Source organism: Miscanthus floridulus, chromosome 2 (assembly GCF_019320115.1).
Source record: "Miscanthus floridulus cultivar M001 chromosome 2, ASM1932011v1, whole genome shotgun sequence".
NCBI classification, from domain to species: domain Eukaryota; kingdom Viridiplantae; phylum Streptophyta; class Magnoliopsida; order Poales; family Poaceae; genus Miscanthus; species Miscanthus floridulus.
In genome coordinates this window covers 145,953,571-146,023,557 of record NC_089581.1, presented here as the reverse complement: position 1 = coordinate 146,023,557, position 69,987 = coordinate 145,953,571, and the positions used below count along the sequence as shown (strand labels likewise).

Sequence of the window (69,987 nt, the reverse complement as noted above, 5' to 3'; positions counted from 1 at the left end):
TTAAGAGCCGGAGCCATTTTTTGCCTGCGCAGGAGAAGCCTCAAAAACGAGCTTCGCGCGGCTCCTTGTTGTGGGTTCACGTCGTCCAGTGCGAAGGAGCCGTTTTGCCAAACGTTTTCCAGAACGGCTTCAGCTCCTCCAGAGGAGCCAGAGCCGGAGCCATTTTCAGAGGAGCCAGAGCCCTGCCAAACAGGCCCTTAGTCCATAGGATGCAAAGATAGGCTTGATCTAGGCTATGGTGAAGATCGAGAAATCGATACCTCAAATTAAGATTAAATAGGAGTATTGAAAACCTAGAAGGCAAACAAAAAGCCCAAAATATTATACAAGTGAAGTCCAATCAAATGAGCACAAGGGAACAAGACTCAGAGGGCACTAGAGCTTTTTAGTGGAGCCTAGTCTAAGACAGTTGCAAGTGTACACCGCATGCTCCCATAACTTGTATAAGTTTTGGATTAAAAAAACTTGTATAAGTTTTTACAAGTGGTTTTGGGGCCTTAGTTTTTCAGTGACCCAATTCATTCATCTATTAAGGGTCACGGTCTCTTTATAATGTAAGCGCTCCTACCCCTCCTACAATGGATCAATATGCACAGATGTTCATGGATTGTAATGAAAACTCTAATGATGGTCGTAGATGATAAATTTGGTGAGATGTATGCTAAATTTTATAATATTGAGGGGAAAAAGTTGGATCTGAATATGCTACTTTACCTCAAGATGAATCTAGGAGCGGATCAATAGCAGTTGCTAGTTGGGATGCCATTCAACTGTTATGAAGGGCAAGAGCGACATGCATCAACAAGCCATCTCAAACTGGCCAATTTGGCCAACGAATCCGAAACAACTAATTTAGGATCAGTGACAATCACACTTACTATTGTCACCTCTTTCTGCTTGTACAAGCAAGTCAGATCCCGTCTGGTCTCTAATATGATGAATTAAGGAACTGCCCATGAGCTTAGATGGGGCTGATGAGGGTGGCCATGGCTGGATTGAGGAGGTGATGGAGGTGGGGGGATGTGGGAGGAAAGGGAGTACGCGTGGGTATTGTATGTTAGTGGTAGAGAAATACATCGTAGCAGGTTAATTTGGGGGAATACAGAAATACAATCGTCTATACGTGAGTCCAAAGTTGTCTAAAACATCGAAAGTGGCATAGTTCAAGTAAGGCACGAATTATAATGAGATGATTCCAAAATATGTGAATAACAATAGCAGATCTCCAAACTATTTATAATGGCATGGTTTAAATTAACACAAGATGAAATGATTATTATGACAACAACAAGCCGTGTTTCATTGGTCTAGTATGATAGCTGAATGTTTTCGCTATAGAATAGGCCTTTTATTGAAAAGAAAAGAAATATTTAGGGATTAATTTTCTTTGGTTTCTCCTCTCCTTCTAGGCTGCCGCCCCCTTCTTTCTTGCACCTTCTCTCGCTCTGTCTTTTTCTCATACGCCGGCCCTCCTTGGTCCGTAACAATCCGATAATGGTCGTTCAAAATATCATGCAAACTGGCTGAAAATATCTTCGTTAGAAACTATAGCCGGTGGCTGGATTAAAGTTAACCTAACTTCTTAGCCAACACTTCCTGTGCTAATTGAATTGTATTTTTTCCTAGGTTTTTTTTAGCCTTTTTGGCCAATCTATTACTTTTATGTTGGCTATCGCTTGTATCAATAGGGGTTGATATAGTGGCTTCCTCTACACTGTTGGGCTATAGTGTTGACTCAGGTTGAATATTAAGTAAAGGTTTTGGCAATGGAGCATGATGCTATGCTCCTTTGGTACAGGTGGAGGTGTGGACCTCCATAGCTAAGTTTAGGGCCCTCTATGTCTATGTTGTTCTCTTGCGTGGAGTGGATAAGATTTTGATGAACATCAGGAGCTGTTGAAAGACCTTTTGGTTTGTGTTGATGACTAAATTGGGCCCAAGTCAATTTCAGAATTGACCCATGATAGTTTGGCCCAAACTACGGAAAAACTCTATAGAGCGACATAAGAATAGTACCACATTGTTTTTTCAACATGATAAGACAACTCCTACTCCCTATAAAATAAGCGATACATGGCTGATCGAGACATCCATTCGAGAAAGGAAGAGCAGTCATACTTGACCTTCTTTACTATATAGAATAGAATAGAGTAGCAGAAAAGGAAGATAGCCCTACACCCAATCGATATTTTACAATTATATATTAGATAGAATCATTTTTTCCAATCTCATGCTGTTGTTCATACCTTGATCTGACGACCAAGGATGGTGTCCTAGACTTGCATGCCGACCTAAGGCAATTCGACGATGTCCTTGCTTCGACGGGATCCCTCCTGGGCGAGAGCTTCGCCGTTTCCTTGGCTAGTTTGCTCGTAAAGTAGCTATTCATCGTTACGTAAGCGATTGGTTACCCTTTGGTGGTTTGCTAGTAAACCTCTTCGTTCTTCACCATGTAAGTGTGATAGTTATTCACTGCGTTCTTCGGTCCGTGGCGACCCGGACGATCTAGCCCTAGCCGGTGTGTGATTGATCTTCGCGTCAACATACTTTTTGAAGCTTTACCACCTTTTGAAGCTTCACCTAATGGCGTGGAACAGGTAGCACACAATCTCAAAAAAAAAAACTCGACTTAAACTAAGGGAAGAAGGGATTCTAAACACCAACCTCGCAACTTGTTGCCTGTTCGTCTGAAGGAATACCAAACATTGAATAGGGGCTTCTAGGTATGAACTCTCTTACCGCTTTGTATATCCACGGCGCCGCCCCGGCCGGCCGCAAATCATCGACGGTGCCTGGCTTGAGCCTGTAGCAGCAGTAGAAGTCGTAGTGCAACTCGTTTTCACGATTTCCCTTTGGCAGCAGTAGTAGTATGATGAGTAGTGGTACTAGGTCATCGTAGTTCTGTTGCATGTAAGTAGTAGCATCGGTAGTCCTTGATCGGTAATCAGAAGTGGGCAAGGACTGATGAGGGTATGGGCAAGGACTGATGAGGGTATCTGTGCTGGATAGACCGTGGAAAGGCCTCTCCTGGTAACATCCACTTCAAGGAAGGCTCCCATCGGGCGGGAGGGAATAGTTTACATCATTGGAACAACTCGGGTTGAAGAGGCCTTCATGGATGATTATCCTTTCCTTGTGTTGACAGAGCGGAGTAAGGGTAGGTGGCCATATGCCTCACTTTTCTTTTTCCATATTGTTGGATTTTGTGCCGTGCTGACCAGCTGCATCTTGTGACAGCGACAGGGGAAGGAATTTCCCAAATTCCCTAGTCCATTTAATGTTATCCTATCATTTGTATAAAATTTTAACTGAACCAACTGTAATAGCGTTCTTCACGAAACTACTGGAGTCAATAAACGCTGCCTGAAAGTCTGAAACTAGTAGAAAAGGCTGCAACATAGCTTGTGCGATTTCTGAATCTGTACAATCGAATCTAGTGACTGAACTATACACCATCATAAGACAAGTCGATCAGTTTCTATTTGGTACAATTAACTCCTGTACGATCTCCTTTCATGTAAATCAACAAAATTTGGCTGGTGGATACACAGAATGGTACAAGGGACCTATCCTTTGGATAGCTGGCGAGGGAGCAAGCATCAAGAAAGCTTGCCCACTGCTGAAAGAATTGCCTATACACACAACAAAAAGAACCAAAGAAAGGTGTAGAGCTAACCAACTCGAATGAACAAAAGATCACTGTGTAACCCCCTACCCTAAGCTCTACTCACTGTACTCATTTGAACTTCTGGACGAGTTACATCATGGAAATCTTGCGACTTCATTTCTCTTGCAATCTGAATGTCACTGGGGATGAAATACTCACTGAAGGCCTTTGCGGCAAAATGAGGAATCATCCCAACAACGGTTACCACAAGCAGCAGTGCCCAGAACAACCCAGTTCCCATCACCTTATAGATTGCCCTGTCATACAATTACCGATTCAGTAACTGTGAACATACTTTCCATATGAGTGTAGAAAACAAATAGAATGCGTGCTTACCAGAAACCAGGCATGATTGGTATGGAATCTATGATCACGACGCAGATCCATGTCGCAGCAATGCTACCCCATATTGCCACATGTGTAATCCAGTTCCATCTGATGACATCCATTGCCAGGTGAATGTTTACAAGAATAACCACAGATAGTGTCCATAGGTCTCCGAGGCTGGAACCGTCAATTACACTCTTCCTGTATGCAAGGTAAGGGATGAAGAAACATGCAAGGCTCTGCCAGACGGAGTCTATCATGATGAATATGAATAGCCTCAGGTTGTAATTCTCCTCACGCTGCCCTGGGCCATAGAGTTGGGGATACTTCAGCAATGTCCGGCGGCTGAGATCCTTATCGAGAATGGCAACAACAATAGTAGGGACAGCAGTATATATCACAGAGTATAGCACGCTGCTCCACTCAGTTATTGCTGTTGTCAGGGTGAAACCAGTGTAAAGTACATACCTGAAATGGTTAACGAATTAGTATGTGTTCCTTATGCAGACTGAACCAAGTAGTAGTAAGTATGGTAACGTGCTTACCAGAATAGCACAAAGACAAAAGTAGCATTTCTGTAGAAGTTATATAGGATCATGTAGGCCATCCTCTGGTAGTTCCAATGGCCATGAACCAACAATAGAGGAACCAAAAATCTGAATTGCCCCATGGCAAAATCTGAGGCCATTACAGCTTGCCTTCCCTCTTGCCCACTGATGCCAATGCCAACGTCAGCCATTTGAATCATGGATACATCATTTGCACCTGAAAATGTGCATCTTTTCAGGTTTTTGACTCGTGAAAAAAAACATAGATAAAGTTCTGAACTAGAATGTAACTAAAGAAGGCGTACCATCTCCAATAGCTAGAGTCATGTCACTTGTTCGCTTCTTTATGAGATCAACAATACCAGCCTTCTGAAGTGGAGCTACACGACAGCATAGGACGACGTCGCAAGCTATAGCGATTTCAAAAAGCTGAAAAGTTGAAAATTCATGATTTGCTGACAATAGAATTTACTCAGTTGGTAAGATTTTAGTATGATAGTATACCTTCTCTTCCCAATCCGTATCGAAAATGTAGACAAGGCTATTACCATCAATAATCAAAGCAAGGGGCACCCTAAGTTGGGGGTCTGTCGAGAATGATTGGTATTTGTTAACCATGGCGATTGCATCTTCTAGACTCTTCCTGCATGAGTCTCTTGAACGACTGTTAATTACAATCTGTGTCATGTCCCTTGTCAAAAGCTTGCAGGAATAGCCAATGGAGATGGCAGTTTCTTGCTTGTCACCTGTTAACACCCAAACCTTAATCCCTGCTTCCCTCAGTTTTTCAATTGCTTCAGGTACTCCATCCTGCAGCTTGTCATCAATTCCAGTGGCGCCTAATAGATGCAAGTTCGTCTCGATGTTGGCAGCCACATTGCGGAGTTGGTTTCCTCTTCCTAGTAGTGCAGTGCTAGCCTTTTCATAAGCCATTTGCCACTCCTGAAACTCTTCTTGGCTAAGTTCCCGCATACCAATGACAAGTGTTCGCAGACCTAATGACGAATATGAATGGAGATGCTTCTCTGTTGATTGGACAACATCTGAATTCACAGTTTTGTCAATGACTCCAAACATCGAACTATCTGCGCCTTTTACAAACAGCTTGACAGACTTATCAGGGCAGCCAATTATAACAGACATCCTCTTGCGATCACTGTCAAACTCGTGAAGACCAAGGACATCATATCTGCAAATCAAGTCCAGTAAAACGGTAATTAATTAAGCAAATATTCTAGGAAATACGAAAGACCGGAGACACACAAAAAAATGCTAAGGTGAAATTGAAAAAAATGGTAACAAGGACTAGTCTTTATACATGTACAAAGCCAGTAGGCAAATCCATCATCCATGCATTGCAAGACAAACAGGAGTCATTCAGGGTACAATGCTAATTCAGGTGAAGTAGTAGTTGAAACAGTTTTCCGTCTGTTCCAGAACCAAAGACACCACCAATTGTCTGCAGTCTGCACTACAGGCCCCCCAAAACAAGATACAAGCAACGGCCACAAACAACAAAAGTTTGACCTACTAAAGGACAGAAACCAATCGTAGCCGGGAGCAAAGAAATCTCCACTTCCCGGTGTCCCTATTTCTAGTGCTGTCAATCAGTGCCTACATTATCTATCGCAAGAAGAATGTTTCAGTCAATAATACCTCAGCTTCTCACCAAGGACGTCGATAACAATGTGGCCCGATGTTCGTTCGACTAGCACAAAGCCATATGCCGCGGCGGCAGAGACCAATGCCTGCTCATCTGGTGACTCGCCTTGGTAATCAATCACCTTCTTCTTAGGGTCCAGACCATCGGCGATCATGGGAACAATGGTGTTGCACGTTGCCAGGGCGACAAAGAACTCTCGAGTCTGCGTCCCTTGCTCGGTATCAGCCCCATCCCTGATCAACTTCCCCAACTCCGGATCGGTGTTCACCGATATTTTTGGCGCCCAAATCCGATCACCCTCTGCTATGAATCAAAAGTAATCAATTGCCAACGATGGCTCTCCTAATCAAAAGAATTGATGGGATAAGGGAGATGCCATACTACCAGGAGGCCGCTGCCGTGCGATGTCACTGTAATCGATACCGTCAACGCTCGCGCACCGGAACTCCATCTTATTCTGCGTGAGCGTGCCGGTCTTATCGGAGAATATGCACTTAATCTGGCCTAGGTCCTCGTTGATGTTGAGAGCGCGGCACTGGAACCTCGAATTGGAGGACTCGTCGTACAGCCTCGTGTCTCGGATCATGAAGTAGGCCTGCCCCAGCCTGACCAGCTCCATGGAGATGTAGAGCGAGATGGGTATCATGATCTGGAACACGATGACCGCCATGAGGTAGATGAACACGATTTGGGCCGCGATGCCGTAGTAATTGTAGTTCCGGTAGTCATTGTCCTTGTCGCGGCGCAGGTAGTCCTTCTTGTGAAAGAATTGCGCGAGCTCGAGCCCCTCCTCGTGGGTGTGCAGCCAGACGCCGGAGAGCGCGGCGACGATGGAGCAGAGCACGACGAGGATGGCAGAGAGGAAGAGCGTCTCGCGGTTCATGTGCGTCTCCAGGCGGCTGCGCTTCTTGGGCGCGCCGGCGTTGTTGAGCATGGCCTTGGTCTCCCGCCCCGCGTACACCACCACGCCGACGGCCCAGGCCGTGTTCTTGAGCTCGCAGCCGCGCAGCACGATGTTGGACGGGCCGAGCGGTATCCGGCGGGTCTCCCCTTCGAGCTCGAGGTTGGCCTGGAAGCCGTAGATGTTGCGGTTGGGGCGCTCGCTGCGGATGACGGCCCCGGCGAGGCGCACGGGCGGCGTGGACAGCGTCTCTTGCTTGGCGTAGCGGGTCTTGAGGTTGGACTCGCCGTCAAGGTTTAGCGTCTGCACGTAGGCGACGCCGGTGGGTTCGCTGGTGGCGAGGAGGGCCATGTCCGCCGGGAGCGACTCGTCGGACACGACGCGCACGACGTCGCCGACGCGGACGTGCTTCCACTCGGTCGGGACGAACTGGACGCCACCGCCCCCGAGGGAGAGGACCGCGGCGAGGCGTCCGTTCTCGGCGCGGTCGGAGCGGTGGCGTCGCCAGTCCTCGTACGCGTCCTTGACGGCGGTGACGAGGAGGACGAAGGCGAGCGGCATGACGGAGGCGCCCCGGCCGAAGACGGCGAGCTGGGGCAGCTGGTTGAGCACGGCGATGACGAGGAAGTAGACGTAGGCGAGGCGGTGGAACTGCTCGAAGAGGTTCCGCGGCAGGAAGGTGAGCGGCGAGTACTTGGCGGTGCGCACGGCGTTGCCGGCGAGGTCGAGGCGCTCGTTGGTGCGCGCGGCGTCGGCCACGCGCACCACGCGGGCGTCCTCGTCGCCCAGCTCCTTCTGCGACGCCGACATGTGCCGCGACGACCCGTGGTCCTCGGCCATGGCGGGCGAGCGTGAGGCGAGGCGTGGGCGCTGCTGACCGGGGCGCGGCGTCAGACGAGCGGGAGCCGCCGCGGAGTCCCAGCTCCCGCGTTCCCGGGCATGCCGCTCCCGGCGCGCGCGTGAAGGTCGGATTTTGGAGCGGCGGGTCGGGGTCGGGGTCGGGGTCGGGGTCGGGGTCGGGCGACGGTCGCCGTGTTCGGGTGAGCGAACAGGGGAGGGGAGGGAGGGAAACGAGCAGAGCCTGGCGGAAGACGAGTTGGGTTTTGGCAGGTAAAAGCAAGCGAGGAGGAGGACTGGAGGAGGCGCCGGCGGTTGGCCGAGGTGGACGCCTGGGAGTAACTAGGGTGACTGCCGCATTAAAGATTGGATTTTTCACCAGGCGCCGTTACTCCAGCTTCGGCAGGCCGGGGAGGAGGAAGACGGAAAGGAAGGGAGAAGTGGATCGCTGGAAATGGTTTTGGCCATGGCGCTTAAAATCTGGCAGGCGGAGTTGGTGAGGACGACGGGGCGACGGCACCGTTTGTATGAGAGACAGACAAGGGAGAGGGGGAGCTCGAAGACTTCCGTGCGTGCTCCGCTCGCCTGCTAAGGCCCCGTTTAGATGCAAAAAATTTTTAGGCTTCGAGTTACTGTAGCATTTTCGTTTGTATTCGATAAAAATTGTCTAATTATGGACTATTTAGGCTTAAAAGATTCGTCTCGCTAATTACGGATAAACTGTGCAATTAGTTATTCTTTTTACCTACATTTAATGTTCCATGTATATGCCGCAAGATTTGATGTGACGGAGAATTTTGAAAAAAAAAATTGGATTATGGGTGGAATCTAAACAGGGCCTAATTAAGCAGAGCCTTAGAATAATGAATTAGAGCGTCCGGTTCTCTATTTTTTTTTCTCCTAAAACTTATAATTTTATAACTCCTAAAAAGACATTGAGAGGAAAAAAACAAAACCATCTCAAGAATTTCTAATAAATTTCTTTTAAAAAATTAAATTTAGGTCTCACATCTATTTTTTTGGCTTTTTTTTTCTATCGCCAGACGTCACATGACGCGTCGAACCCCTCACGTCGCGACCTCCATGCCGCCGCAGCCAACTCCCATCCACCGCCTCCACCGTCACTAGCAGCAGACAAGCACAACAGCCGGCCAGTAGCAGCAGACAAGCACAACAGCCACCAACAGGCAATCGTGCCGGTCAGTACCATCATCTGATGGACAAGCACATTATCAGTAGCCAGCCACAACCAGCCTTGGCAGGGCACAGCGAGCCATGGATGGCCACAGCCACAGGCACAGCCGGCCATAGGTACCCATGGCGGCCACCGACGCTATGGCCGCCCAAATCCACAGCCACGGTCGACCACAGGCAGCTGGTGGCCAGCGGCGTTCTCTGCGGCGCCACCAAGCCATGGCCCAGGAGGCGAGAACAACAAAACAGCAACCGAGAGAGGAAGGACGCGGCTACCCAATTCAAACCTAGCGGCGGCGGCCTGCAAACCTAGCGACTGTGGCAAAACAAAACATAGCGGGGGCAGCGCCGGCAAGCTGGAAGGCACAATGGTTGCCGTGCAGGAAGCCCGCGGCGGCGTCAATCGTCTACGTACTGGTGGCGTCGATCGTCTACGTACCGGCATCGTCAATCGTCGAAGTTCTTTGGCGCGACGACGGAGACCAGCGCGGGAAGGATCGGAGAAAAGCGCATGACTCCAAGGCACGAAGGCGGAAACCACGCGGGAGAAGGATCCGCGCGACTCAAGAGCCGCGTAAAGTTACGCGGAACTGACTCAGTTTTTCAAGTGCCTAAATATTAAGATGATGGATTAGGAACTATTGAAGAGTGATTTTTTCTATTTTTTTTTAAAATCAAGTATTAGAAAGACAGATAGGGAACTCTTCAAGATGCTCAGGTTTGGTAACGCTGTCCGTCCCCGTGGAAGCTTCTGTGGATCTCTCTGCTCCGCACCCCGCTCCACTTGACAGCACATAGAAAATCGACAAGCGGATGGGGCTAACGCACGCCGGACTTGTTTTGATTTCTTTGACCCCATTTTCCTTGCTAATCATCCCAGCAAATCGCGGAGAAATGAGGCTGTCACACACACATACGGATGAGGAGAGGAGCACAGCGGAGTCAAGGATGGACGGGAGCGGGCTCCGTGCGCGTGCCGTGGGGGGGGCGGGCGGACGGCGAGGGGTTTCGCTTTCGCGGCCACTAAACAAAGGCAGTTTGGTCCCTGGGGCGCCGGTGCCGCGTGCCGGCCCGGCCCCGGCCGGCGTCTGCTTTGTGTCGTGGGCGGAGGAGATCTTGAACCTTCGGATCCGAAAGGCAGATCGGATGGGTGACTGATGCTTCCTTTTTCGCGCGAGTGGGTCCTGATCTGTTAAACCTGAGGTCTATCTGCATGGTGGTGTTGATGCAAGGAGTATTGCGCTGCTCTTTAATCTTTTCCTGGCTGAAAAAAGGCTTCACATCCTATTCAGGAATCAAGAAAGCTTCCCTTCGTGCTTAAGTTTCCAGTTCCAAGGCACCATCTATAGCCGCTATTGCAGAGACTTTTATTAATTTATGATAGGCCATATGATGAATTGATGCTTATATAGTGCGCAGCAACATAGGATATATGTTTAGATATAAACATCTTAATCAGCGGAGCAAAGTGTTAGCCAATGTTTTCTTTTTCATCGGTTGTTCTTACAGAACATTTATTCACTTCGTCACGCACTACGCTGTCATTTAGTATGCACGAATTACCCTGCTATGTGGGGGGTCATCGTGCTTTAAACAGCTCCACGTCTTAATCATACACCGTTCTTAAAAAGGAAAAAAAAAAGAAAAGTAGGACAGATTTGCATTACTTGCACGGCAATCAAATCACAAGGGTGTATTGTGCTTGTACTACGAAAATAGGATCTCTGACTTGCTGACTTTTGCCGTGCCCGCACGTAGGTACCTCTTTTCTCCACCATTTTGAATTCGATTCTAAATCACGGCAAGCTAGGCTTGCGATCACGCTAAAACAAGTTGGCGTGTATAATAATATCCGCGGGGCCCTATTACTCTATCAGTAGAGAATCTTGTCAGGGAGCTGCTCCTAATCCACACGATAAGCCACGCACAAAACTACTAAGCCGCCGGGTCGGGGTCAACTTGCGGACAAGCGGCTCGGGCAGGGAGCAGTTGACATGAAGCCGCCTCCCCTCTAACGACTGAAAGGGACTTTTTCCGCGCATAAACTACGTCCGTTAGCGCCCTGTAAACTTCGTGGCGGGTCATCTCATCCCTCGTCCGCTTCTTCTAGAACCGGCCGGATCATGCCATGCATGACGACAGTGCTTGCGTTGCGCCACTGGACTTCCGACGCCCTTGTCCAAGTCCCATGACCGATGCCACGGGGCATGCATGATATACGCTTTAAAAAAACGTGCAAGCTCTTGGCTCATTGGCTGAGCCTGCATGGTTCTATTGGTTCCTAAAAAACAATTCCAGCCGACTGCTCATGCTCCCTTCTCTCTCTATCTTGTGAACATTTTTTTTTATCAATCTATACTATCCGTGGATTTATTCTGCATGGATATAGGACGATGGATTGCTTGTACGACGATTGATTGAGCTAGTAGGAGAGGACAAAATAATGTGCCATTTCTTTCCTTTCTTCCTCTGGAGAGCCTGGTTGGTCAGTTCTCCCTTTCCAGGAAAACGGCAGACATTAGAGTACTCGTACTCCATTGTAGTAGTACTAATAAACAGGCTTGTTCGATAGCAACAGGTTTGGCATGAGGGAATTTCCATGTTTATTAATATATCCTATCGTCCACAGAACTAACCGACGCTGATCGTTACATTGGAGAATACTCCCAGTTTGTTTGTTTGTTTCTTGGGGTGTTTTTTCTTTTCGTTATTAAGTGCGTCTTTGGGTTTCTTGTGAATGAAGTTCATGCATGTTTGACGAGAAGAAAGTTCATCTGCGGAGTATCTCTCCGATCCGCGTGGTGAGTTGTCCAGCTAAAAACAATAGTAGAGTGGAAAAGACAACCTTGTGATGAAGATGTGATCAATCCACTGCAGTTGACACGCCACGGGTGAAGCTGAAGACTAATCAACGTCGGGTGAACCATGGCGAGCACGGTGAACTTGCCGAGCCTCGCTCCGTCCTACACGGCACGCCAACACCGATCGACCAAGCGGACGGCACAGTGAGCGCACGGATGCTACCAAAAGTCTTGGTCCATCACGCCGGCGGCCGGCCCCGCCGGCCACGCACGCAGCACGGCAGCGGGAGGGTCCCGTGGTGGAACGCGCGCGACATCTGGCGCCCGGCGGCCGTGCGCGTCAGTCGTCCGGTCTGGGGCCTGTTCGGGGCGCCGCCGGCCGTGGGGGCGCGGATGTGGCTTGTGGAGCATCCCGGCCGTCTGGTTCCCATCGACCGCCCGCCCCCGCACCGCAGCGAACGGTCAAATCCTGGCTGCGCCACCCGAAAAGGCCGTGCTGGTGGCGTTGCCAGGGCCCGTGGGCCCGTCGCCGGGCCGGGTTTGACTTGTTCATAACTTGGGAGCTCCTATTATATTTTCAGATTTGTTGTGCGGCCTTGATATAATCGTGGAAGCAACTAACTGGCGAAGGGTCTCTAAGCCCACATGTGAATGGCACACGCATCCCGTGTGCTTTTGGCGGACCTGGGCCCCGCATGTAAGCCACGGTAGAAGCTTCGCGAGCCAATCTGGGAGTTGACACGTTGATGGCTTCCACTCTTTTTAGTCTTCGCTCCTCGCACATGTGTCCATTCATTAATTGAGAGGATGATGGTGCACTTCTACAGCATGTTCGCTAGATCTTATCAGCCATTTTTATCAGTTATGATATAGTATTTTTCTCTCATAATAAAACAGCATCAACCGATTTATAAGCCACAGAAACGATCTAGCGAACAGGGCACGGGTCGAAAGATTTCGTGATCGTTTCATCGCCTAGTTTTCTCTATCGGAAATGCACTCGAAAGATTTCGTGATCGTTTCATCGCCTAGTTTTCTCTATCGGAAATGCACTTCTAGATGGGGTCGAAAGATTTCAGTGATCATTCCATCGTTTAGTTTTTTCTATCGGAATTGATTGCTAAAGGCGTGGCCTGTGTGCGTGTTAGGCTAAGGGGTCGTCAACCTGTCAAATCCAGCGCACCGTTCTCGCTCACCTAAACGTGCCGAGGCCATTAAAGTCGGCTGATAAGCTGGTCATGATTGATTTGTTGTGAGAAAAAAAATACTATAGATTTTAGCTAATAAACTCGATAAGTTAAAGCGAACAGGCCCATATGTGTGGTACATGCAAACAAAAAACTATGCATGCCCGCAGCGTCAATAGGCTACTAGCTCCAGGCTTCTGAATTCTGAATTGAATTGTACTCCGTAGGAGCAAGTAACAACAGCTGGGCCCGGATACTGAAGAATATATAATCCTCGTCACTTTCAGACTTGGTGTCAGCTATACAGGCCGCCTGCTACTGACGGAGGGACATGGGCCATGACCACACTAATCTGCTTGTATGTCTAGAGTCAGTACAAGAGAAGGCAGAGAGAACCAGGAAGGACATCGAAGAATTATTCAGAACCCTCTTGCTGTACTGTTCATCTTCCTCCTACCTCTAGTTGCTGTTCATCTTCCCTCAAGCCTCCCTCTCACTGTACCCAGGATTCTAGCTCTGCTTCTCTGTTCCTAGTCCTATGCTGTGCTTCCTCCCTCGCATTCTATTCGAATTGTACCGGATTGTTCCTATCGTTGCTTGATTGAGTTGGTGTTGAAGCAATTGCTGCTCCATCTCTAGTGTGCTGCTAACACTTGGCTGGCGCTAGAGGCTTAAAAAAAAAGCTAGAAAGGTCGCTAGTTTGAATCTTCTATTCTCTCTGCCGATGCGAAGCCTCATGCCTGATGGAAGCCGACGGTTTTGGCCGTGCTCGTATAACGCTTAGAGGAAGCTAGAGGAATTTGTAAAAAATTTATGAGAGTGTAAACAGTGAATTTCAGCTGGCTACAGTAAATTCCGATTGTTTTTCAACCAGCCGAACGGTGCCTTAGCCGCCGACTGGTCGTTCCCTAGAAAAAGGCCCTAGGGGCCAACCAAATTCTCGTTCCGTGATGGCTACTACCAACCAGCAACTACTCCCCAGACTGAATAAGGCTATCTCCAACAATAACATCTAAAATACAAGTCATATTCATCATTTGAATAACGCTACAGATAAAAAATTTAATACATATTCGACATCTTCTCCAACAACCAGACTTAAAAGAGAATCTGTTCTGTAAATGGGTTTTCAATAGAGAGGATGCTTAGGTAACTAAAAATAGATCTTTCCGTATAGGTACTCTGTTGAAGACTAATTTAAAATCTTTTGTTACCCATTTTAGGTTTGGGTGTCTATACGAGTTTTCGTCGAAGACAGTCTAACACTACTGATTTTGCGCGTCGTCGTGCTAAAAGATGTTCAGCGTCAAAGTACAGTGCCCCTGGCCTGAAAAACGTGGTGCCCGGTGGTCTGTGCACGGCAGACCAGCGAACTGGGGCAACGGTTTTCATTGGTCAATCACTCTCAATCTGCCGGTGTGCAAAACCCTGACGAGGCTAGTCAGCGTAGAATCCATGCGCATGCATAGGTCTCCTCTGTTTGCCCTCTAGCGAAGTGGAGCAGTTGATGTGCAGTCTCCTATCGCTGATCATCACAGATGCAGGTAGAAACGTACTACGTATCAGGCCGGACGGGCCCGAGATTTGGTGACACCATTGGGGGAAAAAACATATTCCTCGTATGTTTGTTTCCCCCTTGTCTCATGCGACGCGATCAATCCCGACACCTGCCTACGTGTTGCTATCAATGATCAATCCCATCGCACCGCCCAATTATGCACTAGTAGGAGTCTTAACTTTGTTATCCAGAACAACAGAAAACTAGGATGCGTTCACCCGCGGAAACGGCAACGCGATCAACTCGAAAGCGAGCAACAAGCAAACAAGCAATTCACCAAAACAATGTAATACTAGCAACCAACTGAAGCAACGAAGAGCGGCACGTACCTTTGCCTGGAGCCGAACACGTCGACGGTGATGTGCCCGGAGGTGCGCTCCACGAGCGTGTACCCGTACGCCGCGGCGGCGTACACCAGCGCCTGCTCGTCGGGGGACTCGCCCTGGTACTCCAGCAGCCTCGCAGTCACAGCCGCCGGGTCCGGGTCCGCCGCGGCCGCGGCCGCGGCGTCGTCGACCGCGATCGGCACGATGGTGTTGCACGTCGCCAGCGTCAGGAAGAAGTCGCGGGCGCGGTCGGCGTTCGCGCCGGCCCCGTCCTTGAGCAGCGCCACCAGCTTGGGGTCCGTCTTCACGGCCGTCTTCGGCCGCAGCACAACGCCGTCCTCCCCTGCAGGCGCAACCGCAACACAGAAAAAATCTCAGATTCAGAAACTGGAGCACTGCACGTTTGCTGAGACTGAGAAATGTTGGCATTGCAGTTGTTTTCTCTCGAAACGTGTTTTTTTAAAAATAAATCTCATGAGTCATGACATGGTCGACAGACGACAGCAAAGAGTACTGCTCTAGCGGCCTGACACACTCATTTGGCCGGGTAATTGCTCTTTGGACTGTGTCAGGCTCCAAGTCCAGGAAAACAATCGAATGATGATGACGATTCATCGCTATCGACTTATCGAGACATCGGAATCCATAAACAATGATAAGTGTTGGATTAGTTAGGAAGGTTTGGTAATTCCTATCAGATAGGGATGTCAGCTAGGGATGATCATTGATCAAGGACGGACGGACAAATGCATGGCAACAAAAGCTGCAGCAATCTCATGGCCTTTTCAATCCACTCCCTGGGATTGAAAGGAGTGCCAAAAGCTTCAGAAATCTCAGCTTCGTATGCATTTGCCTTTGTCACTGCAGGGGCCAGGGAGAGGCTTTTGCCCGTGTGGGTCGAAAAGTGCATTCGAAGGCTTATTCAAACAGCGCTAGCATCGATTACGGTGAACAGTGTAGCATGATTAAAGCTGCGTATAAATAGGTTACAGATTGCGAAAAACTGGTTCAAGATTGTGGATCGTAAAAAGCTGACGAAAGCTAGAGGGAGATGACTTGTCAAACTGTCACTGAATTTGAATAAGCTACAAGCCGCATTTTCACAATCTCTAGTTGGTCCAAAGGGGCTCAGTTTGTGTCCAATGCAGCCGGTAGTTAGACAATTTGTTGGTCAGCGTTATCAGAACCCTCATTCTAGCGGATTTCCAACCTCGGTGACTAGTCAACCAGACTGAATGAATGAGAATATTTGTTCAACTGAACCAAGTATCTGAATGCTGCTTACCGATCACAGAATGCCCGTCGTCGGCGCCACCGCTGCCGGCAGTGTCGCTGAAGTCGGCGCCGTGCACGCTGGCGCACCGGAACTCCATCCGATTCTCGGTGAGCGTGCCGGTCTTGTCGGAGAACACGTACTTGATCTGCCCCAGGTCCTCGTTGATGTTGAGCGCGCGGCACTGGAACTTGGCCTGCCGCTTGTCGTCAAACATGTGCTTGTCCTGCACCATGAAGAAAGCCTGCCCGACCCTGACGATCTCCATGGAGATGTACAGCGCGATGGGGATCATCACCTGGAAGGTGATCACCGACTTCATGAAGGTGAAGGCCACCTCGGCGCCCATCCCGTACCAGTTGTACGTGGCGTCCGGGTCGTCCTTGTCCGAGAAGTCCCTCTTGCCGAAGAAGGGGATCACCCCGAGCTCGTCACTGTGGTGGCCGAGCCAGATGCCCGCGAGCAGCGACACGATGGCGCAGAGGAGGAACAGGACGACGGCGAGCATGATGACCTCGCGGTTCATGTGCGTCTCCAGGCGGCTGCGCTTGGACGGCGCCCCGGAGCTGTTGAGCATCACCTTGGTGTCCCGGCCGGTGTAGACGGCCACGCCGATGGCCCAGGCCGTGTTCTTGATCTCGCACCCGCGGAGCACGATGTTGGAGGGGCCGAGCGAGACGGCGCGGCGGCCGTCGAGGTCGACCGTGGCGAGGAAGCCGTAGATGTTGCGGTTGGGCCGCTCGCACTTGATGACCCCCGCGAGCGCCTCGGCCGGCGTGGGCATCGTCTCCTGTTTGGCGTACCGCGTCTTGAGGTTGGACTCGCCGTCGAGGTTGATGGTCTGCACGTAGGCGACGCCGGTGGGGTCGCTCGTCGACAGCAGCACCATGTCGCACGGCAGCGTCTCGTTGGCCACCACGCGCAGCACCTCGCCCGCCTGCACCTCCTTCCAACACTTGGGCACGAACACGCCACCCACCAGCACCGACGCGGTGCGGTTGTTCTCGTTCTTGTCGGACCGGTGCCGCCTCCAGTCCTCGTACGCGTCCTTCACCGCCGTCACGCCGAGCACGAACGCCAGCGGGAGCACGGACGCGGCCGGCGAGAGCACGCCGAGCTGCGGCACCATGTTCAGCGCCACCAGCACGAGGAAGTAGAGGTAGGCCACACGGTGGAACTGCTCGTAGAGGTTGCGCGGGAGGAAGGTGAGAACGGTGTACTTGGTGGTGTGGATCGAGTTGTCGGGGAGCCCGGCCGGCGGCGCATTCGTGCGCTCCGCGTCGTTGATGTACACGAACCGCGCGTCCTCGTCGTGGAGGTCGCGCTGCGAGCTGGCGCGCTCGGACGCGGACCGCCTGGTGGACACCCGCCCGAGCCCGGCGGGGGTCCCCGACGCGGACCTGTCGCGGTGGAACCGGAAGCTCTCGAGCGACGATGCCGTGGACTCGGCCTTGGAGCCCGACCTGAGGTTATTGGTCGCGAAGGTGACGGACGGCGAGTCGGCCATGAGGGACCGCAGCGACCGCGACCGCCTCATCGAGTTGGCAGACGAGTGCCGCAGTATCGGCGACGGCACCGGGTCTGGCAGCTTGGTGGGCGCGTCCATTCCTGGTGCTCCCGCGGCCGCTTCCTCCGTCTGTTGTGACGGCGGCGGCGGCGGCAATGGCCGTTCCGGTCGCATGATGGTGCTCTCCTGGTTGGTACTTCGCACTCGCTGGCGCCAACTATGCAGCGCGGCGCGCAGATAAGATTGGAATCAGCGATGTTGCGGAACAAGAAGGGATCATCACTTGATTTTGTCCGGGATGGAGTTTACAAGAGACGTGGCCAAGTTTTTGGAGCGGTCGCTTGGTCGTTTGCAGGGGATTGGCGGGGAGTTCGAAGGGGAAGAGCTTTAGCGCGATGACGCTCTGTTGCTTGCGGGAGCCGGGAGCGGGAGAGGAGAGCTCAGGGTGTGGAGAACGGCACGTGGATGATGTCTTGTGGACTGTGGTGCAGGGAGCTAGAGCTAGAGGTGTGCGATACTAGGGATGCGGAAGTAAAAAAAAAAAAAAAAGTCAGTGGATGGCTGGCGGGCGCACGAATTGGACCGGAATGCGTCAGCATTTGATTTTGCGCCTGCCCTGGCTGCGCGTGGACCCGGTTCACGGCATTTCAAATACCTACAGCGCTACCGTCTCCGTTCCACAATTGTACTCTCCCTGTCAAAAAATTGTTTATGATAATTATACCATAAAAAACACAAGCCTCAACAACTTGTTGAATCATTTAGTTTAGAAACATACAAAACATATGCCTAGATTTGTATTGAAAAATACTTGCGAAATCTCATAAATTTAGAGGATTATAAGAACATACTCCCTCCGGGTTAATATTAGAAGTCGTCTTGCGCTTCGTCGGCCAGAGCAGATTAGAAGTCGTCCGTGCGGCGAGGCGTGGGTCTTGGACTTCTTTGCCCCTGCGTACTTGCGCCGCGCCGCACACGGAGTAATTGCGCCACGCCGCACGCTTCGTTCCCCGACGTAATTAACGCCGCACGCCTCGCCTTCCTTCCTCGCCTGTTGCCTCTCTTCGGCCGAGACGCCGCGCCTCTCTTCGTCCTCGCCATGGACTCCGACTTGCCGCTCGCCCTGGACTCGGAATCGCCGCTCGTCGTGGCCTCCTTGTCGCCGGACTCGATGGTCATCGCGCCGGAGTCCGTGGCTCCAGATCTTCTCGTCGAGCTGCAGGACTCCGTCCCGCCGGAGTCGGAGGTGGCGCCCAAGGACGACTCCTCCCCGCCGGACTCCGAGATGGTGCCGGAGTCCCTCGAGTTCGTGCCGGACTCCATGGCGCCGGAGTCGGAGCATGCGTTGCCGCCGGGCGCTTTTGTTTGCGCTCGCTGTCATCTCGTCCATGAGGACCGCCAAGCGTGGGATCGTGCACACTCGCGTTTCTGGCCATGCTCTCGCTGCAGTCTCGTGCACTTGGAATACATGCTCCTCGCCATGCTTTACTGCCTCGACGAGTTCGACTGCAAGGTTTTCATCCCCGATCTGGACAAAGTCGTGATGCATGGCAACAGTATCAAGTTTGATCCACAAGTGCTCAAGATGCTCGACGAGAAGTGCGAACATGAGCTCGCTGCCAGGAAGGACGACGGCACAGCAACGGTAAGATAACAAGCTTTACTTCTAATTAGTTAATTCTTGTAAGGAAAATAACAACAACAATGTCTCTACTAATGAAGAACACAGCAACGTTCTAAAGCTTCCAATATCTAATTAGTAGTTTTTTCTCTCTACAATGCAGCAAGTGTAGTCTCAGCTTCATCTAGCAAGGATGGTGGGCACGCGATAGAAGTTGGCAGGCGCCCTTATCTTTCTAATGTCTCCTTTTTCATGTGAGGGATCTTGAAGTTGTTGTTGCCTTTCTTCTTCATTGCTTCTATTAAAATAGTTTGTAGTGTTACAAAGATGCGGTTTGCTTTACGTGGACAATACTCCATGATTGCCTACAAAAATCAGTGATGAAATTAGTTGTTGGAATGATGAAAAATGTGTGAACAATTTGATCAATCATGTGTGAACACTACCTGTTGCACGGCTGGAACTAGGTCTTGAATAGTTTTTGCATTCTTTTTGTATTGAATTGCTTGAATTGCTCGAAAAAAACCCAAGTCCAAAATGTTGAAATCAGGAGAATTTGGTGGTTGAGAAATGAGCCGAATATCAAAACCATCTCTCTTTGCATGCTCACAAAACAATGGATCATCCAACTTTAAATGTGAAGGTGTATTGTCTTGTTGAATGAAAATAGGATTGCCCACATCTTCTCTTGGCCACTTGGCTCTAATAGCCGGCAAGACTTGGTTAATCATGAATTCTCTAATGACATCTCTTGTGATACTTGTAATGGGCTTCATAACCATATCTCCACGGACACGGCCGGTTATTGCATTACTTCTTTGAGCCGGTTCATAAGTGACAAGAGGAAAACATCCAATTCTACCATCAAAAATGCATTCCCCATCTCTAAACCTCGGCCGAGCACTAACACACAAAAACATGAGCCTAGGGATGTAGTTTTTGTTCTTACAAGTCCTATGTGGATCGTCTTCTTCGGGGAGCAAGTAATACTTTTCAGATTTTTGGGTGAGGTAGAACCATTTTTCATCAATGAAGACAAAGTCAAAAAAATCCTTAAACCGTGGATCACCACTCAACCCCCTCTCAATCATGTCAATACACCACTTTAACCTAGTCTTTTTATTACCTTCAGTGAGATAGGGCTTGATGCTACTAGAATGGCGCCTTAGCAAACCTCTTCTCAAATACCTTTGCACCTTCCATTTGCTAATGTTTAGTTTGGCACAAACATCTTGTATGGTCATCCTCTCCTTCAGAGGAATGTCACGCAAGGTTTCCAAATCAATAGGAATTGCCTTACGACCAACTCTACCCTTTTTTAAACTAGAGACCACAACCGGGACGGAGTTTGCAAGTTGTGTTTTACCTCTCCTCCATATGCGCTGAACTGTCCGAAGGTGCAGATCAAATCGATCAGCAATAATCTGGGTATCTTTCTTGTGGAGTATCCCGTTATTGCTTCTAGCCAACAACGCTTGATAAACTTGCTTTCTCAAATCTTCTGACATCTCTTTCCTTCGGTGGTGCACTTGAACATTAGCCTCGGAAACATGCTCTATTTCAAAAAAAAATTTATCATCCTCCAGTACAGGCTCAATCGAAAAGCAAGGAAGCAAGGAAGCAAACTTACCGATGTCATTATCATCCTCCAGTACAGGCTCGTTGAGGTCTAACCCAGCGCTGCCTTCTTCAGCTTCCGGTACAGGCACGTTTAGATCGAAGGTAGCAAGTGAGCTAGCCATTTGTGCGGGTGTTTTGTTTGTGCTTGTTAATTTGCAGCCGGCCGGGCGTATAAATACGAACGGGAACCCAATCGTCGTCGTAGCCGAGCGTCCAGCGAAAACAAGGAAAACTTGGCGCGGCAAAACGTCCAGCGAGCATGCAGCTAGGCGTCCAGCGCGCGTTCAACGAAACGCAAAAAAACGAAGCGCGCCATCGATGGAAAAACGAAAAAAAAACGCGCCCAGGCACTAGCGTGCACGTCCCGCACAGTGCCATGCAAACACATGCAAAACAAAAACAAGCAAAAAATACGACGCGGTAGGGGATCGAACCTGCACCGCGATGGTCCCCGCGCCCACCACGCTGGCCTAGCCAGTCCGCCGTTGGTTTGTTTCTCATATGAAACATACCGCAATTGCATTTAATAGGGGTAGATAGGGAAAACTTACCCTTAATTAATGACTTCTTGGTATGTACAATCATGTCCTAAATGACTTCTAATACCAGTACGGAGGGAGTATTAGCCAAAGTTATGTATAGAAGAGATGGTCGGTGTCGATGTTTGACCACCGATAGCCTGCCACGGGGGTACCCGGGGCAGTATGTTCGGGCTTCAGCGTATGCGGAACTCGACGGTAAACGCAAGAGATAGTCGATTTATCCTGGTCCGGACCCTCGATCTTTGATCGAGTAATAGCCCTACGTCTAGTCGGCGTTAGCCTTTGCGTTGGATTGATTGTAAAGTGTTGCGTTGTGTTCTGTCCTGCTGGACCTTCCTATCTAAGGAGCCCTGCCCTCCTTTATATAGTCAGGAGGCCAGAGTCCTAGTTGATTTATAATGTAGAGTCCTAGTAGGATTATAGGGTAGTATTACTACTAGGATTACATGGGAGGAATCCTAATCAAACTAGATCTCCTCTCTTCCTTGCGGTGTATCCCGTGGGTCCCGCATCGACAAGCCCCCGAGCACTTCATGGTTGAACTCCGAAAGCCTTGTTTTGTTCCTCCAGGTCTTGCCGAGCAGGAACAAGCGTCGCCCGAGTGCTTTCTTGAGTGAAACCATGTAATGCTTCTTGGGATCTTCGAGTGGTGTGTGCTTTTTTGAAGAAAAAGTACTCCCATCGTGTAGCCCCCGAGCCTCTTGCTGTTTGGAGCAAGGAGCTGGAGGGTCTTGTCTTGAAATTGCTCTGATTCTTCATCGAAGGGCTCCCAAGCATATACCCGGGTTCTTTATCAAAAAGAACTCGGATATAGATCGGTCCAGGTTCTTTTTGTCGTGAGGCCTTGAAGTGGTCTGTCTTGAAGAAGTCTTCTTGGTGACGTGCGCTTTTTCGAAGAAAAAAGTGCACTCACTGAGTGTAGCCCCCGAGCCTCTTGTGAGTGTAGCCCCCGAGCCTCTTGCGTTGCAAGTCAACACAGTTGCGCCACCGAGTACTTTCCATAATTAGCTTGCGTGCTTGATGTCTTCTTGTATGCTGCTGTATGTCATGCCTCTTCCTTTGTTTCGCTTGAGTAACGAAAGTACATATAAATATGCACGTGCATCCTCATATTCGTGCTCATCTTGCTGAGGCAAAATCTTCTCGTTCGACCATGATCCGATCCGAGCAAGGCAACCTAGATAATCCGTCAAAAGGCTTCGGGTGGGCAGTCCCCTCACCGGAGACCCCGTATCACCCCCACCTTAGAATTTCCAAATCACCGCAACAAGGTTGACCTTAGCTGTCGAGTAGTTGATCACCCCAACCGAGTAGTCGATCACCGTGGCCGAGTAGTCGGACGTCCTGGCGACTTGTAGGGCTTCGGCGTATGCAGAACTCGACGGTAAACGCAAGAGACAGTCGATTTATCCTAGTTTGGGCCCTCGACCGTGATTGAGTAATAGCCCTACGTCCAGTCGGCGTTAGCCTTTGCGTTGGATTGATGGTAAAGTATTGCGTTGTGTTCTGTCCTGCTGGACCTCCCTATCTAAGGAGCCCTGCTCTCCTTTATATAGTCAGGAGGCCAGAGTCCTAGTTGATTTACAATGTAGAGTCCTAGTAGGATTACATGGTGGTATTACTACTAGGATTACACGGGAGGAATCCTAATCAAACTAGATCTCCTCTCTTCCTTGCGGTGTATCCCGTGGGTCCCGCATCGACATTCGGAAGTCAAATATGATGAGTATGTTTGACTAGATGGAGTAACTGAGTAAGCCGTTTTAGTTTATCCTATAAGTTGACTTTTTTTTAACTTTAATAAAGTTCCCAAAAAAATGCATGATCGTCTATAATATCAAACTTGTCATTCAATTCACTATGAAATATATCTTGATAGTGCACTTTGTATTGAATGTGCATATATTTTTTCTACAAATTTAGGCCAAAATTAGGAAATGATTTAAGACTAATGTAAATGGCTTGGGGCCTATCTAAATCCATGGAGCTAATAATGAGCCGCTAATAATTAATATCTTTGGATCCAAACGGGTCCGGCTAATGGTTTAGCTGGTTGTTAGCTAGATGCCAACTAACAACTATCATCCTAGTTGGTCAAAACCAGCTAATAGTTAGCTACCTAATATTAGCTATGAGCTATTAGCTAGCTAGTAAGTATTAGCAGCTAATGGATTCAAACAGTGTCTTTTAAGTTTTATAACAAAAGATAGTAGTAAACATGAGGGACTAGTGCTGGCCCAGGAAAAAGAGAAGCTTCACGCTGCCAACACAAGGAATTATTTCCCTAGCAACATTTTTCTCAACACGAGGCACACTGGAAAAATGAAAGAACTCTAAAATTATCCTGCCTCTATCAAAATGTGCATTTATTTTGGAACGCAGTGAGTACTACATAATGCATGGGTTATCCTACGGTTAAATCTCCGTTTGATTTGAAGGCCGCGCCAATACTGGAAGCAGCAAAAAGTGATTTTGGGGTGCTCGTAGATGAATTGCATCCATCTCTAGCACACAAGTACTCCCTATATCCATGAAAGAATATAATTCTCACTTAAATGATTTGAAATTTGACCAAAGTTATATAAATACAAATATTTATAATATAAATAAGTACCATTAAACTAATCATGAAATATCTTTTTATAGTAAATCTCGTTGGAGACATAAATATAATATTATTTATTATAAATTTGACTAAACTTAAATTAGTTTAACTTATACAAATTATATAGTTACATTCTTCCATGGACAAAGGGAGTACAAGACAAAATACAGTCATGATATATAATCTGGACTTGACTACTTGAACCCATTTCAGTTAAATGGATGCATCAACATTTCGGTGCGCTTGGTTCACAGACCATTCCTATGACACCGCACCATGGCTTCTAGAGGCTGACCTGATATGGAAGCTTCTTAATCATGGGCTCATGGCCTAGGTCAGCAGAAACGCCGGTGGTAGTAAATAGTACCACTACAAGTCTACAACATGTGCAGATTCTTCTCCCTCGAGAGTCAACCGGGCAATGCATCAAGGTCACGCAGGCTAAACGATTCAATGTATTAGGAGTAATACGGCAAGACTCCAGTAGTTCATCGGTATTCTCGCTTCTAGAGAGTGGGTCATTCTAGACGGCTACTGCTGGTGGTGCATGTTTCCTTCTTTTGCTCTGTTCGCTATGGCTGGAAGTCCTGATGACTGATTTGTTGTTTGAGAAAAATTTTGTTCGTTAGTTGAAAAAATATGGCTTATAAGTCAAGCGAACATGATGATTTGTTTACCTACTATCTACCAGGTGTTTTTACCCTTTTCGTTTCAATAATACCCCCACCTGTCGGAGATAGGGATGAAAATGGATCGGATACGGACGGATATCACTGATATTACATTTGTTTTTATATTTCTGTCCGGATTCGGATTCGAATACGGATAGTGTCAACCATGTCGGATATGATATGATTTAATATCGACATCATAAATATGCGATTTGAATATTCGGATACGGATACCGTGTCGGATGTTGAATACCCGGACTTAGATATGGACAGATTTGAACCCCTCTAAACGAATTCGATCTCGAATACGGTCGAAAAATATCCGTAATATTTTCATCCCTAGTCGGAGGTGTAAAATTAAGACCAAGTAAATCACGCGCGCCTCTAGATCAGCTGAGATTTGGACGGCAGGACTGTGATTCCGTGAACCGTGATGTTTTGGATCCAGGCTTCCAGCACAAGTGCACAACTGTGCAAAACGCCTGGCTTCGTTCGTACCTGCACCTCTCACGCACGGTGTGCCGTTTCGCTGCAAGTCATCACTCGCGCTCTGCGGGGGCGTCAATCGTCAAAATATCCACCGGCGAGCTGCGTGCACCTCAGGATGTTTTTATTTTTTTGCACAATAATAAAATAAAAAAGGTTTGTAAAACGAGCTCTGCTCGCTGATGCACCGGGATGCAGGCATGCAGCCGAGTTTGTGTGCGGAGGCCGGAATCAGGGAGGGATGGCGGCTGCGTCTAGCACCCCCACGCCACGCGCCCACGCTTGACTGTGCAGAGGCACGGCTGGTTCCCCCGTTCACAGTCACAGCGTTGGTCCTATGAGGCCTAACACTGTCTCCAACATCGTACGTATAAAGCGACTCATACTCAAAATACATGGTGCACAGTGTTTTAGCGGTAAAGACACGCTCCAATGGAGTAGATAATCGCATGACCCATTTTGCGTCCGAGGCGACGCGAAACGTAAATAAGCGTCATCTCTCCGTCTCTTTGCGTCTCCACGCAACGCCAGACCCTCCACCACGACCGGAGCCGGCTCAACGCGGCAGCCGCGTGGCTGCTCCGCCTCGCCGCGGCCAGCATCGAGGGGGGCACGCGACACGAAGAACCTGCTCCGGCGTCGAGTTGCACGCCGTGCCGCCGCCGCCGCGGTACGACTAGAAGGAGAAGACGCGGGCGGCCCCAGATCCGCGCCGCGCCTCCACCGCCGCCGAACGGGGACGGCCCGCGCTTGCTCCAGAAGCCGTCGGTCACGCCTGCTCCAGAAGCGGCGGCCGCAGGAGCACTTGAGCAGGGAGTCCCTGGCGCCGGCGGCCGTGAGCTGCTGCTGGTCCGGGTTGGCTGGCGTAATCTCGGCCTGCTGCTACTCGGCCCTCGCCGCCGCCTGAGCAGGCGCGTCGGGGTGGGGGAGGGCCACCGCCGGGGTGGTGAGGGCGCCGCAGGGGTGGGGGAGGGCCACCATGGCCGGGTGCCTTGCCTGCTCGCAGGCGCGAGATGAGGGAGGCGTGCTGCCCGCGGACGACGGCGGCGAGGCGGGCCCACGACGGGGAGCGGCCGACGCGGCCAGGCGGGACCACGGCGGGGCGTGGGCGTGGCCTGCGCTGCTAGGCGGGGCACGGGAGAAGGAAGGGGAATGGCGGAGGCGAAGTCACAGACCTTGAAGAGGAAAGGGAGGTCGCCGCCCCATCTCGCGGCGACGTCACGGCCGAGCGCGGCGGGGTTGAGGGCGACCCAGTCGCGGAGCGAGACGTCAGGCGCCAGTGAGGAGGGCGCGGCGGGGTGCGTGCCCATCCAGAGCTCAGCGCAGGGCCGTCCGTCCCCGTCCCCGCCTCCATCGCCCATCCAGAGCTCGGCGCAGCGCAGTGAGAGGAGGCCCGGGAGCGGCAACGCGGGCATCGTCAGCGGGACGACCTGGTGGTCGTCGGTGGGCGCGACGCGGAGGCCCAGCCGCTCCAGCAGCGCGGCCGCGGGGGCGAGTGAGGCCGTTGACGACGCCATTCCGTTTCCGGCCCTCTTGGCTGTTGGAGAAGGCAAGTTTTGGATCCGTGACCCATTCCTTGTGCGTGACCCAAACTATGGAATAGGTGCCGCGTTTAGGTTCTCGTTGTTGGACACAGTCTAAGCCACCAGCCCACCACCCCCAGGGGGCATTCGCGGTCGACCATCGACGCCGACAAGCGCCCTGTTCGCTTGGGCTTGTTTGGCTGATAAGCCATGGCTGAAAGTACTGTTGACTGATTTGGTGTGAGAGAAAAATACCGTTCGTTGACTAAAAAATATAATTTATAAGTTAAACAAGCCAAAACAAACCGGACGAAGAAAAAGGCTTTGCGGAATCCACAAAATAGCACCGATTGCAGTCCCAACTGCTCACTCCTAAACGCACGCGCCTTCAGTTGTTACGCCAAACAACTCGCGCATGCTCTCGTCGGCGAGAAGCGCTGCTACGCGTGAACCAAAACATCTGTCGATCAATTCCAGGCAAGCAGGGAAGAGGTGCCCTAACTGCGCCCGTTGACGTCATGTCCTAATAAAGCAAGGCTGCACGGCGTGGGCAGCCCGGCAGCACTTGGTCACGCTGCACATGTGAGCAACAATAGGGGTAAGTAGGGGAATGATCATCAACATATTAATCATAGGCCATAGATTCTTACTGTAAGGATCCAAAATACACCTCATAGTTAGCCAATGGTGGGTGCTACATGCAGTGCAAGCAGCCTCCATACAGAGCCCCGTCTTGGACGACTGGCTACTGCGCATGGATGCCAAGTTTCGCATGCTATTATAGGTTTAGGTTATACTAGATATGATAACTGATGGCATGGATAGAATATCAGGAGGGCACACAACACATATACCCTGTGCCACTAAGTTCTAGCTACTTCATGGGTTGGTCACGCTTTGGCTCTTGCTGTCGATGGTCATCCCACTGACCTGAAGACGAAGACGATCCAACCTTGCTGAAAACCCTGCCGCCAAAGAGCTCCTTCCCGATCCTCGCTTTGAAGGGGAACTGCTTCTTGAAGCGGTTGCGGAACAATGAGCTGCCGCCGCGTCTCGGCACGATAGCAGAATGGTTCCTCTTCAAGCCACGATCGCTGCAATGAGGGTTTGCGCTGCTGCTACTCCCACCAGCACCACTGCCCAACGAAAGGTTCCTGCTGCGAGCAGACCGGAGGGCTACATGCAGAGGTTCTGAGAATGACACATGCCCTTCGTCTTCAGTGGCTCGCGTGCACAGTGGGCAGGGTGGATCATGGACTTCTGTCTTGGGAGTGCTTTCCTCCAAGCAATCCGCGTGGAAGGCATGTCGGCAAGCAAGAACTGCTGCTACTGGCATGTCGGCGTTTCGAACAATCCGGTTTGAGGTCCAGGGTGATTTCTGGGGCAGGTATCTCTCGCACAGCCCACACTTCAGGAACCTCACTGAGCTTGTGGGAGATCTCTGGGACTCAATACTGATATGATCTGAAATGTCAATGGCATCTCCATCGTATCCAAAATCATAACTGCTGGCATTGCTCCATCTGAACCCTTCCCTTCTTGAGCTTGTGTTCGGTTCAGGTGAAGCCTCCATCTTCCCAAGTTCATTCAGTGCATTATGAAACTTGAGCTCTGGACTCGCCAAGCTGCGACGCCACAGAGGAGAAGCCCGGCTGTCATCACTCGGTGTCGCTCGCCCGGCATTACTAACCTCAAGCATCCTGCACGCTTCTGATTCTGACACAGGATTCCGGAAGACAAGTGGGTAGACTGGTTTAGACATGAAAGACCGCCTGCCCATATGGTTGCGAGGTAGATATGGGGCTGGTTGTTTACTAGACGACGCTAGCTGGCTTGATTCCGAAAATGGGGATGCAGAACTGAAACTGCTTGTGGCAGTCAGTGGTCTCTGCAGCAGATGAACATAAAAGTCAGAATTGTGATAGCAGACTGCAAAAGTATTTATTAGTTGCATTAGATCTATGCCATTTGTCAAAGGAATGTGGAGATAACACATAGAACACGAGAAGTAGCTTACCTCACTTGACTGAGGATAGTCAGAAGTTTCTGGCCTTGATCCTGGTTCAATGAGTAAAGCAACGGTTAATTCAAGAGGAAGATATCAAAGGAATACAAGAAACACATGACTGTCTCAGTTGCTTCTACAATTGTGTAGGAATATAGGAAGTCATGTAGTAATCATGGAGAAGAAAAAATTTGTGGCATAGCAGTATTTGACATGCATACCATTAATGCCAACTCCAATGTTTACAATGAAGAAAATAACATCACCCAGTAGACTCAGTTCAAAGCAAACATTGGTCTCAATATACTTGCCAGTTGTCACGCCTAAGATGATTCCAGTTCCAGATATACTAGTTAAGGCTTCTATTGCTCAATTTGTGCAAAACAGAACAAGGCACAATTAACATGTCCAAAACTATACAACTTAGTCCTTTATGGCTAATAGTGCATATAATGTATGAAAAGGTAATACACCCAACCCAATGGGAACATTATAAGCAACAAGAGTGCATGGCCATAAAAGCCCAGTAGGAAATCCCTCTGTTCCAAAATATAGGTCGTTTTAGTTTTGTCCTAAGTCAAACTTCTCTAACTTTGACCAAGTTTATAGAAAAATGCATCAACACCTACATCATCAAATTAGTTTCATTAGATCCACCATGAAACGTCTTGATATTACATTTATTTGGTACCGTAGATGTTAATATATTTTTCTAGAAACTTGGTCAAAGTTAAAGAAGTTTGAGTACAAAATTAAAATGACATACATTTTGGAATGGAGGGACTACATCACAAAGAAGAATACAATGAAAAAAAATAATGAAGTGGCTAAATGAAACAAATTACAAGTTCCCCATTGATTATGCAATGTAAAGCCATGTTTGTATCAAACCAAATTTGTTTTAGAAGTAAATAACAAAAAGCATAAAAGATTCAATAAAGAAGCCTACTCTTATTTGGGCTTAAAGCCTTAAACATTGTTCAACCCGATGAAAAAACCGAACGAGCCATAACCATGTGTAGACCTGATATGACTGAATGCATGCTGAGTAACAGAGCAGAAAATATATGAAAAGAACAACACACAGAATAGAAAAGATTATAAGAAGAGTGTGTAACGATGCAAGTCCAGTAGGAAAAAACTGGTAAATTAAATAGCAGCTATACAAGTGGATAATAAAGAATCAAATTTGTAACTTTACAACTCCCACTGATAATGCAATGGGAATGCATGTTTGTAAAGAATCAAATTTACTTTAGAAGTAGATTAAAAAATTGTAGACGATTGACTAAACGAGGAAGATATCACATTTTTCCAATCGAAATAAATTAGCACACTGTGTAAGTCTTTCCAGTGGAAGCCTCAATTTCAGTCCAACTCATAAGTCACAATTCTATGAAGAGATAACCATATACGAAAACAGTAAAAAAAATAGTTCGCTGCTGAGCTAACTTGACCTGCCATATGAAATAAAAAAGTACATACCTCCTGCAGGGGTAGAGAATTCACCAAGATCAAATCTTTGAAGAGAGGGTGTCCAGCGTGGAGCCTGAAGGCTGTCAGCTGGACTCCCAAAGTAAGAAAGTGCTCCATCAGACACGGAATGATGGTGATTGAGGTACTGATCACTGCCAAATGCACTTCTGCTTCCTTTGCTATGGGATGATAGTGATGAAACATAAGGTGGGTGATCATGAGGAGCATCATGAACTCTGTGGGGCAATCCATCCGATGAATAGCGGCAGTCCCATCTCCTTGACGTTGGAGGAGAGAAGCTCGAGTTTATGCGCCAACGAGGCTCAGTGGGATCCATAGAACGATCTCTGCTTGCAGGGTCAGACTTTGTCCCATGTGGCCTAGCGGCCACGCAGCAAAGAGCACCCGTCTTGACTAATTTTGGCAATCACGTGCAGAGACTATTTGCTTATTATGTTTGAAAAGCTTGAGAGGAACAAAGGGAGATTATACACCGATTGGGGAGAAGAAATAGGGTCACCTATGCACATAGAAGCATGTCATTGTTGTCAATCAAGAAGATAAACAGGAAAAAATATCATCTGAAGAAAAGTCTCCTTTTCAGGGGTGATGAACATGCTATTGTCTCCAATCAACAAGGATGCATAACAGTTGAACAACTCCATTCACAGTTAGGCCACACCAAACCCCATCCAGAACACATTATAAAACATATTATTATGCATCAGGTGAACCACTACTGTGCCATAGAGCTTATATATACATCATTCCGTAAAGCTTCTTTTTTTTGTAATATTTCATTGCCACAAGGTTTAGTAATAACTCCCACAAGGCCACAACAAAGTTGCGTGAGTTAATCTCATCAAGTAACACCAACCTAGCTCTAGAGGTGAATAAACAGGAAAGAAATCTACTTGATAATATTTTTCTTCTTCTTGTTCTATTTGCACGTAAATATTTCCATTCCTCTGCGGTCAGTCGGTCACTGATGCCCCTATCCAACAAGAAATCCCCCGTGCAGACTAAGAGCTCGTACTTCAGCTCCCAGTCCAATAAACCACCAAACCAATCCAACTAACTCGCCCAGTAGAGGGCATGGGTGTTGTGGGTGTGCACATGTACACCCATAATTTTTGCAAGAACTCAGGTATCGTGTACGTATATACCTGTGGTCAGATCCGAATACGAATAGCTTACGCTAGGGTTTGGGGTGTTCGGTTGCGCACAGCAGGATGGGAGGAGAAGGGCCGGGCATACCTGGTAGGTGCTCGTCGGCGGCGAAGACCTGGCGAAGGGCGGGGGCACTCGCCCAGTCGTCGCCACGAGGAAAGGAAGGGGAGAGAAAGAGAGGAAAGAAAGGGGAGAGAGGAAGGTGAAGGGGAGAAAGGGAAAAAGGCGAGCAGAGTGAACGCAACGGAAATACTATTCTATTTCCACGGCAGAGGGACGCCGAACGCCCGCGAGGCGATCAGCCATCCAACGACACGCGGACGCGAGCACGGAGAAAGCTCGCGCAGGCCGTCACTCCGTCAGAGACGAAGCCCAGCACACAGCCCACTTCGCTGCCGCTCGCAGCCTGTCCCGGCCCGGGAGTCATGAGCGGTGAGCGCGGCTCCGCGACTCTCCTCCCCAGACGGCCAGACCCCAGTCCCCATGCGGCCATGCCACGCAGCTGCTTGCCGACGGCCGCCGCCCTTCGCGCCGCTTCCCCGCGTGTGGACGCGCAGCTGCTTGCGTGTCCAAGCCCGAGCTGGAGCTGGCGAGTCTGGAGAAGCCGCGGACGCCTCGCCCCGGCCGTTTTAGCGTCGAGCCGCCGACTCTTCCCCCCTTTTCCCCTTTTGCTCGCCGCCGGCCACCTTCGGTTCGCCGGCTAAATTTGCCACGACCATTCACCTCCGTCCAATTACTCTCGCAGCCAGGTGCGCCTTGTCCGTGCGCGTCGTTTGATCCCAGACGCGCCGTCCGTCTCGCCGCCGTGAGCTCCTTCGCCGTGGACAGCACTCTGTGGCGCGTCTCTCTCCCTTCTTTCTCTTGTTCTAGCTTTGCCTTGATGTCCTGGTGCTCATCGGCTCGGCCGTTTCGCGTTTGGTACACACGACTCGCCGGAACATCGCCTCGACCGCCAGTTCGCGCCGCCGCATCCGCCGTCGTCGTCTGCAGCCGTCGCCGCCTCGCCTCCGCTTTGTCCACCGGGGAGAACAAGTCGTGGTGAGCTGCTTGGACGTGTGCTGAACCCTATCTAGGCCGATTAGGGCCGGTAGCGTCGTGTCCGCTGCCGCGCCATCGCGTCGGGCGACGCCGTGCCGCCATGGCCGGTGTTGAGCTCACTCTGAAACCCTAACCGCCCAACCAACCCCTTGGCCGGTTAAACGCACTGCACCCGCGGCTGTGCTGACCTAGGCCTCGTCTGTCAGCCTCAGTGGCTGGATGGACGTGGGTACACATTGTTTTTCCAGCGGTTTTAAGTTTTTTAGAAAATGTTTAATCTGTGCAGTTATGCATAGAAAAATGTAGAAACATTCTAAAAATGTGAAACTTGTTTTGTTAGTTTTGTTATGATGTACTCTGTATGTTAAAAATAATTGTTGGCATAAAACAGTACGATGAAAACTGCATAAATGTTATTAATGGATACGTGTTGTTTATTTTCTGTAGCACAAAAATGCATAAATGTTTATTAATGGACACCTGTTGTTTTGAAAAATCTTACTTTCTTAATTGATTTATGTGTGTCCTATGCCTTTTATTTAATAAATGCTTAAATGGCTTAAATAAATATGTAAATTGTTTTTATGTGTTATCAGCCGTGTTTGTGGACCCTGTAACATGAAAAAAAAACTACTGTTCTTTGGGAAGTTAAATTCTTTCTTAATAAATAAATAATCAACTTGTTGGTTAATAATTAAATGCTTTTTGATAAGTTTAAACCTAGTTGTACCCTGAAGGAACCCAAATTTGTTAACTTTGTTTGCATTCACCAATACACATGTGTGCATCTTTTCATTCATCATATGCTCATGCAACTCATTATGTTAAGCATGCATCATAGCTACATGTAGTGAACGAGTGTGGAAGGTTTCGTTGATCAAGTTCTAGAGGAAGAACATCCGCTAGTGGTAGTGGAAGTTGGGCTTGATATCTGTGGTACTTCAGAAGAGACTGACTACCCTGCTATGTTTCCTCCGGTAGAAGTTGGGTTTGATATCTGTGGTACTTTAGAAGAGCCTGATAATGACTTAATTTTTAGCTAAAACATTGAAAGTAAAGATCCACTTGTAGTAAGCTTTTATTTCAAAGTAACTCCTAATTCTTACTTGGACCTCCTTGTATCTCCTTAAGCATGCATACCCTTGGAGTCTTCTCTTTTAGCCGGTTAAGCTTGCGGAGTACAATTCAGTACTCAGGGTTTGTTAACCCCTGTACTCAAATAGGCCAAGCCGAAAGGTCTCATACCTTTACTGGTATAGGGAGTTCTCCTAAAGCTGTAGTCCAAGATTGCGCCTATAATGTTGTTGAATGCCTTAGACGTAGATACTTGGAGCTCAACAATTCCTACTGAATGCATCTAGGCCCCTAGTTTGGTTTTGGTGATTAATGACGACACAAGATTACTGTGACTAATGTATGTTTTGTAGAGGCAACTTGAGCTAGGTCATGGTAATGGTGATTGATTGAGCAATTATGGTTTTCATGCCTATGTCGATGAAAATCGTTTTGGTTTTCAAAGGAAGGACGACAAGGTTAAGGACAGATTAGTTCTAAGTATCGTTTAATGTTGGAGAGACACTTATAGTAGTTTAAGACTTTGTTTTTTTTCCTTTGGCCGGACTATTAAGGGGATATGAACTAGCAGCTTGACCTAGGTGAATCTAATGGTTTAGATGTGGTGCACACTTGTCAAACTTAGCACTAGGTAGCTGAAGGACCGCCCATAGATCAGTTAAAGTTGATGCCGTTCACAAAGTTGGTGGAATTTGAGGTGAATAGAGACTTGGATGATGACCGGACGTTGGACCGGACGCATAGGTGTCGTGTCCGGTCAGCGTTAGCTCGTGCAGCTAGGGCTTGCTCATCGATCGGACGTAGGCTCCTAGTCAGGATCGGATGCGCAGGTGTGCGCAACTGTAGAGCAAGCAACACTCATGAAGGACCGAGCGCTGTGATCTGACACACTAGAGGTCGCGTTCGGTCAACAACAGTAAGCATCCAGAGAAGGAAATTGCTGACCGAACACGTCAGATGAGTGGTGATCGGACACTAGTCAGAGTCCAGTCTCTGATGACTGTGTTAGCGTCATGTAGGCGTTGGCTACTATCCGATCACTTTGACCTGAGCGTCCGGTCACCTCGAAATATGCTGAGTTAGACCCCAACGGGTATGGTTTGAAGTGGGGAGTATAAATACTTCCCCCACTCGTCTAACTTAACTCTCTTGCCCATTTGTTCAGCTGAGAAACACCTTTGGAGTGCAAGGGAGAGCAAGAGCCTAGTAGAGTGATTGAGATTTGATAATCTAAGATTAAGGAGCTCATTAGTGCATAGGGAGTAGCAAGTGTGCATCCACCTTTCTCATTAGGCTCGTGATGAAGAAGCTTAATTCATTTGAAATGCTTCCTAGTGAAAGTGCTAATGAAATGTATTCATGCTCGAATGTTCTTGTAGAGGAGGTCAATGGGCTTGGACTCACTTAAATGCAACCATCCGATGTTGTGAGAAAGATCTTGAGTGTCCTCCCTATTGACAAGTATGGGCATATTGTGATGGTGCTTCATCAAGGCTGAAGGGGACCGTGACGCCTAAGAGGGGGGGTGAATTAGGCAACTTAAGCTTCTAACTCTAAACTATGGCCTCTTTTTCTAACCTTAGCAAAACCTATGCAAAAGACAAACTATCTAAGTGTGCAACTACGGTTTTACTAATGTGTTGCTATCTCTACCGTAAAAGAGTAAAGCAATCAATGTAAATGCGGAAGCTAAAAAGCAAGGTAGAGATATGCAAACTCCTGTCGATGACTTCGGTATTTTTACCGAGGTATCGAGAAGCGCGCAAGCTTCCCCCTAGTCCTCGTTGGAGCCCCTCGCAAGGAATCCCTCGCAAGGGCCAAGCTCCCGGTCGGGTAACTCCGTGGATAGCCTCGGGCCTTCCCCACACGCAAGTGGGTCTCCGACGTGCCTTCTTGCAAGCCTCTCCCGGATGCTCCCCTCCGTCTTCACTATCAAGCTTCCGGCCAAAAAGCCGCGGGCCTTGTTCCCTCTGGTACACGATGACGACCACACCACAACTGTGGTTGGTGTGATCTCGCAAGACTACAAGCCCCTCCGATGTACTACAATGGTGCACGCAAGCACCGAGTGGTAAGAGGTATGCAAACCTCACTAAACACTAGGCCTAAATCTAGAGCAAGCGCATAAGCGGTGGTCTAATCAACCTAAGCACTTCGCAAAGCACATACGCTAATCACCTAATAAAACACTAAGCACTATGCAAGTAGAGATCACTAAAATGGTGTATCAACACCCTTGGTATGTTTTCTCAGCTCCACCCTCCTCAAATGGCTGGTTGGGGGTCTATTTGTAAGCCCCACTGAGAAAGTAGTCGTTGGGGACGAAATCCCGCTTTTCTGCTACTGATCGGACGCTGGAGCCGCCCGGATCGGACGTGTCCGGTCGTCCCGACCGTTGGAGCCGTGAACAACTGATTGAATGCTGTCAGCGTCCGATCACTTGCCACCGGACACGTCCGGTCGCAAGTTCGCTGCTCTAGAACCTCTCTGTACTCGATCGGACGTTGCTGTCCTGCGTCCGATCGGTTTTGCCGCCAGCGTCCGGTCACTTGTTGAGTGTGTTGTCGGACTGATGAACAGTGCCATCGGTGCGTCTGGTCGATTCACTTGTTCAGCGTCCGGTCACTGCTTGCTGATGCCGAGCCACTGATCAGAGCGTCCAGTCACTTTTCTCCAGCGTTCAGTCACTTCTATGAGCTCGTTTCTTCGTGATCTTGCGTACGGCTTGGTTCCTATCTTCGTGCTTGGACTTTGCTTGATATCTTGGGTCTTCTCTTGTGCTCCTAAGGTCTTGCTTATGGTGTTGATCCTCGGATCATCACGTCGCCTTCGTCCAAGTCACGTCTTGCACCCTATTGAACTACAAAACAAATACTTGCAAATTCATTAGTCCAATTTGGTTGTGTTGGTCATCAAACACCAAAATCTAAAGTAAATGGACCTAAGGTTCATTTTCCTTACAAAGGTGATCTTTCCACCGCTACACCGACTTAAATATTGGGGAAGATCAATGCACATGAGATGTACATGTACATCACTCCACAAGATGGCTTTTCTTCCACCAAGAAGAAAGATTTGGCATTCAAGGCTAGCCAAGAGAAGAGGGGCAAATCAAAAGTTGATCATGATACCTTAAGTGATGATGAGATTGATGATGCAAGCCTTGCTCTCATGGTAAGAAAAACCACCAAGATGCTCAAGAAGCTAAATAAGAATGGTGTCAAGTTTGATGGCAAGAAGAAAAAATTCTTCACTAGTAGTAGAAGGAAGCCCATCTCCGAAATGGATTGCTATAATTGTGGAGATCTTGGTCATCTAGCCCATCAATGCCCCAAACCCAAGAAAGACAATTATAAGAAGAAGTATAAGGGCAACAAAGATGACTCAAGTGATGATGATGTTGAGAAGAAGAACAATCCATACAAGAAGAAGGATGGCAAGAAGAAGGAATTTCACAAGAAGAAGAAGAATGACGAGGCTCATATTATTGGTTATTGGCTCACGGACATTGAATCATCAAGTGACTCATCCAATGATGAAAGTGAAAATGAGAAGGAGAAGGTAGCCGCTCTTGTGATTGTGTCTTCACTACCTTCACCGACACCATCGTCATCATCTTCTACACACCTATGCCTCATGACCAAGGGTGAACGAAAGGTACAAAATGATGATGGTAGTGGTGGTGATGACAATGCTAGTGATGATGAGAATGGTAGTGATATTGATGAAGTATTTGAATCACCTTCTTATGATGACCTTGTGAAATTGTTAAACCAATACACTAAAATCATTAGAAAGACAAGAGCTAAAAATGAGAAGCTAGAACTTGTGAATTACTCACTCTTAGCAAAGTATGACAAAGCCAAAAAAGCTAATGATGAACTTAGAGAAGAGAACAAAATTGTGTCATCCAAACTCAAGGAACTCAAAACCTCAAAAAGGGAGCTTAGAGAAAAACATGACAAACTTGAGGAGATACACAATGAGCTCACCACTAGTTACAACTTGCTAAAAGAAGAGTACACTAATCTCAAGGTTAATCATGATAATCTTGTTCTTTCTCATGAGTTATTGCCAAATGAGCCACATGATGCTACTAACAATGTTGTTAAGATTGATATAGCCACATCATGTGATGACTTGATTGTTGAGTGCATTGAGCAAGGTTCTAGTAGCAAAGGCAAGAAAGTGGTTGAATCCGACAACTATGATGATTATGTCAAGCTCAAGAATAAAAATGAAAAGCTCAAGAAGAATCTTGAAAAGCTATCAACCACCAACACAATTATGATAGAGAATCTTGAGAATGAGATGCTTCGAGAAGAGAACAAGAAACTCAAGATGGAGAAGAACCATATTGAACTTAGAGAAGAAAACAAGAAACTTAAGTTAAAGAAAGAGCATCTCAAGACCGGTTTGAGCAAGTTCACAAGAGGCCAATATCTTCAAAGTGACCTACTTATTAACACCGTGATGAAGATGGATAGAAGTGGCATTGGGTTCTTGGCAAATCAAGAGAAGAAAGCTCAAGTTCAACATCAACAACAATACAAGTCAAAGCCTAAGCCAAAGTGATGCTTTGAGTGTGGACAAGAAGGTTACTTTGCTCATGAGTTTGAAACTCCACTACCATAACCCTTGCCTAAGCATGCTAGACCCTTTGCCTTCAATGCTCACTACATGCTTAGAAAAGATTCTAGTGGAAAGATGAAAGTCATGTTCTTGGGTCCACCCAACAAGAATAGGCCTAAGCAAATTTGGGTTGCTAAGTCACTAGTTGAGAAGTCAAGGGCCCTCATCAAGTTTGGGTCCCTAAATAACAAGTTTGATCTCTTGTGTGTGTAGGTGAACTATAAGACCGGTGGAAGTCATTGGGTTATTTATAATGGTTGTACTCAACATATGATCGATGATCCTCATATGTTCACCTCACTAGATGAAGAAGTAGATGGTCAAGAAAGGATTACATTTGGTGACAATTCAAAGGGAAAGTACAAGGGTTGGGCAAAGTTGCAATATCAAATGATCACTCAATATCAAATATGTTATATGTTGCTTCATTGAGCTTCAACTTGCTATCTATTGGTCAATTGTGTGATCTTGACTTTCAATGTTTGGTCACCGAGAAGAAAGTGGTTGTGTCAAAGAAAGATGATGATTAAGTTATATTCAAGGGCTTTAGATACAACAACCTATATCTAGTGGATTTTACCTCTGAAGACGCAAACTTGAAGGCATGCTTATTCACCAAAACACCACTTGGGTGGCTTTGGCATAGAAGACTTGCACATGTTGGGATGAGCTCACTCAAGAAGTTAATGAAAAATAAGTTGGTGAGAGGTTTAAAGGATGTGAAATTTAAGAAGGACAAGCTTTGTAGTGCATATCGAGTATTTAATCATGCCACCGGCTTGGTTGAAGAAACATATTATGCGGAATTTGATGAATCTAACGGCTCCTAAGGAGCACATGAGGAATCTTGATGATGTTGGTGATGAACCATTGAGGGAGGCCATGAAGAACATTCTGGATGGAAACATCAAGCCCAAAGATAATGAAGATAACGTACAAGTGATTGATCCACCATCTTCATCAAATGTGCCACAAGATGATAATAAAGATGGGAGAGTAGAAAATGAAGATACTCACGTCTCCCATGACCAAATGGTAGCACAAGCTCAAGATGTTGATGCTCCATAACCTCTTCCTCAAGTGTTTGATAGAAGAAATTCACTCCTACTACAAGCACATCCACAAGATCTCATTATAGTGAGTGCTTTAAAGGGTGTAATGACTCGCTCTAAAAAACTTGCTTCATTTATTGAACATCACTCGTTTGTTTCTTGTATTGAGCATAAGAATGTAGAAGAAGCTCTTCAAGATCCGGATTGGATAAATGACATGCATGAAGAATTGAACAACTTCACCTACAATGAAGTTTGGACACTTGAAGAGCGACCACGAGATGCAAGAGTCATTGGAACAAAGTGGGTGTTCTGCAACAAGCAAGATGATCAAGGCATCGTTGTGAGGAACAAGGCAAGGCTAGTTGCAAAGGGATTCTCTCAAGTTGAAGGGTTGGATTTTGGAGAGACTTTTGCACCGGTTGCAAGACTTGAAGCGATTCGTATCATTCTTGCATATGCATCTCATCATGAAATGAAATTATATCAAATGGATGTTAAAAGTGCTTTTTTAAATGGCTTCATAAATGAACTAATCTATGTTGATCAACCTCCCGAGTTCGAAGACTCTAGATATCCCAATCATATTTATAGGTTGTCCAAGGTGTTGTATGGGCTAAAGCAAGCCCCAAGAGCTTGGTATGAGCGTCTTTAGGATTTTCTAATTGAGAAGGGCTTCATCATTGGGAAGGTCGACTCTACACTATTCACCAAGAAGCTTGAGGGAAAGATCTTCATTTGTCAAGTATATGTTGATGATATCATATTTGGCTCATCAAATGAAGACTATTGCAAAGAGTTTGGTGAATTGATGTCGAATGAGTTCGAGATGTCTATGATTGGAGAGCTTACATTCTTTCTTGGTTTTCAAGTCAAGCAAATGAGAGAAGGGATCTTCATCTCTTAAGAAAAATATACCAAGGATCTTCTCAAGAGGTTTAAAATGGACGAATGTAAGCCAATCAAGACACCAATGCCATCTAATGAACATCTCGACCTAGATAAGGGAGGTAAATCGGTTAATCAAACTCTCTACCATTCTATGATTAGTAGCTTGTTATACTTGACCGTATCTAGGCCCGATATCATGTTTATTGTGTGTATGTGTGCTAGATTTCAAGCTAATCCTAAAGAGGCTCACTTGGTTGCCGTTAAAAGAATCCTTAGGTACCTTAAGCACACACCAAACATTAGTCTTTGGTATCCCAAAGGAGCTAGATTTTAACTAGTTGGATATTCCGATTTGGATTATGCCGGTTGTAAAATTGATAGAAAAAGCACATCTGGAGGGTGCCATTTGCTTGGTAGATCACTAGTGTCTTGAACCTCTTAGAAGTAAAATAGTGTGGCCTTATCCACCGCCGAGGCGGAGTACATTGCCGCGGGTGCTTGTTTGTGGTAGAACCGCCTAATCTAGTGCCTCCCAGGAGTGCTCGCCTTTCATTAGACACTAAGCATCCAAAGAAGAACACCAAATTACACGGTTCCATCGGACACACCCTAGGGGAGAACCTAAAAATCCATATTTTTGCCATCAGGATCACAAATGAGATAATAAAGCTTACATCATTATTAACCATTTCTTACATCACTTTTAATACAACATCAGAGCATAATATTTATTGTTATAACAGCGGAATGTAATCATATGATCAGAGTCATGGACAATTTAATTGTACAGCAGAATATAAACATGTGAATAGAGTTACAACGGAAATAAACATCTATTCATGACGTGATGAAGCATCAATATATAAACTATGATAACAGATTATAAAACTTTCATTTATAAAAATATTTAGTAAGAGTTATAAATAAAAACTATGATCGCAGCATAAAGGAAGTCCTCTCTGAGCCCACCAGGAGGAATCCACACACAAAGGTTAGCTCTAGCCTCCACCTGTCACCTACAACAGGGGGAATAAAACCGTAAGTACTCAATTGTACTCAACAAGACTTATCCGATAGGAGGAAAGAAAAAACTCCAAGGATATGCAAGGCTATCTGGCTTATGGGTTTATTGCATCTGCTGGAGCATTACTAAAAGTGCATCCTTATATTTGATTTTTATTAATAGCCGCATTGGTTCATTAACTAACCATTCTATGTAAGCACATGTGCTACTTTCAAGCAGGTGGTAAGCAATCAGATTTTCTTTTTCCATCTTTTTATCTTCCAGTTCTTACTTCGATGCTAAACCGTAGACAAGCCATACCGGATCGCCCGGTGATTCGTGAATCAATGCCCCCAGTTGGGTACCCCGAAAACATACGCCCCGCTTGTACCCAAGGCACAAGCAAGACGAACCCATCACCCTCCTATCCTGGGTGTCCAGGTCTCCATTCAAACTAGGACTCCAAGACCCCGCCCTTGAGTCCCGGACTCAGTGCGGTGCAAGGACCTTCTGACTCAAAAACCACCAAAACAGTCGGTCCGGAAAGAGCCGGATCCATGACAAGAGAGCAACAAGTCTTCCAAGCGCTCATACCCAAGTATGTGCTCGGAATAATAAGTCTGTGACTTGCCTAGAGCCATATGCAACGGTCGGTCCTTAACCGACACAAACAGGGAAAGCAGTGTAACCATGCCATGCCCCGCGTCCACGGCGACACAACCTCTTACACCCACCAATACCCAAACCATATCCCTACCTGGTCACAATTTTTCCTTTTCATCATTTATATTTATTCCAAGTGATAATAATCCAATAATATATTTCCTATCTCTCGCGAGTGATAGCCATCACTCGACTTCTACCGGAGTCCTGTAGCATAGCAATCTACACAATCCTGTCATACTAGTAAGACTCATAGGATAAAGATATATATATATATATATATATATATATATATATATATATATATATATATATATATATATGCAAGTGGGTTTCATTCAACTCCTTAAAACTTAATGCACAAATATAATTTAAACTGCAGAAAAATAGGGGTTATGCACCGGGACTTGCCTGGGTAAAATATAACCAAAAGTTAGTATCTGCATCTTCAGATCATCCACCATCAACTGAATAGAAAGCCCATTACATCATCTCCTGGAGAGAATACCATTACACCATCTTCGGAGTCCCAATTATCCTTTAATTGATTTGTTGACCCATCATCGTACCTATATGATATGCATTAATGCAAATGCATAGATGTAAATAATCAACGACAGCCGAAATGCTTAGAAATCCGATCACGCCTCACAAGCTAACGAGATAGCTCTAACGCTGGTCTACATATGCAAGTTGTCGAATAAGACATTATTTCTCAACAATTATTTTAGTTATATAAACCCAAGGTATTTCTTTATTTTATTCTATCGATTTAACTATTATTCGAAATAGGGCATTATTATCTATCTAGCAAACTAATTATTTTGGAGGTACAAAAATTATAGGGAGTACCTAATATTACTAGGAGCCTACTGTAAAAATTTCAGATCCAACACTATTACCAATTTATCACAACAATTCCTACAAGTTTATATTTTTATAATATTAAGTACCTTAAATTAATTATACAGCTTCCAAGAATATTATCAAACTATGTAAACAAAATATACTAACAGGTAGATCATGATTTTAGGAACTCAATAAAACTGCTTTGGCATTTTTATGTTTTTTCTATGATTTACTACAAATTTTATAAGTTTATTTGCGAAACTAATTTAACGATCGCTTTAGAAAACTAAAAGGCCAGCGGCTACCTATTCGGCCCAACATGGAAATCCACGCACGCGTGGCCCAGGCGTGACCGCAATCCAACAGTGCGGAAGCAGGCCGGCCAGAGGCCCAGGCGGCGCGTGGCCAATGGCCCAGGTAGCCGGACTGGCAGCCCACCGACACGCTCGCCATAGCGGCCCAAAACCGACCCAAGCACGCGGACACGGATGGCCCAGCAAGCCAGCCTGGCGGGACGGTAGCGAACTGGCCTAGCGCGGCCTGCCCAGGCGCGGTGGAACTCTTGCACTAAGACCCTTGGGCTTTCCCCAAATTAACTATGCCCTTTCTTGTAACGTTATGAGTCTAGCACTTTTGCGAAATGAACCCAGTAATGAATCCTATTTGTGCTTCCTTACCTTCTCTCCTCAAAATAGAGTACGGAGTAGAGCCACCGGCTGGCGGTGGCGACAACGGCGCGGTAGGGCCAGGAAAGGCATGGCGGTGGTCGACAAACCGCTGATGAGCTGCACAGGGACCCGCGGGGCCTCGGGCGAAGGTGGCCAGGAACCGGCGGTGGCCCTAGCGGCCAGGCTGCGTGCATCAGCGGCGGCAATGGCGGCTATGGCGATGAGGGGTGCAGCGAAGCCGGAAAGGGGCGTGGAAGGGCGATGTTGGCAGGACAACTCCTCGGCACTGGCGGACCTGGCGCGCCCCCGGCTGGGGTAGTGCCGACACAGACGAAGGTGACTGGATGGCTTGATGCGGCAGAGCATGCGTGGGGAGGCGCCGTGGGGAGGAAGAGGAGGGGACACTGGTGCTTCACGTGGTGGAGCGGGGGAGCAGGGAAGGTGGCATGTCGGACATATTTGGCCACGGCAGGACCGGCATTGGCGATTGGGAGGCATGGCTACGGTCCAGCGCAGGGAAGGAAAGGGGCGGCACGTGCTCTAGCGTGGGGAGGGCCGGCACCGAGCAGACTTGGCGCTGCATAGTAGCGAGTAGTTGTGGTACAGCCGGCGCTACGGCACGGCGCGCCGAGGGCAGCAGGTCCGCGCGGAGCCGGTTCACGCGCGCTCACGAGGGGAAAAAGGGGGTGACGGGTGAGCGGCTGCGGCCATGGCCATGGCATGCTGTGGGTAGTGGGCGGGTTGCGTCCGGCTAGGCACTCAGCGCTGGCAAGGAGCGGGGAAGGAAGGAGTGACTACGGTGGACGGGAGCTGGAACGCCTCCTCTCGGTTGAAGAAAAGAAAGGGAGAGAAAGAGAGTGCACGAATGTGCGAAGTAGCAGCGACAGCGGGCCACGGCGACATCGAGAACAGGGCGTGGGGTAGAGGCACACGTGGCACAGCGTGGCCGGTAGGACATGTCGGTTGGCACGGACAAGACTGTGGCCACAGAGACAAGCAAGGCAGGCAAGCTTAAGAGGTAAAGTAAAGAGACGCGTGCGGCTCAAGAGGTAAAGTAAGGAGACACATGTGGGTTTGCCACCAATTTCAAGCACGACAAGGAAAGCAAGATGGGATGGCACAACACGGCCAGTAGCGGCGAGCGTAGGAAGGTGAGAGGACACGACGTGGGCAGGGGCAGAACCACGTGCTCTCATCAGAATTCAGATACGACACTAGCGAGGGAGAGAAAACAGGGGCGCAAGCAAATAGACACGTCGGGGTGCAAAGCCATGACGAAAGATGGGACGGTGCATAATTGCAAAGCAAGGCGAATAAGCAAAAGCTGCTCTAGGAAAAGTAAATGAAGACTGCTAAGTTGCTGCGCTCTCTCACGTCTGTAACGTGGTTCACACCAACACGTAAATTTGTGAAGCGGCCAGACGGGCAATTGTCGCGGGTATGTTACCAACTTATTGTAGGGACTAAAACGAGTCTATATGTAACATGTCACTAGACCAAGGCTATATATATATCATTCTATTTATTAATGGATTTTATTTTATTTATAAAAGTTGCTTTTCATGCTTAATCTAATAGAATAAATCATTCGCCATTTACTTGCCAGAATCGTTATCGGACATTCCTAAATATTTCTACTCACTGCGTAATTTAACTTGAGCGTTTATTTGAGTCCACGAAACTAAGTCACAGGATTCGCTTATCGTCTCAAGTACGTTTTAAATTAAAAACCTAAGAAACTCATTTCGAAAATTTGACTTAGGCCAAAATCATGGTGCTAAATGAGCTCATAACACTAGGGGTGTTACATTGTTGTGCACAAATTCTTTACATGAAGCAATCTCTTCTAGACTATGGTGTCATTCTAGAAAGAGTACCTTTCTTGTGTGACAATGAAAGCACGGTAAAACTTGCTAATAATCCGGTTGAACACTCTCGCACCAAGCACATAGATATCCGTCATCACTTTCTTAGATATCATGTTGCTAAAAATAATATATCACTAGAATGTGTAAGGATCGAGGATCAATTGGTGGATATCTTTACAAAACCGCTAGATGAGGCTATGTTTTGTCGATTTAGGAATGTGCTCAATGTGCTTGATCTAAGTAACTTCACAAAAAATTGAGCTTGTGTTGTCCCTTGTATTGCATTGTAATATAAAATATGTTTAATTTTTAGTAATGCACTTAGGGCTTGTCTAACATGGATAAGATAACCGCCAAAAAGCGTGTGAAGAAGCTTAACTTTGGATCAAACTTGATGAGCAACTAGTTTTTCTTTCAAGTATTGCATTGCATACGCATGTGTGTTGCTTTGTCGTTTCTTTTCGGTTATTTTTTTGAACATCCACTGTGTTCGTCCATAAATAGGGAGAGCATTTGAAGCTTCTATTGGTTATAAACCCTATTGGGTGGCCACATGTTGCTCCTCGCCTCTTTTGTTGCTTTTTTTCTAAAATGAATTATAGCCAAAGGCAAATTATTTTAAAAAAAATTGAGGGTTTGAGAGAGCTCTCCCATATCTGTCCCAATTTGTGGTTATTTTGGTCTTATCAAAGTTGGGACTTGATTGGAAGAAAGCGTCGCGTAGAAAGGAGAAGAAATTGCTGTGGAAGATGGACCGAACGCAGGGACCGGACTCACCCATGGCAGTGTCCGGTCAATACATCAGGAGGAGATGCAAGTGCTGAAGAAGACCGGACGATGAACAGTGTTCCATCCGCGTTCGGTGACAAGTTGAATCCGCATCCGGTCAGGACAAGTTGGAACATAGGAATGACCGGACTCTAGGCTACATCCGATCATGTTTTGAGGCTCTCTGGACCTCTTTGTACTCGACCGGACTCCGAGGGGCACCGTCAGGTTATTTTCACTGGTGTGTCCGGTCGCAACTGTCAAAGCAAAATTGATCTATATTTTCTCTATCTGACGCTAGGGCCCACACATCCTTTTCTTCTTTTCCCTCACGCGACCACGCCGCACCGCTGTATTCACGCCGCACTGCCATGTTCGGCTGAACCCTAGCGCCACTGCCGCATCACTCCGGTCACCCTTCCACGCGCCCATGCGCAGCATAGTCACCGTGACCGCCTCTCTACCCACGCTCGCTCCCCTCCATTGCCACCATGGTGCCCTAACCTCAGCCGCCATGGGTCATCGCCATCGTCGTCGTGGTCCTTCCATCGACCTCACCGTTGATTCTCTTGACTCCAGCGATTCCCTTGGCCGATTGACATAATTCCCTAGGTGAGTTCCCTAGTCGCTCGCCAGGTGTTCGTTATAATGCCTGAACCACATCTAGTTCAATGCTTGATCCTTTCAGTTGGCCACATGTCTATGTAGTGACATTGTCGATTCCCGTGTGGTGCCCCCCACGCTCGTTGTCTCATCCTTTCGTAGGTCCCGGACTTGATCTAAGGTCACAAGACATTCCATATGTTCACTTACCTAATTGCTTGCTTCTTCCAACGACCATCGCACCTCTCATATCTAATGTTGCTTATGTATACTTCCTACTCTATCTTGTGCAGCGAGTTTGGACAGTGAGTTTGCTTATCAGTGTTACAGTGGCAGATAAACTCGGGGCCAAGCCCACGAGTACGAAATAGAGGCCAAGCCTCTTGAGTGACTAACGGTAGTGATCTAGGGGGAGTGTCAGTGGTGTGGCAGAACTGCCTAATCTAACACCTTCCAGGAGTACTTGTCTTCCATTAGACACTAAGTACTCAAGAGAGGACACTAAACTACGTAGTTTTGTCGAGCACACCCCAAGGGTGAACTCAAAAATCCATATTTTTTTCATCAGGATCATAAATGAGAGAATAAAGCTTACAATATTCTTAAGCCATTTCTTACATCACTTTATTACAGTAACAGAATATTACCTCAATTGATTATAACAGTGGAATATAACAATGTTATCAGAGTTACAGAGGAAAGAAAGATTAGTTTAATAACATGGTGCAGTATTAACATAGTGGACATTTATATACGAAAGATGCTAGCAGATTTTACATCTTTTCTTATAAAAACCTTTAGTGAGGGTTATAAATAAACACTACGGTCATAGCGTGAAAGGAATCCTCTCTAAGCCCACCAGGAGGTTTCCACACACAAGAGTCAGCTCTATGTATCCTCTGATCACCTGCAATAGGGGGAATAAAACCTTGAGTACTCGATTGTACTCAGCATGACTTTCTCGACAGGAGGAAAATAAAAGACTCCAAGGATATGCAAGGCTTATTTTGCTTGTGGGTTATTGTATCTGCGGGAGCTTTACTAATAGTTCATCCTTATGTTCTAAGTTTTATTACCAGTCAGCGTTAGTTCATTAACTAATCATTCTATATAAGCACATATGCTACTTTCAAGCATGTGGTAAGCAATCAGAACCATTTTACCATCTTTCATGTTCTAGTTCTTACTACGGTGCTAGAACATAGCCAAGTCGGTATCGTCTCACAGAAATGGTGATTCATGAATCAATGTATCCTAGCTGGGTACCCCAAAACACACGCCCCATTTGTACCCCAGGCACAAACAAGACAAACCCGTTCCACTTCTATCACGGGGTCTAGGTCCCCGTCCAAACTTGAACTCCAAGCCCCCACACTTGAGACCCGGTCTCAATATGGTGCTTAGACCTCCACATTTCCCTGCCTCCAATCAGTCGGTCCGAAAAGAGCCAGAACCTATGACAAGAGCATAAAGAGACTTCCCGCTCCCATAAGCAAGTATGTGCTCAGGATTATAAGTCTATGACATAACTACCATCTATAGCAACGGACGGTCCTCAATCGACACAGGCGGAACAAGTGCAATCCGAGCCTCGCTCGAATGCATAACCAAGTCTAGATCTAAAGAACCATTCTGTCCGGTCTCCAATTATCCTTCATATATATTCCATGTGATAGTAATATAATAACAATAATAATATCTTTCCTATCTCTCATGAGTGACAGGTAATCACTCGACTTCTACCGGATCCTATAGCATAGCAATCTATATGATCCTGATATTCTAGTAGGACTTATAGGATAAGGATATATATATGCAAGTAGTTTTCATTCAACTCCTTAAACCTTAATGCACAAGCATAAAATAAAGTTCAGAATAATAGAGGTTATGCGCCGGGGCTTGCCTAGGCAAGATATAACCAAAGATTATCATTCCATCATAGTGACACGATCATCAAGGCACCATCTTTTCTGTTGATTTGGTCGAATCCATGATCCATCGTTGTTTCTATTATGATATACGTGGATGCAGCGAAGAGACGTAAATAATCAACGGTAACTGTAACTCTAAAATACGATTACGCTCTGCAAGCTAACGAGCTAGCTTTAATGACTAACGTACTAGTCTATGTATCCACGTCAACAAGTAAGTCTTTGTCTCTAGAAAAATGTTTTAGTCCTACAATCCTAAAGGTGTTTCGGCATTTTATGGATTAAATATATATTTTCGAACTAGGGCTCATTTAGCTACCTTAGCAAACTAATTATTATGGAGCTACAAAAATTATAGTGAGCACCTAATAATGTGAGGAATTTACTATAAAAGTTTCAGAGCCAACACTATTTCTAATTTATCACAAAAATTCTACAGGTTTAAATCTTACAATATTAAGCATCTCAAATTAATTAGATAACTCCTAAAAATATTATAAAACTATGTGAACAAAATAGACTAGCAGATAGATCATGATTTTAGGAACTGAATAAAATTGGTTTCACAATTTCGGTTAACTACATAATTTTATACTGAATTTACAAGTTTACCTTAGAAACTAAATTAAAAATGTATTAGAAAAAGAAAAGGGCCGACAACAACCCATTCTAGCCCGGTAGCCCAGCGGCCCACTGCGGGCGCGGTTGCGCGCGCGTCGCGGCGGCCCAGTATGGCCCAAGGCCGGGGGCGCTCGCGCGCGGTGGCTAGTTTGCATAATAGCCCTCAAGCTTTCAAAGATTAATACGACTACTATGCACACTATTCCTACCGTCAGTAATCTTGCATCCACACCCTTGGATGTTTTCACCTTTACCACGGGGAGATCCCTAGAAACCCTGCGTGCGCCGGCGCGGCGGCTGATGGCATAAGGCAGTTACGCCGAGCAAACTAGGCTCGCTACGACAAAATTAAGGGGCCAACCACCATCTATAGCTAAACGTGCAAAGATGGGTGGCGGTTAGGGACTTAGAGGGGCACTATCGTGGGCTGCAGCGGTAAGCGGCTATTCGTGGCGGCGGCGCGACTGTTCTGGTGAGCCTACGCCCTCACGGAAAGGTAGAGATGGCAGAGAAGCATCCGTAGCTCACTATGGTGTACGCCCTACTAACGGTTCAAGCAGGGGAGTGTTGCGATGTTCTGGCCACGTGCGAGCCACCGGGGCGGTGGTGCTCTGGGATGGACACCCATACGTCACCACGTCATCGACGAGTTCCTTGACCAAAATGGCGCGAGCACTGGATGGAGGGAATCAAGGTGAGTTTGTGGTTATGACAAATTGAACTGCTATTAACCCTACTGGCCTTATCCCCAAACCTACCGGCTCGACGACACACATGATCGATGACGAGCAAAATATGAAATTGCCCACGGCTAGACCACCGTTGGACCTGATGAGAGTGGGGCGTCAAGCTAACTTCCTCTGCTTCTCACTGACGCGAGGAATTGGGCTAGGAAGCTTTGAGTTGGTGATTATGAAGGGGAGAGGGCGGCGCATCGCCACCGCTACATCACGCCACGCGGCCCCATTAGGGGTGACTCGGCCATGACCTGATAGAATACGACAACATGAGGACATGGCCACATAAGGGAGGGCAGGAGGCACATCGAGTAGTGCTTAGATAGAGCCAAGAGGGGTGCCAGCGTGCGGAGCACTTGAATGCGGTAGCCGGGCCCGAGCGGCTCACTAGTGTTGGCTAGCGGGACAGGGCAAAGCAGGGAGGCATCAAAGTCACCCTGAAGCTAGGATTGGTTGACCCAGACACAACGAGTGGCGACACATACTAGTGGTAGGTGAATCATAGGGCAGGGCAACTACCACGTAGCCATGGCAACAATAGCCCCAGCCTTGGCCCAACCCCACGCACGTATCAACGGTCAAAATGGCACGCACCCACGGCGACAGCGAGGGCACCCGACAACAGCATCGCGACGATGCCTCACCACGTGACCGCGTAGCGGCTGCATCGGCATAGCACAGTGGTAGCCCTCCGGTACGCACAACGGTGCGCACAGAAGCGCGACAGTCAGCGTTGTAGGGCGATGACAGTGGCCTGCTGGGGCCGACCACGACCAACCCACGGGCAGACAGGCTAACTAGGCTTAGTACCATGGTGCGCGGAACACAGCCAGCTGCGCGACGACGAGCGGCCGCGTGAGGTGACCGTGCGCACGAGCCAGGCATACGACATGCATGAATTTTAAAGCGCATCTAAAAACTAACCTAACACAGTTGAAGCTAAACTACTTAGACCATGCTAACGAGGGGACATCAGTCTACCATAAGGAGCAAAAACATAGCATTGACCTTCAACTAGATTTTCCAGAATTAATTCACCAACATGGCATTGCCACACTGTTTTCAAACTTAAAATTTCTTCCAAGTCTTGAGCTAAAATTGACTTCAAGTTCCATTTCCAAGCCAATAGAAATACTAGCTAGTCATATTATTTTTCTACAGCAAGAGTTGCATTGTCATCTACAAAGTTTGTACTTCAAACCTTATTTAGGTGTCACACACATGTTCTATAATACTTTTGCTCAATAAAAAATGGTTTTCCACCCTACTTGACATAACATGAGTTATTGAATAAATTTCTATTTAACATTTTTATTGGTTATTTTAGGCTACAAGAAATTTATCAACACCTTCTATCACATGCATTATTACATAAACATGATGCCCATGACATGATTTAGTAGTTTGTTTAGGGCGTAACACTGAGGGTGTTACAAGTGGTCAGCAGCAGTTGTATCTTTTGGCAGTGCATTCTCTTAGGTTCAGTGATTCCTTTCAGTGTTAGATATGGCTCATTGTAAGAACATCGGGGGTGGTCCCGACGATGATGATGAGAGGCGTCCTCCTCGCCTAACAGCATAGGAAAAGGGGAATGGGCCAAAGAAGACCACTACAAAGAAGAAGCGTAAGAGATGTGATATAGAGACAGAGAGCAGCAGCAGTGGCCATCACCACAGAGCGTGCTAAGAGAGGTGGTAGAGGCAGTGGTATTCACATTGGCAATCAGTTGTCACCAGCTCAGAGGACCATAGTTGAGCAGCTTGAGGCTAGTCTTGGTAGTCCTAGTACTATCTTGCTTGGAGGTCGGCATGTTGCTCTGGAGGATGCACCAGAGGGCACTCGAGTGGAGGAGGTTGAGCCTTCGGAGGAGACCAAGCAGCAGGCAGAGCAGCCACGACTTCGACGCTCCAGTCGCACTCACACCCAGGTGTCACCGAGGCCTCAGACCTAGAGACATGGCTCTCGTCCACCTCTCATACCATAGGGTCTACCTCTAGTGGTACACTTGGACCTAAGGGCAGCCATAGCTAGGCAAGTGCAGCAACTCCATTTTGTGGAGTGGTTTCCACTAAGGTAGGATGAGCATGCTTCAGAGCACTTCTACACAGTGCTGTAGGAGGATTTCTACAATGCCTACCTCAACAGTGGTGTGGCATTCAGATCACAGAGAGTTTGTTTGTTAGAGGCTATAGTTGCTGTTGCAGGAGAGCAGATCTGTCCCCACCTCAGCTACCTGCCAGGTCTGGTAGATCTTCTAGGACAAACTGGTCGGTATGTTCCATTATGGGTCAGAGAGTTTTATGCTTTCTTGTTGATTGACCCGAGTCACAGGTTCATTCACTTTGCCTTAAGAGGCCATGACTACTAGCTACAGAGCTAGAGGGCTAGAGAAATATTGAGGATTCTAGAGTCTCCTATTTGGATTCACAAGATCTGTTATGGAGAGACAGAGCCACTAAGACACCCTCATGGTGGAATAGTATCACCTACAGAGTTGGTTAGGGCTTGTTTCATTGAGTCATTTGGAGAAGGATCGAGCCGGACACCGTGTGACCTTACACCTACAGCTCGTATCCTTGATGCAGTCATGATGAGGTCTTTGCTTCTGAGGAGTGGCTACCGAGAGGGACTGACCTGTATTCAGCTTTGGCTAGTCCACCACTTGGTCTCCTAAACAGTGTTTGACATTTGGGATGTGATGCTTTAGAGGCCATCGTTAGTTGTCATATGCTCACTGGATCACATTTCTTATTAGGCTGCCAGTTTCATAGAAGTCTCCAGAGACAATGGCTGAGTTGAGCGGTGCTACTACAGAGTTCCCACAGTATGATATGAGCTAGCTGTTATGTCATAGTCGTGGAAGGACTCCTAGCCAGCCGAGCCATAGACCAAGGTGCCAGAGACTATAGCTGAGCAGGACGAGGCCATCAGGGCCATTGCCGAGATAGAGCTAGAGCAACTAGAGGCATAGTAGGAGGATGTGGTCGAGAGCGACCCGACTAATAGCTCAGATGAAGACTACCGGCCTATCCCGCATATGCCACCATGTGCACATGATAGAGAGGCCGGTGGCTCTAGCTCAGCTCCACCACAGCCATAGCCGCCATAGACAGACCCTGCCTTGCTGGCTATACTTGAGCGTATGCGGCTGGACCAGGCTCATTAGGCACAGGAGACAACAACTACCATTGCTCAAGTGCAGGCATGCCAGGATCAGTTTTAGTAGCAGCAGCAAGCTATGCAGCAGTAGCAGTGTTAGTGTTTCAAGTAAACACGAACAAGTAAATTTGTATTTATTGCGCGTTGGGCCCGGATGGTGTACTAAAAGACACAAGGTTTATACTATTTTGGGTAGAACATCCCTACGTCTAGTTTGCTGCTGCTGCTCGTGTTATTAGCACTAAAAGGTTCATAGTAGGGGGTACAAACAGTCAAGAGAGGGACAGGTCCCAAGTCTCCGATGAAAAGGTCAAAAGGACGCTAAGAGCTTGGTTGCTGCTCAGCTGTGTGTTATGTGATGCATGGTGTGTTGAATTGATCCCTTTAGTGGGGTGCCCTGCCCTCCCTTTTATAGATCTAGGGGGAGCAAGGATTATAGATGGGAGAAAGAAGAATAACTAGAGGTAAAGAAGGTCCTTCGAAGGTGCTAGGTCTTCCTTTTCCTTCGAGCCTATCCTCCTGACACGGCAGACGGTGCTAGGGATAGTACGTTCGCTGATCCTGATAGGGCCATGCTCTGGCTTCGTTCAGCAAGTGGTCACGTCCCATCCCGCCTCGGTGGGCGGCGCGACACACCAGGGTGCCAAGCCATAACTCTATGGGGAGCAGACGACATAGAGGCCCCATGTTCGTTTCTGTAGATGACATGAGTTTCCTCCTAGACCGTAGTGGTTGTCGTATGTTTCTATCAGGATTCGTGTCCAAGGACAAATGTCGGCACCCATAACACTGTAGGACAAATGTCGGTGCCCACAACACTATTTGGGCTCTAACATGCCTGGAAGGGCTTAAAGTGCCCGTCTAGCCATATCCTGATGGTACTTTCGTGCAGGCGTGCAGGGTATGGTCCTCAGTATTGTAGTTGACTTGAGTGCCCCACCTCATATGCGTGCGTAGTTATGAAGGAGCAGCGCATAGATGTTAGGTGAGGCAGAGCCTGCCCTCGAATGTCCGGCGAGGCAGAGTCAGCCCCCGGGCATCGAGCGAGGCGGAGTCTGCCCTCAGACGTTGGGCAAGGCAAAGTCTGCCCTCAGATGTCAGGCGAGGGGAGCCTGCTCCTAGACGTCGGGCGAGGCGAAGTCTACCCCTGAACATCGAGTGAGGCAGACCCAGCCTCTGGACATCGGGCGAGGCGGAGTCTGCCCTCAGACATCGGGCGAGGCAGAGCCAGCCCCTAGACATCAAGCGAGGCTGCCCCTAGACATCGAGCGTGGCAGAGTCTACCCTCAGACATTGGGTGAGGCGGAGTCTACCCCTAGACGTTGAGCGAGGCGAAGCCAGCCCCCGAACATCGGGCGAGGCAGAGTCTACTCCCAGACGTCGGGCAAGGCAAAGTCTACACTTGGTCGTTAGGCAAGAGGTGTAGTCGCGCTCTTATCTGTTCGGGAGCATCACCGTTTGATGGTTGTTAGCTCCTCCTCTTTGGGTACCCCAGTATTTGGTCCCCGACAGTAGCCCCGAGCCCCTAGGTGATTCGGATAGAATCGCCCGAGGGGTGTTCTAACTCGCTAGAGGGTGCGCGCGAGCGCACTCGATGGGTGTAGCCCTTGAGCCCCCAAGGGATTCGGATAGAATCACCTAGGGGGTGGGTGTAGCCCTCGAGCCCCTAGGGGATTCGGATAGAATCGCCTAGGGGTGATTCGGACCCTTCATGGGTATGGCTTGTGAGATTTGATGGTTGTTACCCGGATAGCTTAAATGGGGCCCTGGTGTCCTGTTCGCAGGGATCCATCCAGGGTCAGTCGGCGCCATCCTTGATTTTGTATATCCGGTGCCGAGGCATCCCCTAATGCAGCCGGAACCAGGATACATTGTTTTTGTAAGTTTTCTTTCCTCGTGCCTTCTTTTTAATCAAACTCCCAACCTCTTAACGCTGATACTAAGATAGGGTGACCAGCCAAAGAGACTCATTCTTACAGATCTTCTGGCTCCGCTGCTGAAGGATCTAGTCGTGATGGCGGCCAACCATGCCATGGCCGAGCAGCAGCAGAAGGCAAAGGAGGACGGGAGGAGGAAAAAACAGCAAAAGCTACGCGCGTGAGAGCACATAAAGGAAACCAACAGTGATGACGACGACAACAAGGAAGAAGAAGAAGAAGAAGAGGTAGTTACCGACAACGAGCGAGATGACCTGGAGATAGAGGATACACTGACAGGTATCCCCTCATCCATGCAGGGACCCTTCCCATTCTATGCGGGAGGGAGGGAGTCCGTGAGGATGGCAGAGGCGGGCCGAACCATCGGCTCGTCCTCAGAAGAAGTAGTGGCAGGCGGATCAGCCGTCGTGCCCGAGGTGTCAGTGGAGGGGAGTGGCCCCGCTGTTGTGCCTCAAGAATCAGCAGGGGTAGACGGATCTACCACCACGCCTGAGGTGCTAGCAAGGGTGGGTGGATCTGTCGCCGTGCCTGAGGTGCCGAGGGAGAGGGATGGCTCCGCCGCTACGCCCCTGAGTGCAAGGGAGTCGAGCCCCTCGGCCTGGGAGTATGGGGCGGGTACCAAATGGCCCCATCCCTAGGAGGCGAAGCAAGGACCTGGGGGTTCATCCCCCAAGCGAATCCTTCACCCGACAGCGTCGATGTAAGTCTTTTGACTCCTCTGTTTTCTCTATTTTTCTCTGTTTCAGCATGGCTCACGCGTTCTATTTCTTGCAGCGTCCTGAGACGGGGCCACTCTTTGGCGCTGGCGCCCAAGAAGAGTGTCGCCCTCCAGGCGAGACATCGGTCGTCGCTCGACGTCGCTCTCGCTTTAGGTGGGAGCAGAGCCGACATCCCAGCCTCATCGGCTGGTCAGGCACCACCCGTGGTAGAGCCCATGACCTCGGCGGGTCAAATGGACGACGGGGCTGAAGGAGCGCCCTCAGAGGTCGCCGAGCAACCGGCGGTGGAGGCGATTCTATTGCCTACGTCGGGGCGAACAGAGCTACTGCTCGCGCTTGGGGCGCCGTCTGTGGTGGGCGTGGTGCCACCGGTCGAGGCCCTAGCGTTGCTAGCGGAGGTGGTCATGGCCATGACAAGCTAGGCACAGCTAGATGTAGCCATGGCAGTGCCCGAGGAAGCAGCGCGGTCCATGCCACCGGTGGCCCAGGTGATGGCGCCTGAGGCAGGCCGGACAGAGGGGGACACGGCCGAAAGGTCCTCGAGTGTTGTGGCGGTGGTGGAGAGGACCAACGAGGGTTGCCCTTGGCCGTGACATCAGGGGGTAGCAGCTCGCCCACGCGGGGTGAGTCATTGCTCTAGTGGATGGATCCTCAAGACCCAACGTCCATACTCTTCTCGCTTGATGATGCTACCGAGAGCATAGAGCGAGGGAGTCTCAACGAAGGGATCTCGGCCATGATGGAAGTCCTGAACTAGGCTAGGGGCATCCTACGTGACATCATCGTTCCTACTGGCCGGGTATCTACTTAATCTCCCCTCTTGCTTTCTTCTTTCTTTATGTATTTTTGTGTTTTGACATTGATCTTCTTTTCAGTCCCTTATCGCTCGTAGCCGAGAAAAATCCCGGTTCCTCCACGAGCAGAAAGTGGAATGGGATCGCCTCATCGAAGAGGCCCGACTGTGAGGGGATGTGAGCGCCCAGATTGCCGTCGCCCAACAACGGGTGGCCTAGCTGACTCCCTTGGTCAAGGAGGTGGCCAGTCTCCGGCAGCGGGAGGCCAAGACACGTCGGGACACGGAAGATGCCGAGAAGATGTTCTAGGATTTGTCAGCGAGGGTGCGATAGGATGAGGAGGAGGCCACCAGAGTCTAAAAGGAGCGGGGTGAGCTGCTCTAGAGGGACGCCAAGGCCCTCCAGCATGTCCTCGACCTCCTGGCTGAGGTGGAGAAAGAGCAGGGGCTCAAGCTGAGAGCCGAGGAGAGTTCTACGGCCCTATAGTCGAGGGTGAGCCTAGACGCCGATGCGATAGCCTGGCTACGTAAGGAGCGGGACGAGCTATGCCAAACTTCAGAGAGACTCCGCTTAGAGCATGGCGTGGCCCGCGAGGAGCATGACCAGGCTGTCCAGGAGCACGACTAGGCATGTCAGGGGGTCAGCTCCCTCTGGGCCAATCTTGGAACCATGGTATCCTGCAGGCTAGAGGCCGAGAGCATCTCCGCCGGGCTAGTCACGGAGCTTGCCAAGACGTGAGGGATCCTTTAGGCGGAGAGCGATGAGCATGATCTCCTGCATGCCACCATCGGGGTGGTCTTCGATGACCTAGAGGTGGCGTGACCAGTGGGAACCAGCTCGCTTGCGGCCTCTGCTGCCGTAGATATCACGGCGTGGGTGTGCCAGCTCGAGCGGGAAGCTCTTCGCTCTAGGATTACCTAAGCCTTCGCCGTCGCCCACTCCCACTACACCGAGAGTATCGACTTGGAGATGATGAGCCTTGGCTTTGTGCCTGGCTATGAAGCCTCTGAGCTGGACGAAATAGAGAAGGCGATGGCTACTGTCGCGTGGAACCTGGCAGACAAGATTGAAGAGATAGTTCTCCCCGGATGGGATAGTTAGTTGAATGGGTCTAAGGGATATTATCTATAATCTGTAGACAAGTGTCGGCACTTTTGTATCTTAAAAATAGATTCCTAGTTTTGTTTTGTTCGATTGAACTTGCTTTCCTCCCTTTTTGCATTCGAAAAAGGGGCTCATGCAATCCGACCCTTCCGTTTGTTAAGACCGTAGGGCCCGAGGTGTGTAAGAGGGAAACTTCGATTATGCTGGTGAGCAAAGTTACCGTAGCCATCGGGACATGGGTTTTTTGCAATCTAACCAGGCATGCTCGGCTATTCGTTCCCACAAACCTTGCTACTAACTTTAACATGAGGAAGAGGTCCGACGCAATGACTGTTTCAAAAAAAGGAGATATTTATACCTTTATCAGCCCCCGAGTGAGATCCGACCCCTTGCGGTTGCTGGGGTTGAATGTCACTGAAGACCAAAGAGGGGATAGCGAAACTACTTTCGTACTTGCACGTACCCCTTCCTTAGGATTTTAGCTATCGTTCTGCGACCGTGCGCTTGGTCTCTTTGTAAGTCCAACTTTCCTCAAGCCCCCACACGTGGCGGGGATTTGATTAAGGGTCGGCTCATTTTTGTGACTGTTGCCTAGTCTGTGGTTTTCACAACCGGAGGGGTTGAGGCGACGTCACTTGCCTCAATGGCTCGAGTGACGCGCTTGATGAGCTCACTAACGGGGATGTTCGAATGGAATCTGGTCCCATCGCTCGTGACAGAGTCAGCAAAGCTCTCGGGTGGCATTCCGTTGCTCCTTAACCCGCCTTCCAATAGATCCCCTCGATGGGGATTCTATGGGCTCGGCTAGAGGCTGGATCGAACGAGAAGGTTGAGATGACCCTATCTGCCTCTATGTGGGTTGGGCAAAGGCCACTGAGGCTCATCTGCGTCTTCTCCCCTAGCTCTTGTTTGACGTGAGGTGGCCTCAGGCCCTTCGTGGGCCAGCCTTTGAACCTCGGTCTCTCGATCTAGGATCGGGCGGCTCAAGCCCCTGAGACCCTTAGGGTCTGATAGGGGTCAGCTATGTTTCACGCGTCACCCCATCCTTGGTTTCCATAACTGGAGGGGCTGAGCTAACGACACTTGCCTCGATAGCTCGAGTGTTGCGCTCAATGAGCTCGCTAACGGGCACGTTCGAGTGGAATCTGGGTCCGTCATCCGCTGAAGGGGTCGGTAGAGCCCTCATGTGGCATTCCACTACTTCTTAACCCGCCTCCCGACAGATGCCCGAGCCTTTCAATAAGCTCGGGTGGCCCGGTGGCCTCTCCTCAACAGAGATTCTATGGGCTTGCCTCAAGGTTAGAATCGAACGAGAAAGGTTGAGATATCCCTGTCCGCTTCTGAGCGGGGTCGGGCAAGGCCACTGGGCTCATCTCGGTTTTCTCCCTAGGCTTTGTTTGACATGAGGCAGCCTCGAGCCCTTCGTGGGCTAGCATTCGAACCTCGGTCAGTTGTCGCTCATATCGAATGAGGCGACTACCGCTTCGTGATGCGACGCGAAGCGTTGAGATGTAGCAATTACATATGCAATGCTTGGATATATGGGATGAATGTACGATATAATGGAAACGAAGGCGAGGGTCGGTGATGTTACCTTGGTGGCATGAGTGACGGGGAGCTCTTACCGGACATGTCCGTGCGGGGTTCGGGTCCTACGTTTGCGACGGGGCCGGTGTAACCAGCATGAGCATCGCAATTTTTTGTTTCTGTCTCTCGGCAGCGATCCAAGCCATTCGATCAACTTGGGTGACCCGACAGCTTCTCCTTGAACGAGATTCCATAGGTAGACCCCTCCAAACCCTTCTCGAGAAGGTGTATGCTAAAGCTTGGGGAGCGGGGACAAAGAATTCGATCACATCGGTGAACAAAGATGCCATAGCCACTAGGGCGTAGGGTCTAGCGGTTCGACTAGTTTTACTAAAGTTTACACCCACACACCATGTCTCTAGTTTTTAAACGTAAGGAGGGGTCGGTCAAAGAGAATGTCTAAATGAGTAGACACTCTCGGCAGCCCCCGAGCGATGTCCGCGCCCCTGCCATTGCTGGGGTCAGAGGCTCGATAGTGAAATTGATACATAAAGTAAGTAAATAAGGGTGCTTATCTTTCAGCGGCCGTTCAATTCCTCAACCCCATCGCTCGGCGTTCACCTAGGTCGTCCGATTGACTCAAGAGGCCCGTTGGTCTCACCTTGATGGCGGTTCCATTGTTGGGCCCTTCTAGGTCCTACCTGGGAAGGAGGAGAGCCGTCTACATGCGGCTGCGCCTTGTTTCTCATGCCCGGCGTGCGGTAGTGTTGGTCAGGACGTGTCCCATCAAACTCCATCTGCATTGAATAGGGGAAGGGATAGGGTTTTTTACCCCAATCCTTTGCCTTTCTCCAACTGCTACGACTCCTCCTTAAATAGGGGAAGGGAGAGGGTTCTCATCCTGTTCCTCTGCCTATTCTTGAACTGCTGCCTCTCCTCCTTCTTCCTTCTCACCGAGTGCATTCGTGCACTGTGGCGGTTCCTAAGTGAGAGAGGGTAAAGGGAGGGAGAGGAGAACTCATAGATCCGTTCATGAATCCGGAGCGCGATGTTGAGTTGGAGGTCATCCAACTTAGATATGATGGTGCTAGTTGCCTTCACCGAGAAGGGGCCACTTCCGCTGAAGGAGGAGGCGCACTAGAGGGTGCTGCACGTCGCTGGCTTTGTCACCGTCTACGAGGCCTTCATCGGGATGGAGCCGTACATAGACTTCTTCCGACGAATCTTCTCTGGGCGAGCCTTGTCGGTGGGGAAGCTGATAGGACTGCACTGATGGGGGGTTTTGCCCTTGCAGCCGCTCAGGTCGGCCAGTTCATCAAGTTTGATGAGATGTCGGAGACATCCACCAGCCATGGCGGCCATACTTCAGCGGGCAGCGTCCCTATCTAGGAGCTACCTCGTCTTGAGGTGCCGTTGTCAGGGTTGTGGCTGATCATAATGGCGTAGTCCCCGGATGCCCTAGTGAAGTCACTGACATGGTGCTCGACGTTGCAGATGATGTCACCCTCAGGGATCCCACGGAGTGGTAGGACATTGCTGACGGAGAGCGTGGCACATCGGCCATAGTAGACGAACTAGTCGATGCCTTCGGGCGGCCATAATAGTATTTAGAGTAGAAGTGGTCATGAAATGTAACTATTTAAGTTGTGGGGGAGCCCCCTGCGTGAATGGTTTTTTGTATTCATGAATACATCAGTCCCTTTTTGTGATGAAATCACTTTGTAAGGGGAAGCTCGTCCCATCTGTTTCCTGGCAATGGTCATGTCGTTCGGTCGATTTGGGCTACCTGCTGAAACAAGAATTTCCTGTGGATATAAAGGATGCGGACATCCCATGCAATAATTTAGTTAAGCAGGGAATCTAGGCGGCGAAACTTGTAACAAATGGACAAGCTTTCAAATTTCATTACAACAAACAGCTTTTCAGCTCTTCTCCCTCTTTTTGCAAAAGAGGTTTAGTGCATTTCGACCCTTCCCATAGTTAAGTTCATAAAAGCTTGGAGTGCGGGTGAGCTAGCTCTGATCACGCTGGTGAGCAAAGGTGTCATAGCCGCTGGGGCGTAGGTGCCTTATAGTCCGCCCAGTTTTACTCAGAGCTTGTTCCTGAAATTGTAGCTCTTAGGATTTACCATGAGAAAAGAGGGTAGGCATAGAGAATGTTCACAGGATAAATGTACTCATACTAGCCTCCGAGTGAGCCCTGACCCCACGCAATTTGTAGGGGTCGGATGTCACAAAAGATTAGAAATTTTAATGACAAAACTGATAAGAGGAAGTATGCGCTTATTTAGGGGTAAAAGCGACGTAGCTGCTCGATGTTCCAGATATTGGTGAAGACCTCGCCGTCGATGGTTTTTAGCTTGTAGGCGCCTGGCCAGAGTACCTCCGCGACGACATATGGTCCCTCCCATGGTGGGGAGAGCTTGTGGTGGTCCTTGTTGCTCTATACGAGGCGAAGGACCAGGTCCCCGACATTGAAGGCTCGGCCCCGCACCCATTGGTTGTGGTACCGTCGCAACACCTGTTGGTACTTGGCCGATCAGAGGAGGGCGATGTCACGTGCTTCGTCCAGTTGGTCCATGGCGTCCTCATGGGATGCCTTGGCTCTCTGTTCGTCGTATGCCCTGATCCCTGGTGCTCCATAGTCGAGGTCGGTTGGGAGGACAACCATGAAACCATAGACCATGAAGAAGGGCGTGTAACCGGTGGCTCGACTGGGGGTTGTCCTTAGGCTCCAAAGTACCACTGGGAGTTGTAACACCTCGGGTGTTTTAAATACTAAAATATGCCATGTCATCATATGCATTGCACATCATTTTTGTATTAGTGAAAATTTTGATATGCATTCACTAAAACAAGTTTATTTTTATGATGATATGTGTTGACTTGTATGGATGAATCAATTTCAAACCCTTTCTATTGAATTGGAATTCCGAAAACCCTAATTTCAAGCATTTAATTCTACCCTGGAAAACCTAATTCAAAATCTAAGCACATTTTGGAGTTGAGCCTAAAAGCAAAAGTGTAGAGCTTGTCATTTTGTACAAAGTTGGTTTTTAGAGTTTTCAAAGTTGTTATATAAAATTTGAAGTAATTTGAAAAGGCGATAAGTTTTTAAAGTGTCCCCTTTTGATTTTAAAGTTACATTTTAAAATGTAGACATAATTTGACTATAGTTGTTAAAGCAAAGTTGTAGAACTTTGAATTTGGAACAACTTTTATTTTTGGAGATTTTTGAGTTACCAAGCAAATTTGGGAGTAATTTGAGAAATTAGACGAGTGGCAATTCGGTAAATATTGTGAACAGTGTCAGTGGGCGACACCTCACCGTCGGTGATCTTCCACCGCGTTCCAGTCGCGCCCGTGGCCACCTCTGGCTTCGCGCTGGCATGAGAAGGCTGCTGTGTGGCTTCTCCTTGCTTCTTGGCCGCGCTATAAAGCCTGCGTCGTCGCCGTTCTTCTTCATTTCTTCTCGTCTGTTTTTTCCGTCGTCACCGCCCAGCTCCGACGAGCTCGTGCCGTCGCCGTAGTGCCCTCCCGGTCTCAGCAAAGCATACCACAGCTCCGCCTACTCCTTGAGAACCCAGCTGACCAGTCCTAGGCGCCTGATTTCACTGAGATACGCTGCACGTCGCCCTTCTTCCTCGCGGCCGGCAGCATCATCGTCGAGCTCGCCTTATCATGGCCAGCAAGCTCTGGTAGCTTTCTCAATCTCTCAAGCCTGATTTCATCTTCACCGTGTTGTCCTAGTGCTCTATGGCCTTTTAGTTGATCCATTCATCCACTGTAGCCACCGGAAAGCTGTCGTCGACGCCAGAACGCCGCCGTGACTGCCTTGATCGTCGATAAGCCTTTCTGTTGCTCCTCTAGTTCAGCCATCAGCTCGAGCGTGTTTGGGGTTAGCCACTGAGTCTTCCCCAGTCTTTTGTTTAACCGCTACCGGCCTCACTTTGCCGGCATAGCGCAGCCGCACCGCCGTGTCCGCCATGGCCGGCGTCGAGCTCGGTTTGAGCAGTGATTGGTGCATTTAGTGCCACCAATAGGTGCGCCTTGCCGTGGTGATCACGCTGGTACTCTCACCGTGGCCGAAGACCTCACCGTCGGCGAGAAACCGCCGGTCAGAGGGCTCGCCGCCGTGGTCAGCGCGGGAGTACTGTGCTGACGAGTGGGACCCTGATGTCAGTGACTGTATTTGAAAATGAATTTTTCTATTTTGCAGAATTGTTTAAATAGTGTTGTGATTTGTTTATTTTGTGTAGAATTAAATAGAGCTCCAAAAATTATGAAAATTTTTGTGTGACCTCTCTGAGATGTAAAATATTTAAAAAATATATTAAATGTTATTTTTCAGTATATTTTGAATGTGATAAAAATTGCTCAAATTAATTAATAAATGGGTTTCCATGATTTTTCTAGGCTTAAATAATTATCCAAAAATTATGAAAATTGTTTTGCCACTTAGTTATCATGTGATGAGCCTTCACAAAAAGTTTGAGCTCATTTGGAAAGAGTTGATTTATTTCATAATTTTTAATTAAATAATTAATTCATAAAAGCAAATGGTAAACCCTAATGATTTAGGTTTTGTTTGAATTTGGGATTGAGTGATGACCTTGGGTCATTAGCATATAATGATCCTTGGCAATTAAAGTAAGTGTTTGAGTTTATGAAAAGGTTTATTCATTTGTTGGTTTACAACTGTACCGCGAAGGAAAGTTGTATTCAAGTTATTAACTTTTGCATCCATCGTCAAGCATCATGTTTTATATCGTGAATCATATTAAACATGGCATTATTACTACGTGTAGTGAACAAAAGTGAGAACGTGGTAGTCAACCAAGTTATTGAGGAAGTTAACCTACCGGTTGAGGTCGAGTTTGATATCTGTGGAACATCTTCGGAACCTGACTTTTCCGAAAATCAAGGCAAGCCCCGGATGCATTTAAACCTACCTTGTGTTTTACAAATTTATATCGCTTTTGCTTTTTATACTGCATTAAGTGATTCGGAGTTGAGTGGAAACCTAATTGATGCATTACCAACCTTGTTTTTCCATATCAACCTTGTTACCCGTTTCAATCCGAGAATGCCTAATTATGCTTAGCCATGCTTAGAACGATAAAAGTCGGGTGATTACCAGTCACCTGCGAGATATAAATGGTTTCTTGGATACGATTGGTTATTTATGCTATCATGAGATATAATCATGTGGAGTAATAAATCTAGACCGGGCGGACTCGGTGTGTGAGAGCCATAAGACATGGATGTCTTGTGAGCGGGTTCTTTCTGCCTGTGTCAATTAAGAACCGTCCGTTGTTGAATTGCATGAGGTGAGACTTTGTAGTACTAGCCACATACTTCGATAAGCCTTAACTCGGCTATTCTATTATGAGAATGGCTACTCGCGCACTGGGAGTGGAGAGATGGCGAGAGTAGCGTGTATCCACGTGGCCATGGGCTCGATTGGTGGAGTACTGTATTCTCGGGTGGCGTGGACCCATTCTTGTTTTAGAGGATCTGAGGGTAGGTTGGTATATGTAGGTCGGGGACCTACATATGTCGTGTGGTTGGGAATCCCCAGCTGGGTTATAATCGGTTCGAATCGTCGTTGCTCCTCGGTTATGGAGTCTCAACTCACAGTTCATCATCGTAGTTAATAAATGAAACTTGAGGAAGATTTGAGAAAGGGTTTGATATGAAGTTCATGATCTCAATACGGATCATGGCAGATTCATATATGATCTGGATAAGGGTTATATGTTGAAATAAAGAATATTATGATAGAGCTTTTACGCAAAAGGACTTTGATTCTTGCTAAAGCCTTACCTTGAATCCCTGAGCCTGCATTCCTGAGTCTTATCAGTTTTTACTTTGGTTAAGTCTTGTTGAGTACTTTTGTACTCAGGGTTCTTTAACCCATGTTGCAGGTGACGGGCAGGTCTGCCTTGGACCATGCTGCATGACGGTTGTTCAAGTCGATGATGTTGAGTAAATGTGTGGCCCTTGGGCAAGGCACTTTCTTTGTGTGTTATATGTTACTAAATCTACTCCACTACTATGGTTTGTAATAATAATAGTACTTAGTTTGTAAGGTTTGAAATAACTATTTTGTAAACTAAGTTATTGTAAGACTTCCGCTATTTTACTCTGATGTATATTAATGAATAAACTGTTGTAATACTGCAATGACTCTATAATGGATCCTGCTCGGAAAAATCATGGATGATTCGGGGTTCCCTTGGGACACCCGACAGTGTTCTTAAGTTACCGGGAACATATGCATAGTCGTCAGAGGTCATTGGACAGTGACAGGTGCATGTGGGCCCTATAATTTAGGAGGTTCTGCCACAGGAGTTCGAAGACCCACCATGTGCCAAACTTGTTCAATCGGTTGAAGATCCTAGGCTTGAGGCCCTGTAGGACCATGATGTTTGTGTGCTTGACCTGCCCATTTGTTCGGGGGTGCGCGATGGCAGCCCAATCGACCTGGATGTGGTATTCATCGTAGAATCAAAGGAACATTTTTCCGATGAACTACATACGGTTGTCCATGATGATTTAGTTCAAAACTCCAAAGCACTAGATGATGTCGAGGAAGAACAGTACGGCTTGCTCGGATTTGATCGCGGAGATCGGTCGAGCTTCTATCCACTTTGTAAACTTGTCTATGGTGACAAGCAAGTGGGTGTAGCCTTCGGGCGCCTTCTTTAGAGGTCTAACCAAATTGAGCCCCTAGATCATGAACGACCACATGATGGGGGTCATCTGGAGTGCTTGGGCTGGGAGATGAGTCTACCGAGCGTAGTACTAGCACCCTTCATAGGTGCGCATGATCTGCTCAGCATCGGCTACTGCAGTGGGCCAATAGAAGCCCTATCAGAACGTGTTTCTGACCAAGGTTCTAGGCGCGGCATGCTGACCGCATATCCCACCATGGATATCGCTCAACAAACGCTTCCCCTATTCGATGGGGATGCAGCGTTGTAGGATCCCGGTGTGGCTTTGCTTGTAGAGTTTGTCCTCCATAAGAACAAAGAACTTGGCGCGATGAGCGAGCTGTCTAGCTTCCATCTTATCCATTGGCATTGTGTCCTAGAGGAGGTAGTCGAGGTAGAGTACCCTCCAGTCAACCAGAGGTTCGAGCTCTATCGTAGGACCATCTTCGAGCTCCATGACTTCAGGACCAAATGGAGCCGATGGTTGGTTAGCCCCTAAGGCTGAATCAGGGGGACTGTCATCAGCCTGTTCTGACCGCTCGTAGCGGACCAAAGGATTGTGTTGGTCATTGGTGAAGACAGTCGTTGGCATCAGCTATCAGTTGGATGCCGCCTTCACAAGCGCATCAGCCGCCTTGTTGAGGCACCTTGGGATTTGATTGAGCTCGAGTCCGTCGAACTTGTCTTCCAGTCATCAAACTTCTTGGTAGTATGTAGCCATTTTGGCATTGTGGCAGCCATTTTGGGAGTCTCCCCGAACATCGAGATGTCGGACGCCCAACTCGATGGCAATGCGTAGGCCATTGACGAGCGCCTCATATTCGGCCACATTATTTGAGGAGGGGAAATGGAGAGGAACCATGTACCTCATGCATACCCCAAGGGGCGACACAAAGACTAGCCCTACACCAGCACCCTTCTTCATCAGCAATCCATCGAAGTATATCGTCTAGTACTCTTGATCGACGATCGCCGGTGGCATTTGGACCTTGGTCCACTCTGCGATGAAATCAGCTAACACCTAGGACTTGATGGCTGTCCGAGGGGCATACAAAATGCCTTGATCCATCAGCTCGAGTGCCCATTTCATGGTTCTCCCCATGGCCTCCTGGCTTTGCACAACCTCACCGAGGGGGAAGGATGTCACAACCGTTACCGAGTGTGACTTGAAGTAGTGGCATAGCTTCCTCTTTGTGATCAAGACAGTGTATAGGAGCTTCTGGATTTGGGGATAGCGGATCTTTGAGTTAGATAGGACCTCGCTGATGAAGTACATAGGGCGCTGTACTTTGAGCGTGTGCCCCTCTTCTTCCTGCTCCACTACCAGGGCGGTGTTAACCACTTGTGTGGTGGCCTCAATGTAGAGCAGAAGATGTTCTCCCTCGGTGGGAGGAACCAGGATTGGGGCCTTTGTCAGGAGCTGCTTAACCATGTCAAGTGCTTCCTAGGCCTCGAACGTCCATTCAAAGTGATCGGCCTTCTTTAGAAGTCGATAAAGGGGGAGACCCCATTCGCCGAGGCATGAGATGAAGCAGCTGAGTGTGGCGAGGCACCCTATAACTCGTTGCACCCCCTTTATATTCTGAATCGAACCCATCCTTGTGATGGCTGAGATCTTCTCTGGGTTGGCCTCGATGCCACGCTTAGAGACGATGAAACAAAGTAGCATGCCCCTCAGGACCCTGAAAACACACTTCTCAGGATTGAGTTTGATGCCATTTGCTTAGAGTTTTGTAAAGGTCTGCTCAAGATTAGCAATGAGGTGGTCAGTTTGCTTGGACTTGACCACGATGTCATCAACATAGGCCTCAACGGTCCGCCCGATGAGGTCCTCAAAACACTTGAGCATACAACGCTGGTATGTAGCCCCAGCGTTCTTTAGATCGAATGGCATTGAGACATAGCAGAATGATCCAAAGGGGGTGATGAAAGATGTCATGAGCTGGTCGGACTCTTTCATCATGATTTGATGGCACCCAGAGTATGCATCAAGGAAGTAGAGGGTTTTGCACCCCGAGGTAGAGTCAACTATTTGGTCTATGCACGGCAAAGGAAACAGATCCTTTGGGCACGCTTTGTTGAGACCCATAGAGTCAACACACATACTCCATTTCCCACTCTTCTTTCATACAAGAATGGGATTGGCTAACCACTCTGGGTGGTATACTTCCTTGATGAATCCGGCTACCAAAAGTTTTGCTATCTCCTCGCCAATGGTCCAGTGTTTCCCCTCATCGAAGCGATGTAGGCGTTGCTTTACTGTCTTGGAGCCTTGGCGAATCTTCAAGGTATGCTCGGTGACCTCCCTCGGAATGTCTGGCATATCCGAGGGTTTCCACACAAAGATGTCTTTATTATCGCGGAGGAAGTCGACGAGCGTGCTTTCCTATTTGAAGGAAAGCATGGTTCCAATGCGCACCATTTTGTCCTTGGTGGTCCTGAGGTCTATGAGGACTTCCTTAGAGCCTTCCGCTAGCTCGAAGGACCCGGACGACCTCTTGGTGTCAGGCGCTTCTTCGGTGACCTCCCTCTTGATGGCGGTGAGCTCTCCGGAGGAGACGATTGCTGTGGCATGACCGCAGCACTCGACCTCGCACTCATAGGTGTGCTGGAAGGAGGTGCTGACGGTGATGACCCCCCTAGGGCCTAGTATTTTTACCTTGAGGTATGTATAGTTGGGGACGGCCATGAACTTCACGTAGCATGGACGTCCTAGGATGGCGTGGAAGGTTCTGGGGAACCCAACCACCTCAAAGGTGAGGGTTTCTGTCCAATAATTGGATGGATCCTTGAAGGTAATGACAGATCGATCTGCCTAAGTGGCATGGCCTGCTTTCTAGGCACGATGTTGTGGAAAGGTGCTTGGGTCAGGCGGACGCGTGTCCGGTCGATGCCCATTTTGTCAAGTGTCTTGGCATACATGATGTTGAGGCCGCTACCTCCATCCATCAGTATTTTGGTGAGCCACTTCATGCCGATGATCGGGGCGACCATGAGCGGATATCTCCTTGGATGTGGAACGCTCTCTGGGTGGTCAGCCCGATCAAAGATTATGGTGGACTCGGACCACTGGAGGAAGGCAGGTGTGGCCGGTTCGATCGTATAGACCTCGCAGCGCGCGACCTTCTGACAACATTTGGAGTCGTAGGCCGCCGATCCTCCAAAGATCATGAGGCAACCATCCGGCATTGGAAAGCCACCATCCTTCCCCTCTATGTCGTCTATGGTGGGGTCAAGGTCCTTGCTCTGCTCCCCTTTGTTGGAGCCTCCGAACAAGAACCGCCTTATTATGCTGCAGTCCTTGTATAGATGCTTAACCAGGAAGGCATGGTTTGGGCATGGCCCCTCGAGTAATTTTTTGAAATGGTTCGGAGTGCCCTCCGTGGGCTTCCGACCACCCTTGCGGTCAGCAGCGGCCATGAGTGAGTTCTCGCGCCGTTGCTTTTTGTTCTTCCTTTTGGCAGAATGATTGGAGGCGCCTTCGCCAACGCCCTTGTCCTGCCTTGCCTTGTCATTGAGACGATCGAAGATCACTCCGACCGCCTTTTCTCCTAAGGCATGGCTAGTGGCGATGTCTAGGAGTTCCTTAGTGGTTCACCGGCACTTGCGTCCTAGCTTATGAATCAGAGACTCATAGGTAGTCCCGGACAGGAAAGCTCCTATAACATCGGTGTCGGCGACATTAGGTAGCTCATTGGACTATCGGGAGAAGTGTCGTATGTACCCGCAGAGGGTCTCACCAGCCTTCTGATGGCAGTTTTTGAGGTCCCATGGGTTCCTAGGGCGCTTGTATGTGCCCTGGAAGTTCCCCACAAAGATCTCCTTCAAGCCCGCCTAACTCTAGATCCTGTTGGACGGCAGGTGTTCCAATCATACTCGTGAGGAATCAGCCAAGAATAGTGGAAGGTTGTGGATAATGAAGTCATCATTATCCGCACCACCAGCTTGGTAGGCAAGCCGATAGTCTCCGAGCTATAGTCCAGGGTTTGTTTCCCCATAGTACTTTGGGATGTTGGTTGGTGGCCGGTACCTTGGTGGGAAGGCAGCATTGAGGATGTGCTGGCCGAAGGCCTGAGGGCCCAGCAGGCCGGGGCTCGGGCTCTGATCCTCGCCGCTGTCGTAGCAT

The 69,987-nt window shown here is 48.4% G+C and overlaps 4 protein-coding genes across 10 annotated transcripts; 1 reads left to right on the top strand and 3 right to left on the bottom strand.

Annotated features, from left to right (window-relative positions):
• Positions 1-3,656: 3,656 nt before the first annotated feature.
• LOC136532157 (phospholipid-transporting ATPase 1-like) lies at positions 3,657-18,235 on the bottom strand. 6 transcript variants are annotated; one of them, XM_066524770.1, is made up of 7 exons: positions 6,587-8,526; positions 6,199-6,508; positions 5,047-5,731; positions 4,848-4,971; positions 4,540-4,759; positions 4,004-4,462; positions 3,657-3,924 (listed from the first exon to the last, which is right to left on the bottom strand). In XM_066524770.1, exons 1-7 carry the CDS (start codon positions 7,944-7,946, stop codon positions 3,717-3,719), a joined length of 3,366 nt encoding a protein of 1,121 aa, XP_066380867.1. In that variant the 5' UTR covers positions 7,947-8,526; the 3' UTR covers positions 3,657-3,716. The 6 variants fall into 6 exon arrangements, 5 of the variants coding, with proteins under 5 accessions (XP_066380867.1, XP_066380879.1, XP_066380874.1 ...); XM_066524782.1 differs by having other exon boundaries at positions 6,199-6,505; XM_066524777.1 differs by having other exon boundaries at positions 6,590-8,526.
• A 1,600-nt stretch (positions 18,236-19,835) lies between these two features.
• LOC136537221 (uncharacterized) lies at positions 19,836-21,152 on the bottom strand. Its single transcript, XM_066529268.1, has one exon. It carries the CDS (start codon positions 21,150-21,152, stop codon positions 19,836-19,838), a length of 1,317 nt encoding a protein of 438 aa, XP_066385365.1.
• A 6,308-nt stretch (positions 21,153-27,460) lies between these two features.
• On the bottom strand, positions 27,461-32,699 carry LOC136532141 (uncharacterized). Of its 2 annotated transcripts, XM_066524751.1 has the most exons (5): positions 31,596-32,699; positions 30,348-30,858; positions 29,084-29,185; positions 28,875-28,915; positions 27,461-28,745 (listed from the first exon to the last, which is right to left on the bottom strand). In XM_066524751.1, exons 2-5 carry the CDS (start codon positions 30,673-30,675, stop codon positions 27,732-27,734), a joined length of 1,485 nt encoding a protein of 494 aa, XP_066380848.1. In that variant the 5' UTR covers positions 30,676-30,858; positions 31,596-32,699; the 3' UTR covers positions 27,461-27,731. The 2 variants fall into 2 exon arrangements, with proteins under 2 accessions (XP_066380848.1, XP_066380854.1); XM_066524757.1 differs by lacking the exon at positions 29,084-29,185 and having other exon boundaries at positions 31,596-32,695.
• Positions 32,700-36,902: 4,203 nt separating this feature from the next.
• On the top strand, positions 36,903-55,166 carry LOC136537220 (uncharacterized). Its single transcript, XM_066529267.1, has 2 exons — positions 36,903-37,181; positions 55,068-55,166. Exons 1-2 carry the CDS (start codon positions 36,903-36,905, stop codon positions 55,164-55,166), a joined length of 378 nt encoding a protein of 125 aa, XP_066385364.1.
• Positions 55,167-69,987: the final 14,821 nt, after the last annotated feature.

Coding starts and splice junctions, on each gene's coding strand:
- LOC136532157 (XM_066524763.1), bottom strand. CDS start 17,963: ATGCGACCGGAACGGCCATTGCCGCCGCCGCCGCCGTCACAACAGACG. Junction 5,732..15,012: donor GTGTTCGGCTCCAGGCAAAG/GTACGTGCCGCT, acceptor CTTGATTTGCAG/ATATGATGTCCTTGGTCTTC. Junction 4,463..4,539: donor TTTGTCTTTGTGCTATTCTG/GTAAGCACGTTA, acceptor TAACCATTTCAG/GTATGTACTTTACACTGGTT.
- LOC136532141 (XM_066524751.1), bottom strand. CDS start 30,675: ATGGATCCCACTGAGCCTCGTTGGCGCATAAACTCGAGCTTCTCTCCT. Junction 28,916..29,083: donor CATTGGAGTTGGCATTAATG/GTATGCATGTCA, acceptor TCATTGAACCAG/GATCAAGGCCAGAAACTTCT. Junction 28,746..28,874: donor ACTATCCTCAGTCAAGTGAG/GTAAGCTACTTC, acceptor CATCTGCTGCAG/AGACCACTGACTGCCACAAG.
- LOC136537220 (XM_066529267.1), top strand. CDS start 36,903: ATGGATTGCTATAATTGTGGAGATCTTGGTCATCTAGCCCATCAATGC. Junction 37,182..55,067: donor GTGAAAATGAGAAGGAGAAG/GTAGCCGCTCTT, acceptor CCGCTGCTGAAG/GATCTAGTCGTGATGGCGGC.
- LOC136537221 (XM_066529268.1), bottom strand. CDS start 21,152: ATGGCTAGCTCACTTGCTACCTTCGATCTAAACGTGCCTGTACCGGAA.